This window comes from Condylura cristata, unplaced genomic scaffold (genome assembly GCF_000260355.1).
Source record: "Condylura cristata isolate star-nosed mole 26May11 unplaced genomic scaffold, ConCri1.0 scaffold00018, whole genome shotgun sequence".
In the NCBI taxonomy this organism is placed as follows: Eukaryota; Metazoa; Chordata; class Mammalia; order Eulipotyphla; family Talpidae; genus Condylura; species Condylura cristata.
In genome coordinates, this window is record NW_004567119.1 from 34,231,956 (window position 1) to 34,287,025 (window position 55,070).

The 55,070-nt window shown below is 58.1% G+C and overlaps 2 protein-coding genes across 7 annotated transcripts in view; one reads left to right on the forward strand and one right to left on the reverse strand.

Annotated features, from left to right (window-relative positions):
* Positions 1–1,150: 1,150 nt before the first annotated feature.
* Positions 1,151–46,802, forward strand: KIF21B (kinesin family member 21B). 6 transcript variants are annotated; one of them, XM_012726927.1, is made up of 36 exons: positions 1,290–1,349; positions 15,133–15,355; positions 15,618–15,800; positions 17,769–17,918; positions 17,992–18,126; positions 18,390–18,557; positions 18,858–18,973; positions 19,451–19,646; positions 20,647–20,836; positions 21,233–21,296; positions 21,386–21,598; positions 21,736–21,817; positions 22,234–22,351; positions 22,985–23,176; positions 24,641–24,840; positions 27,330–27,437; positions 27,904–27,972; positions 28,209–28,441; positions 28,592–28,739; positions 28,959–29,153; positions 29,243–29,344; positions 30,741–30,906; positions 31,097–31,148; positions 31,277–31,334; positions 32,039–32,244; positions 32,321–32,395; positions 33,691–33,804; positions 35,271–35,309; positions 37,166–37,302; positions 38,266–38,446; positions 40,090–40,254; positions 40,586–40,703; positions 41,321–41,491; positions 41,835–42,034; positions 42,445–42,637; positions 43,008–43,088. In XM_012726927.1, exons 1-35 carry the CDS (start codon positions 1,309–1,311, stop codon positions 42,542–42,544), a joined length of 4,908 nt encoding a protein of 1,635 aa, XP_012582381.1. In that variant the 5' UTR covers positions 1,290–1,308; the 3' UTR covers positions 42,545–42,637; positions 43,008–43,088. The 6 variants fall into 6 exon arrangements, with proteins under 6 accessions (XP_012582379.1, XP_012582381.1, XP_004685526.1 ...); XM_012726925.1 differs by lacking the exons at positions 42,445–42,637; positions 43,008–43,088 and adding an exon at positions 44,473–46,802 and having other exon boundaries at positions 1,151–1,349; XM_004685469.2 differs by lacking the exon at positions 42,445–42,637 and having other exon boundaries at positions 43,008–44,562.
* Positions 46,803–48,185: 1,383 nt separating this feature from the next.
* The window catches only part of LOC105853801 (maestro heat-like repeat-containing protein family member 2A), an 11,917-nt gene continuing 5,032 nt past the window's right edge, over positions 48,186–55,070 (reverse strand). The window contains exons 3-8 of the mRNA XM_012726776.1: positions 54,570–54,746; positions 54,083–54,241; positions 52,933–53,034; positions 49,568–49,670; positions 49,025–49,084; positions 48,186–48,334 (exon numbers count right to left, since the gene is read on the reverse strand). Of these exons, the coding sequence (XP_012582230.1) occupies positions 48,186–48,334; positions 49,025–49,084; positions 49,568–49,670; positions 52,933–53,034; positions 54,083–54,241; positions 54,570–54,746 (750 nt within the window). The remainder of the gene's footprint in view (positions 48,335–49,024; positions 49,085–49,567; positions 49,671–52,932; positions 53,035–54,082; positions 54,242–54,569; positions 54,747–55,070) is intronic.

A 55,070-nucleotide genomic window follows, 5' to 3' on the forward strand; every position in this document is an offset into this window, starting at 1 on the left:
GTGAGGGGCCTGTAGAGGGCACCCAAGTTGGGGGTTGTTGGGGGTTGGGGTCAGGCTCCCGAGAGAGTGGACAATGACTTGCAAGGGATTGGTCTTTCCAGTCTCCATCACTGCCCTGTGTTTAAAGTCCCCAGGGCTCCCCCGGCTCTTTATCTCTAGATAAAGCTGCTGTTCTCCTATTCCCCTGCCGACCCACCTCACCCCCACCCCCACCAGCCAGCCTCCTACCAGGTACCAAGACCAGTACCCTCTTTGTTCCCTCCTCGTGGGACAGCTCAGGCCACCCACACTGACCCTCTGCCCCTAACTCCACACGCTGAGTAAAAGCCAGGCCTAGGAGAGGGTCTTTGCTAGGTCACAAAGGTCAGTGGGGTCACAGTGGTCTAGCAGAAGGGAGGGGAGAGACTGAAAGGACCCGGGCCAGGAATCAACCGAACGATGCGTTTTACATTGCAGCAGTTGGAGGTGGAGGGATCTGTAGTTTAGAAGACTCTTCCTCAATAAAGCTTGGCAGATTTACTGGAATAAACGCAGAAGGGAAGTTTGCCAGGTTCTTTCAAAATGTAAACCGCTAATCGCTGTGTGATGCTTTGAAGTGAGACCTAGGTTCTTACCCGCGCGTAGCCACCAGCTCCCTGTGTGACCTTGGGTAATTCCCCTCTCCCCGTCCCAGTTGCCTCGTTTATGAAAAAGGGGTCCCACCGACGCCGAGGCTCTGCGGCTCCGAGGGCCCACGCTTCGGCAGGGTCAGATTATGGGTCCCCGCCCTGGGTCCCCGCCCACCCCTCCAATCCCGACACCCCCAGCCCGCGGGTGGCGGAGAGCCAAGAGGTCCCTTTAAAGGCTCAAGTCCCGCCCCTGCTGCGGGTTTTGGCCTTCGATTGGGTGACTCTGGGCCGGGGCGGGGTCCGGCGCGGGCTCGGTGGGGTTCGGGGGCGGGCCCTGGGCCGGGCCGGCCCCCGCCCCCTTTGTTCGTGAGGCGGCGGGAGGTGGCAGTGAGGGTGGGAGGTGTGTGCGCGCGTGTGCCGCGCGGTGGGGAGTGGCGGGTCGCGCCGCGGGCTGTCAAGATAGCTCCGCGCCGCCGCCCGATGGCGCGAGGAGGTGCGCGGGCCCCGCTCGGGGGGGCCTCCCCCGACCGCGGGTGAGACCCTCTGCCTGCCGCCCGCGAGTATGTCACCTACAGTCGCCGTGGCAGCCTCCGCCAGCAGTGCCCGCGTCCCCGCCTCCCGCAGCCGCTGCCGCTGCCTGGGACAGTGGCCCCCAGACCCCCGCCCCTGATCCACGCCCAGACCCGAGCGCCCGAGGACCATGGCCGGCCAGGGCGACTGCTGCGTCAAGGTGGCCGTCAGGTAGGGACCCACGACCCAGAACGAGGGGTGCTCGGAGGGGCTCGGGCTTTGTCTCGCGTGGGCGCCGGGCCGGGGGCTCTCGAGCTCGCCCGTGGCGAGAAGGGCCCGGCGTGGGGCTGGCTGGAGGCTGGAGGGCGCTGCGCGGTGGCTCGGATGCCGCAGGGAGCGGCGGTCCCGCGGGCTACTGGAAGGGGGCTTTGTTTGGGTGGTAATTTCGGGCCCCTCTTGGGAGCCCTTAATGATCAGAAAATCGAATAAACAAGGAAATCCGGTATTTCACACCCAGCCCTGGCCCAAGCTAGAGCGTCTGTGCGTTTCCTCTTCGCCTCCCCATGGGGCTGCTGTCTCCAACGGGCAAGTGTGTGTGTGTGGGTGTGTGTGGGGGGGGGGGTGGCGTGGGGGGTAATCCCCTTCATCCACGCTCTTCAGATTGTTCGGAGCTCGTGGTACAGAGGGCTAGGAAGGCAGCCCATTGCTCCCGGAGTCGCTTCTGCAGACAATGATCAGCGCAGAAAGAACTGGGATGGTGCCTAGGCCTTCCCAGGGGAATCAACCGCTTTGGCTTTTAGAGAAAACCCTGCCGGCTCTGTCCCGAGAGGAGATGAGGCTGGCAGAGGGGGGGAAGGTGTAGCTGAGGCTCTGCCTTGTGCCAGGAGGGTGTGACCTGAAGGGTTACCCTAGTCCCTCAGATCACACTGAGCAGCAAAGGGCTGCCTGGTACTTACCTGGAACTTGACATGATATCCTGACAGAACTGAAGTGGGGGAGGCCTTGGATGGGGGTTTTATTGGAAGGGGTACTCAAGTGCAGGGCAGGAAACACTGCAAAGTTGGATCCTTTGTGTGGGTGGAGACTCCTTGACACCACCTCTCCCTGCGTTTGTTTTGGGGTGTTCTCTTTGAAAGGGGTCTGTTTGTGGGAACATCTGGGACTGAGGTCACTACCAGGAGCATCCATCTCTGCCTGGGCACTGTGTGATTTGGGGGTGGGGAGGTTAGGTCCAGGGTAGGTCCCTGAGTCAGGTATTCAGACCCCTGGCCATAGATGACCCAAATTCCGGGAGTCCCATGAAGTCACTCTAGATAAGGTCAGGATGACTATGGACAAGATTCCCCAGGGCCACCTGACCAGCATTCTGCGGGCTGAGGAGGAGGAGTGGACACAGCTTTGGGGTCAAGGGGGTGCGATGGCTCTCCTTACACCCATGGCCCCAGGCTGCACTCAGCATCATAGAGCACAGTCTCACTGGCCCAGAATAGCCTGGAGAGACAAAGAGGAGCCTTGCAGGTGCCTGGTGGGTTGGCTGGGGCGGGGCCAGGCTGCTGCTGGGGCTGACACTGCAGTAGGATCCAGAGGAGGTTGGGAGAGGGAGGTACTGGAGTGGGGGTGGGAGTGTGAAATGTAAATATGACATCTGCAGCGACTGGGGGAGTCTGAATGCATCATAAAAGGGGAACGGAGCCCTGGCCCCCACCCACTGTGAACCTGGGCCCGGAAGGGAGGGGAGGCTTGGGGGGCCCCTCCTTTGAGGGCTTTCCTTTGGCCTCCATCTTGCAGGAAAGAGCCAAACAAAGCCCCCCACCCACAGGCGCCCCAGGCCTGCCTGGGGCATGCTGAGGTGAGGGGAAGCTCTGTAGGCTGGCACTGCTGTGTAGAGGAGTGGGGGAAAATTGGTGTTCCCTTCCACCACCATCAGAAGCTCCCCTCTGTATAGAGGGGCCATTGTGCCTGCCCACAGCACCCAGTCCTTGGGAATGATAAGATATCATCTCTGCCCCATCATCTCCAGGTCCCCAATGGGACCCGGCTGCCCCCACTCCTTGCCTGGAGTTGCTCATCTAGGTTGAGGAGTGGGAGATTTGAGCCTTAGAAGAGCTGAGCATCCAGGATCTCTTGATCCCCGCCACTGCGCGCCGCCCCCCCCCCCCGCCAGCCATATACACACACACACACACACAGTAATGAGTGCCCAGCCCGGCACACGCCAGACCTCAATGGGCAGCGGGCCGTGGAAGGCAGACAATGCCTGGACAGAACCCAGCTTCTAATCAGAGAACTGGGGATAGGAAGGGACCACGGCTGGGACTGGGACTGGAGAGCAGATGGTGTCACTGACTGTAGGGGAGAGTGCTCATGCTCTGGGATGTCCTACCCACCCCCCACTGTACCCCTGGAAACCACTCATCCCACCTAAAGAACTGGGTACTGGGCTGGAGCAGAGCAGAGCATTGTGGGAGAGAACCAAGGATCTGGGGTGGCTAAGTGCCTAGTGCAGTGTCCATTACCACGTGTCCTGCCAGGTTCTGCTGTGTTTTCTGAGTTTCTGAAGTCCTCTCTGGTATCTACCTGAAGTGCTTTCTAAGTTCCTATGAGAATAACTTGTGGCAAAACCTGAGCTGGGACAGGAAAGCCAGAAATGAGCCAGACTGGGTCCATGTGCACATATGTGCGTGTGTAAAAGAGAGAAGGCAACAGCTGGCCATCTGGAGATCTCTGAGGGGAAGGCCTGAGCTCAGGAGTGTCTGGAGGAAGCCTCAGGGCCAGGGGCTATGGGATAAGCGGAGAAGGTCGAGGTGTGAGCAGGTCCAGGGCCTCCCTGGAGTCTGGTGGATCTGTCCCTGAATCCAGGTTAGTTGCTTTGTTCAAGGAAACCCAGGCTGGCCTGCCGCGGGAGTCCTTTCTCCATCATGCCCTGCTGTGGTCAGGATACTCTCAGCAACCTGGGCCTGTGGCTGGCCTGGAGACAGCTCTACCTGGGGGAGGGGGGATTGCTGGAGAGAGGTGAGGGTGAGCTGTGACCTGCCTCAGCAAAAACAGGACTGATTAATGCAAGGAGAGGGGAGGGGGCTGCTAGGAAATGCAGGCTGGCGAAGTGGAATTGGGGAAGGAAGTCAAGTCACGTGGTCCTTTTACTTAAGACCCTTTCAAGCCCCCAGCTGAGTCCCTACTTTGAGAGGAGCCCGTAGTGTGGCCTAGTCCCCTCCCCCATTATCTCTGCTGGGTTTCCTTAAGCTTCCGCCCTGCCCTTAGTCTGCCGGGGAGGGGAGGGGAGGGGAGACGCTCAGCCAGTCCCACATCCATCTGTGGACACTGCTGGGTTGAGTAGGGGTGAGGGGGGTCCCAGCCTGGGAGCCAAAGTGTCATGTTCTGTTGCACCCCTGCCTCCCCCACTTGGATTCTCTAGCTGCAGGTGTTGCCTTCCTTCCAGGCTACTCTGACTTCTTGGTCAGTATCTTCTGAATCTTGAATCAAGAAAACTGGTGGCTTGGAACAGAGAGACTAAGGAGACCGAAGAAACTGAGTGGGGGTGGGGATCGGCGTGCCTTCAGAGTCCACCCCCTGCCTGATGGGGCCCAAGGTGGGCAGGGCTGGCAGTGCCACCTGTGCCCCATGCTGTCCAGCTTCAAGACAGGGACACTGAGACCCAGAAGGGACTTCGTGTGGAGACCTGAGGAGCTTGGTGGCCTCCTGCTGCAGAAAGAGGGCTTTATGTCATCACAAGGAAGTGCAGTGGAGTAACCACAGGCCCCCGGAAACCGGCCCCTCCACCCCGCCAGCCTGCCTGATTGGCTCTCAGCTTTTGAAAACCTCCCGAGGAGCAGTGTGGGTGGGGCAGAGTATGGGGAAGTGGCAGAGAAAACCGGGGCCTGGGCCCCGACTGGTGCAGCATAGTACAGCATACAGCGCCCGCCCGGGGCAGAGCGAGGGGCTGGGGCTGAGGCTGAGACTGCTTTTAACTGGCTGGGCTTGGGTGGGGTGGGGGGCGCGGAAGAGGGGAGCTTTGCTGTTTGTCCTTTGGGGGCCTCAGTTTTCCTGCTGTAGAATGGGAACAGCTCACTTGCCATGGTTTGCTCATTTGTGAAGAGCAGTGGCTTGGATGCACCAGAAGGCATTGATTTTATATATATATATATATATATATATATATATATATATATAATTACTTCATTTTGTGCCTTTTTCCATCTCAGCTGCAATCCCCGTGGGCTTCCCATCACCAAATCACTCATGTGCCATCACCATAGTCCCGTGCACTTCGCAAACCCCGCCCCCTCCATTTTTTATTCCATTCCCCACTCCACCCTTGAAAAATATCTCTAGTATATAGTTGTTCATTATTATTTTTTTTCTCCCCTGGTCCTTTATGCTCCTGCTATGAGTGAAACCATCTGGTATTTTTCTTTTTCTTTCTGGCTTATTTCACTCAGCATGATCCCTTCCAGCTCCATCCATGTTGCTGCAAAAGGCATGAGTTTGCCTTTTTTGATTGCTGAGTAATATTCCATTGTATATATGTACCACATCTTTTTAATAGAAGGCATTGGTTCTTAGAGGGTTGAACCCTGAGGTGTGGAGTATGCATGAAATGTCTTAAAAATAAACCCTAACTTGAAGTGTAACCTAGGAGGTGTCTCTGGTTTTCACTGCAGTGACGGATAGGTAACATGAAGACAGCAGCCCTTGTGTGTGTGGCTCATCTCTGTTGTCTGTCTAGCTCACTAACTAGCTAGCTACCACCTCTCTATTTCTATGACAGGAAGCACTTTGTGATGGAAGGGAGCCTGAGCTAGCAGGCGGTTGGTTGTTCATTAAGCACCTTCTCATGGGCCCGGCATGGTGCCCACACTACCCTGTTAGATCTGCTGTAGCCCCTCAAGGAACAGATGGCGCTCCATGGCACAGATGAGCACACACTCCTGGTCAGTGAATGGAGTTAAATTTGAACCCAGGAACTATCACCCTGAACCACGTGCACCTCCCTCGGCTCTCAACCACCTCCTGATTTAGCAGCTAAGTAGTTCTCTGCTGAGCCAGTGTCTCAGCTACTTCAGTTACTTTACTGAGTGGCCATGACCTTCAATGTGGAAAGTACTTGGGAAGGTGTACACGGTGCCCTGGGAATGCATGGCAAGGGGTGAGGTGTGGGATTTCCCTTTAGGGGGCTTCTGTCCCAGGATGGTCCTAGCTCCTAAATGTGTACTGTTCCTGCTGTGTTTGGGGAACCCCTCCCTTCCTGCTGGGTGGGGGCCTCTTCTCCCCTTTCCAAACACCCCTGGATCTGGAGTCAGTAGTGCTGCCTGAGTCCCACGTTGCCACTCTCTAGGGGAGATATGGGGGAAGCTACCACTGCTCTTGCGGCCCCTGCTCCCTGGCCCCCCAGTCATAAGTAGCAAACCTCAGTGTCCTGTGTCGCATTTTGCCTTCTAGACACAGCAGCATGTTGGGGAGCCGGGGCGGGAGGTTTGGCTCTGAGGGGGTCAGCTGCTTCCCTGCCCTGCTGTAAAGATGAAGCCAGGCTGGCCTGGTGGGCCTTGGCCTCCTTCCTTGGGGAAGGGGGCAGTGGGGCTGGGTGGGCAGGGCCGTGAGGTACATAGCAGGTGGCACTATGGCTGCAGCATCCTGGTCTCTGGAGGGTCCCTGTCATCTCTGGCAGCCCTGGGAAACGGACAGAAGGGAGCAAGTGAGTCCTTGCCCCTCTGCTTCCTGGGTGGGAGCTGAGCCAGAGGCCTCCTGCCCTTTCCCTGGCCTGGTGGGTCCAACCTGAGGTGAGAGTTCAGGTGCATTGAGGTGAGGCGTGCCGCCTGCGTGGGAGCTGGGGATCAGGGCCTAGGTGGTGGAGAGAGGCCCACCGCCCCCACAGCCAGCCCCTCCAGGCCTCAGCCTGTTGCTCTGCATTCCTCGGCAGGGATCATCCCCAGGGCCCTCATCACTGAGCTGTCTCCACCAGAGGCAGATGCCGTTATAGCTCTGGGCGCTCCAGGGTCTCCTGTCTCCAGGGAGGTCATGGGAAACCCCTTCCAGATGCCCTGAGATGAGGGAGTGGACGGTGAGTGTGGTGACAGTGACACTGCTGGAACACAGCTGAGCAGCACGACCCTGAGCCAGGCTCCTCCTCTTCCCAGGCCGCGATGAGGAGTCAGGCAGGCACTCAGGAAGCTCCCAGACCACTGTCCGCTGGCTGGGACAGCCGGGCGTGCTGCTCGGTACAGGGACTGACCCTCAGCTCTTCTTGGGCTCCCGCTCCCTGACTTCCGACATCTCTGCCCACCATCGGCTTGTGTCCGTGCCTGGTTCTGGAAGGTGCCTCTGGAGGGGCAGCCGAGACCTTCATGCCCCAAGCCATGGGCAGCAATGGACCCAGGGCCTCTCCTGTTGCCCTGTCTTTCCCTGGCCATTACTCCAAGCCAGCGCCCAGGACTCTGGCATGGACTGAAAGAGACAAGTCAAGGATATCCCCTGAAAGGGGGGAGGGTGTCAGATTCCTGAACCCCAGATGCCTAGTTGACACCCCAAGTCTTCCAAGGCCTTAGGGAGTCTGTATAGTCCCTCCCCCTTGCTCCTCAGAGCTTGTTCTGGGACAGAAGTCTGGGACAGAAGTTGCCTGACAGACTCCTTTCACCAGGTCTGCAGGGCCTCATAAAACCATGGCCTTTGACCCCACCATACAAAGCCCTCTTGTTTGGGGGTTCAGAGCCCCCTGAGGGAAACCTCAAGAGGGCTGGGCTGAGGGAGGGCCTGAGGGCCAGAAGGAGGTCCAGTGGAAGTGTTAACCAGGCCCTCCTCACACAGTACTCCTGCCATTAAAAGGGCCATCACCCCAAAATTGCTCTTAACCCCTCTTTGAGAGAGGCCTGGCCTCTGTGGGAAGATGCCTTCTCTGGGCTAAGTCAGCCCAACGCCCTGGGCGGCTGGGAGCCAGACTCCCCTGAGAAGCTGGGATTTTGTTTCCAGCCACCTTCCCCAGCGCTGGCGATCTGCCAGGGGAGGAGGCGGAAAGGATGCTCATAATGGTGGTAGACGGCTGCTTCTGCCTGCCAGGGCGGACAGCCGCCTCCAGGGGCTGGGCGCAGCCGCCTGGGTTCTCCACTCTGCACTGTGCCTGCTCCAGGCCTGGGCTTTAACTACAGAATGGGGAGAAGGCTTCCCTGACAGACACTCTGGCCTGCTGGCAGCTGCTGGGGGGATCAGTCCAGGAGATTCGCTGTGGGGATCATCTTTCCCTGGTGTGACCTCTCCCGCTCCTGCTCGGCTGGCTTAGTGGATGAGGATTGGGGACCAGCAGCTTGGCCTTGACTCTCTCCTCTACTATCACAGGGTGTGCGGCTTCAGGCCGGCAATTATCACCTTTCGGAGCCTGGTTAAATGGAGGGGGGGGGGGGCAGCACCTCTCTTGCTTCACAGGGCTGTCACTGCACATTGCATGTGCTTGTGTATATAAATGAGCTTGACACAGAGTTTCTCAAAAAATGTTAGGCATTATCTTATCCGCCAAGGCTGGGTATGGAGAATGCCCCCAAGGGGCAGAGGTGCTGTGATGCTGACCTTAGAGGAAGAAGACTCCAGCTCCCAGGCACTCCTCTCTCTCAGATTTAACAATCTTTGCAGGCAGGAAGTTCTTTTTGCTAGCTTATCTAAATCCCTCCTGTTGTTACTGAGTTCCCCTTTGATCTGGCTGTCACTAAGGAGGAAGAGCTGGTCCTGGCAGGTCACAGCCTGATGAGGTGACTCAGTGTGCCAGGCTTACTAGAGGTCACAGTGCTTCTCTAGGTGTCACCCAAGCCCCTCTCTGCACCCCCATGCTCTCTACCACAACAGCTTTGCCCACGTCAGGCTGGGATGGTGCCTCGATTGTGGGCTGGGCACCAGCGAGGGCAGCTGGCCTTTATCTCAGGTTTAGATGCAGCAACGGAGACAGCAATCTCCCCCCCTCCCACCCCTGGCCCCCCACAACCGTGGGCTGTCCCACTAGCCGCTGGGGGTCACCTTTTCAGGATTCCAGAAGGTCACTAGGGGATCCCGGACAAGAAATGAGCAGATATGCCTGGGGGATCCCCAGGACTTTTTTTGAAAGTTGTAACATTAGTTACATTTGTCACCTTATTAGTGGGCAGACTGAGGGGCACCTCAAGACCCCTCCAACTTGCATGCTCAAAATGGATTCTGCCATCCGATGCAAACAGACCAAGCATATTTTTAGTGTGTAAAAACTTTAATAGATTTCATGCACATCGCATAAGGGAAAGAAGAAAGGATAATGGTTTCTCATGGAACACCCAAAGTTGCCCATCCCCGGTATGCAAATGCCCAGCCAAACAGGGTTGACCACTGAGTCCAAAAGCCCGCCACAAGCCTGGGACACCTTCTGGTGGGGACCCATCGGAAAATGAGAGAAGGAGCCACACAGGTCTGGAAAGAAAAGGGCAGAATCAAAGTACTGATCAATATATTGGCTGCCATTGGCAGCCTCCCCATGGGGTTCTCACCCACACGTCTCTTTCAAGTGTCTCCTCCTGTGTCCCCCAAGTCCCTGGTGCAAGTCCAAGCTTCTTCTCTATGTGTATCTCTGCTCTCTTTGCCTCCAAGTCTTCTCTCCCAAGTTCTTTCCAGTTCCCCCTTCCGCTCAGCCCCTCCCTCCATTAGGTGGGGCAGGGAGCAGGGAACCTCCCTTTTGTAGATTAGGCTAGATTTGAGAGTGATTCCAGCTAGGTGGCTGGTTCTTCTCAAAGCCCTTGAGAGGGGCTCTCCCAGCCTGCTGGTCCCTAGGGTGCAGATGACTCACAAGCAGGCAGCTGTGTGGGTGCCAGTTCTCCTGTGCTCTCCAGGGGGCATATTCGGGACCAACAGCTGGGAAAGGTGGATTCCTAATACTGATTAGCTATGTGACCTTGAGCCAAGTTTTTTTCTCACTTGTAAATGAAGGGGCAAAGCCCCCACCTTAGAACTAAGTTGACACAGCATCATGACCTAACACAGGCACAGCATCCGTGGGTACGAGCAAAACAGGAGTCAGGAATCACAGACCAAAACCAAAATCACACGTATTTCCTAGGATTCTAGAACAGTTCTGAGTTAGTTATTTTAATATTATAGCCCATTACCTCTTAGGGAGTAGCAAGGCCTCTCAGAAGGAAAGAGCCTGGGACTGTGCCCTTAGGAGGTAAGGGTAAAGATTTGGGGGCAGGTCATTTAGGGGCCAAGGGACAGACCCTGGCCTGTTGATGGTCTTTTCATCTAAGGTGCTGATCTACCCCTCTGCCTCCCCCTGGAAGCCAAGGTCACTAGGCTGAGCCCCTGGGGAGGGGAGGGAGGATTGGTCGACTCTGTGTGATGTGGCCAAGGATGATGGGGGTGGCCCTCATCATCCTAAGCCTTCGGCCGGGTTCAGAGCTCTGAGCATCTTACCTTTTGCCCCAGTCCCTGCCTCCTCCCTGTGTCCTCTGCCCCCCTTCCGCCCTGTCCTCCAGGTTCCCCAAAGAGCCAAAGAAGCACTGAGCTCAGCTCTTCTCGCAGCCCGGTCTGGGGCTGACGCCCTTTGTCCGGCCCTCACTGCAGGAAGGCGGGGGTCCTCCAGTGCCTGCCACCGGGCTGTGCACATTCCCGGTGGTGGTGGGGGGGGACGGATATTAAAATAACTAACCACATCACATCAGCCCCTGCTTAATTGTGAACAGAGGAAGCGCCTGTGCCAAGATCCTGCTGCTGAAAAGCTCTGGGTTTCTCTCTTCGCTGCAGTGCCGGCTCCCACCGCCGCTCAGCCTGTGGGTTGCCAAGTGGCAAATAGACCAGGCTCTGTTCTAGGAGATTCCGGGGGGTTTTCTGAGCCGGGCTGCCCAGCCTGCCTGCAGGACCTGGAGAAGGGATGGTGGGAGGCTTTGAGGGGGTGGGGCTGGGGTGAGATGTCCCCGGGGGAGATTCAGCCTGTCGGGGAACAGACATGACATGACGAGTGGACCATAAAACTGTATAGACAAAACCAGGCAGCTGCCTTTTTTGTTTTAATTAAAATACTGTATTAAATTGTAATTCATTTGGATTACTGGCTTTTCTTTAGGCCCCTTCATGTTTTGCACTTGAAGCCAGTGCCTCACTGGCCTGGCGCTGGTCCTGGGTCTAGTCCAGAGTTCCGAGGGTCTGTGGTTTACTTAGAAGACCTGGAAACTGGTTTTTTTCCCTGATCCCCCTCCATGCCCCAGGGAGGAACAGGGCCAAGTGTTGCGATCCTGGACACCCCGTCTAAATGTCTAAATCTAATAGGAAACTTCCTCCTGCCCCTTATCTGGGATGAGGCGGGGCTGACCGGGCCCTTGCTGACCTCAGGCTGGGTGGGACTGGCAGAGGAGGTTGCTGAAGGGGAGGGTGACAGAGTCCTTAGAAGCCAGGAAGAGGGCCTCTGGAGGACACAAGAGGAGGCATCCGATGGAAGCTTTTGGGCTTTGCCTTTGGCAGGGACCTGCCTGTCACCAGCCCTTGCTTCCTACCTGCAGGACAGGGTTTGGATTCTCCACTGGGCAGGACGAGGCAAAATGGGCCCAGGACATGGCCACAAGGTCCATGCTGGACTGTGCGCCTCGCAGGCAGGGCCAGTACCAGCCCCCTGCCCAGACAGCATCTGTGTGAGCATCGCAGCCGGTCCTGGGGGCTTCCCTGGCTCTGGTGGTGCTGCTGGGAGAGGAAGTTTGTTCTATCAGTTTGAGAGTGGAGAGTGTCTGGGCAGAGGCAGCTGGAGCAGTGGGAGGGACTGTAGGCTGCATTGTGAGAACAGACGCCGATGCCCAGCCTCACTGCACACATAGTGTGTGTACCTTAACCACTCCAGCCTCAACTTTCTTCTCTGGAAAATGCACCATGACACCCCTAGCCCACAACCAGACTGGGATGTGGTGTGCTCTGCGCAGGCACCTGGCCCAGCCTCACTCATGGAAAGTATCTGGGAAGCCTTCATTCCCTTTTCACATCCAGCCGGTACTTACCCAAGCCTGTTTTTCCCTCTTCCACACAGTTGCTTGGGAATTAGTGACCCATGAGGACTCCTGCTTTCTGTCTCCCAGAGGGTGCCCCCTTTCTGGGTAACACACTGTTCCCCCACCTGTACTCTGCAAAACACTCCCCCCAATTCAGGGCCCTACATCACCTGTGTTGGGCCAATGGAGGGTCCCAGGGGGGACCCCACAACTCCTACACACTGGAGTTCCCTCCCCCCCCCACCACCACTCTGCTTCCTGGCACCTCACTCCCTGATGGTCTGTCACGGTGGGGGCTGGCTGTTGAAGGAGAAGCTGCCCCTTCTCATTGACGAACTCTGATGGGGAGGGCTGCTGCTCCCCCTCCCCTGCGCCCACTGTCTCCAGGGATCCTGATTCGATTTCCTCCAATCACCAGCATTGCCATCTGCCTGGGGTAATTAAATGGTATTTGAGTTGGGTCCAGAAATCCCATTGCAAGCAGCCCACGTGGTAAGTGCTTGCCAGCTAAGCTGGAGGGTCCTCTGAGGCTGCCTGAGCCAGACCCACAGTTCACCTGGGGGCACCAGGCCTAGGGGCAGAGCCAGGTCTGAGGACCAGCTTCCTCCTGCTTTCTGTCTCCCAGAGGGTCCACAGTGCCACGTCTGTCCCCCCGAGGTCCCCGCCTGCTCTCTGCCCCCATGCAGGAGCCGTCTTTCCACGTGCCACAACCACCCCTACCTCGTAGTGACACCATAGCGAAGGACGTCGAAAAGGCAGCCCCCACACACGGCTCAGACCCCTTTCTGTCCCTAACCGCCCCTGACTGATGGGGCGACGTCTGCCGTAGAGGGGTGCTATCCACCATGTGGCAATGTTGTGAGAATCACGAGTAGTGTGTGGTATTGCTGTCCTTGGAGATTCCACTTTATGGCAAGGAAAGTGAAAGCAAACTTGTCCATGTGGGACTACCTCAGAAGGTCTTTCCATAATGAGAGGAAATGTATGATCAGATTAAAAAGCCATCCTACTGAAGGGAAGATGGTGTTCACATGGCACACAACTGGTAGGAGGTTAATAGCCAGTCACCCAACTTAACAACAAAAGGACAAGCAGCCCAAGTTGAAACCTGGGCAGCAGACCTGAAAAGACAGTTCACCAAAGAGGACCTGAGAAGGCCAACAGATACATGGGAAATTGCTCTCAACACTGAATAAGGGAGATGCAGACCAAATCCACCAGGGATGTCACCTCACATCCGTGAGAATGGCTTCTCTTAACAAGACCCCAATAATCAGCACTGTAGAGGGCCATTGGTTGGGGAGGATGTAAACTGTCATGGCCATTTTGGAAAGAGGTCTGGACCTACCCACAAAAAAACAAAGGGGATTCCACTGTTGGGTACTAGCTGAAGAGCAGGGAATCATCAACTGAAAAAAACAATGATCTCTACAAGGTTTATTGCAACATTATTTATAATAGCTAGGCAATGGGAACAACCTAAGTGGCAGCTACAGAGGACAGGGTAAGGAAGGTGTGGTGTGTCCCGTGCAATGGAATACTACTCAGCCATAAAAATGGACGAGGTGTTGCCACTTACTGCAAAATAGAAGGAGCTCAAGGGAACTAAGTGAAACAAAGTCAGTCGGAAAGATGGAGACAAATATTGGGCGATTTCACGTACATGAATAAAATAAGGACTCAACATGAATGAAATGACAAAGCAAAATAATTATAAACTACTGAACGCTGATAACCAAAGTAAGGCTTCTGAGATTGAAAGGAAAGGGAAAGGGTCAAAGGGGTAGGATGGGGAAGATACAATTTTTAAAAGTGAAATAACAACAATGAAGAGTTATTAGACCTGCGCTTAGCTGCCTGGCACACTGGGTGTGGCTGATATAGAGGCATTGCCGAAGACAAGAATTCCAGGCCCCATTAGCATGGGGCAGTAACCGGCATGGTAACAGGCTCAGTGCCTGCCAACCGGCAGACCTGAGTGGGCTTTAGGAACTGGGGCAGCCCAGGACTGGGGAGGACAGTGACTGGGAGCCCCTTGCTCTGTGGCAAGGCCCCCCTGACTCTGGCTGGGCACTGGCCTGGCCCCCTCTCTCTTTTCTTCTCTTGGTAAATGTTGGCTTAGGGAGAGGAAGGCTGACAAGCAACTCATTGTGAGTGCCCACTGACGGCTGGCTTGTGTGGGCCCGTGTGTGGGCACTCACTGCCCCACCCCCTTTTACTTTAGGGCATTTGGGAGATGCTTGCTTCCAATCCCTACTCACGCATGCTCCCTGACTCGCATTTGGTTGTCATGGGGACCTGCCATGGGGATGACTGCTTGGAAGAGGAGGAAGGGGTGGCTGGATGGAGACAGCTCTGCCCATGGCTACTTCCCAGATTAACTCCGATGCCACTTTTCTTCCTCTTTACAAGGGCGCCCACAAGGATCCGAGCCGCCCCTGTGGCTGGCCTGGCATCCTCCTAGAGCAAATTTTTTACTTGACTTGGTTGGTACTTGGTTCTGACCCTTTTGTCCCCTGAAGAGGAAAATGCTTGTGCCTGCGAATGTTCTGGCAGGCTGTGGCATCTAGGAAAGGGACTCCTGAGCTCAAGGACCTTTGTTGTCCCTGAAGGCCCTGGCAGAGGCTCTGTCTCTTCCAGAACTTAACCCTGACAGAGAGGCCCATCCTTTTCTTCCCCTGTCTGGGATACTGATGCTAGGGCTCCCCACTCAGTCCGCATTCAAGCAGGAGTGGGTGTCTGAGGTCAGACAGGTCATGTTCAAGGATATAGAACAATTCTCCTGGCTTCATTCATGTGAAAGGACTTCTAACAGCCCTGATGGACAGGGCTCAATAAATGCCAGCAACTGCTGTTTTCTGATGGTGTTGGTATTGCTGTTACTGCCCTTGTTACTGTATTATTACAAAAGCTGTCATTCTCCTACAGGCCGGGAACGACAGGACTCCTAAGCTTCCATTTCCTCCAGCTTTGGTGGGGATGGAAGCAGGGAGCGGGGACTTCCATGTGGGTGTGACCCTGGATTCTGCCTCTCCTGACAGGATCCGGCCCCAACTGTCAAAGGAGAAGATTGAGGGGTGTCACATCTGCACTTCTGTCACCCCCGGGGAGCCCCAGGTCCTTCTGGGGAAGGACAAGGCCTTCACCTATGACTTTGTCTTCGACCTGGACACCTGGCAGGAACAGATTTATTCGACCTGTGTGAGCAAGCTCATAGAGGGCTGCTTCGAGGGCTACAATGCCACGGTGCTGGCCTATGGGCAGGTGAGCCGCCTGCACCCCACCAGGGCCTCCTCAACTCTGGTCTCCCCCACCTGACGGGAGAGACAGCCCCCCTCAGAGCAGTCAAGACATTTCTCCTGCCGGAGGTGGCTGTACCGATGTTATTTAGCAGGGAAGGGCTGTTGTCAGAGACATCCACTGTGGTTTGCGGATGGGGACGGGTTGGGGGTCTCAGGAAGGAGGTGGACGGTGAGGGGTCCAGGGCTGGCTAGGTAACACCCTGCTTGCATCTTTGCCCATGCAGACGGGGGCCGGGAAGACGTACACTATGGGCACTGGCTTCGACACGGTGACGTCGGAGGAAGAGCAGGGCATCATTCCGAGGGCCATCGCACACCTCTTCGGGGGTATCGCTGAGCGCAAGCGGCGGGCACAGGAGCAGGGCATGCCTGGGCCCGAGTTCAAAGTCAGCGCTCAGTTCCTGGAGGTACATTGGCCTCATAGGGTGGGCAGGGGGGAGACTTGGAGGGTACAGCGAGACGGTGGGAGCTGGGTTCAACTCCAGAGTGTGCATGGGCCTAAGGGAGCCATGGAAACTTCTAGAGGTGAGCAGTTCCCTGCTGCAGGAAGTACCCAAGCAAAGGCTGGAATGTCACCTGCAGGGTGCTGGGGAGGGGATGGGAGGGGAGGGGTCCTGCATCAACTGGGGCTCAAAAGCATGACCTGTAGAACCTCATGAAACCCAACTGATGCTCATGGCTCTATACTTGCCAGCCATGTGGCCTTGGGCAAGACACTTTACCACTGAGTCTCATCTAACAAAGGGATGATGGAAACTGTTTTCATGGGGATTTTGTGAGGATCATGCGGAAACACATACCTGGCCCCTCGTCCTCCCAGACCTCAGGGCAGCCTGCCCTGTCCCTTTCTGACTGAGGGCCCCCAACCCTACATCTTTGACTCTTCTAAAGGAGCCCTCTTAGCTTCTGGCCAGCCTGTCTTGGGGAATGGCAGTGCACCACCGCCAGGAGTTGTGGCTGCAGGGACCAAGGGGGTGGGGAGAGGATCTATCAGCACCTGGGCTGAGGCCCAGCTCAGAAACCCCAGCAGCAGCGTGCCGGCCTGCAGAGGGCCTCACAGAGGAAGGCCGGTGCACCAGGCCTGACCTGAGAGGGCTCTTCCAGGACACTTGAACCACGCAGCAACTCCAGGTTCCAAGAGTCTGAAACCCCAACCTCTGACATCCCCAGGGCATCAGCTGGGTGTGCGTCCCCTGGGCTATCACCCACAAGCCCCAGGCCCCCCCTCCCAGGCAAGGATGCAGCCCCACCCTCTGAAGGTTTCCCCTGCCCATGGTTATTCCCGCCAGAGTACACAGGGCACCTGCTTCCCCTCCAAGGGGCCCCCGTACTTTAGCCCTAGAAGGGTTTTTTTTTTCCCCTTCTACTTTTGCTTCTGATAAACAGGTCCTGTGTGTGTCTCTGTGTGTGTCTGTGTGTTCTGTTTGTGTATCTCTAAGTACTCTGCATCCCATCTACATACTGTTGCAACAGAAATCCCCAAATAGTGGGCCAGTTCCTAGAAAATTCATAGCAGTGAGTGACCCACAAGAGGTTAAATCATGGCGATGTTGGTCCCGACAGGCACTATGGCACCCACATCTGCACCAGTCCTGTGGCTTCCTCTTCCCCTTCCTGTGGGGTATTTCTGTCCTTGGAGCCCAGCAAAGCCTCGGATGTCCCAGGGCCACTCTGTAGCCTGCCCCTCCCCCACAGGATCTGACCCCGCTGCCTCTTCCCCTGTCCCTCAACCTCAGCCCTAATTGTGCTCAGGGAAAAGGTTTCACCTTCCCCGCCAGTGAGTACAAACATGGGCATCCCCAAAGCTGAGCCCACCGAAATGGGGTGACTGCCCTGGCCAGGGCCCCTCCCAGGAAGTCTCACCAGACTCTCAGGTCAGGCCCCCACGGCACATTCTCCGGCACATTCTCCGGCTGGCTCTCCTCTTGAGCCGAAACAAGGCACACAGCTCACTCACCCCTGGGAGGTTGTCGTCACCTCACCCAGGACGTGGGGATCGGGGCACTGCTCCCACTGTCCCCACTGGGCTTGGCTTGCCCCGTCCCCCTCTTTCCCAGTCAGTAACGTAACAGGGTCTGCCCGAACCACAGGCACATCTGCCTCACTGCCATCTGGGGCCTGCGTGCCTGTGTCCCTATAGTTCCTTTACTCCCCACTGAGGAGGGGAGGCACAGCCTAGGGTTGGCTCTGTCCAGCTCCCGCCCCTGGCCCTCCGGCCACTGTCCAGGAGAAAGATCAGGAGTCCAGAACCCAGAGGGCCCCCAGAGCCTCAGTTTCCGCAACAGCAAGATAGTGTTGGTTCATAAATGCGACGGGGCCCGGGGCCCCAGGCCACGCGCCAGGGAGCCCGCAGCTCTGAACCTCTCTCCCTGCAGCTCTACAATGAGGAGATCCTTGACCTGTTTGATAGCACACGGGACCCTGACGCCCGCCACCGCAGGTCCAACATCAAGATCCACGAGGATGCCAACGGCAGCATCTACACCACGGGTGTCACTTCCCGCCTCATCAACTCTCAGCAGGAGGTGAGCCTTTAGCGGGCACAGCTGATGGGGTTGGCACCAGCCACCGGGGCCTCACCTCCACCTTCCTCCCCAGCTGATCCAGTGCCTGAAGCAGGGGGCCCTGTCGCGCACCACGGCCAGCACGCAGATGAACGTGCAGAGCTCGCGATCCCACGCCATCTTCACCATCCACCTGTGTCAGATGCGCGTGTGCGCCCAGCCCGACCCGGTGAGCAGCGGGGTGCACTGCATTGGCAGGGGCCTCTCACGGGCAGGATGAGAAAGGCGCCCGGCTTCAGAGCCAGGGAGCTCACGATGCCTCTGTGCTAGGAGGGTGGCGAGAAGCAGGCGTGCCAGTACCGAAGGCGGTCAGATGCGCCGCACATCCGGGGCGAGGCTCCCTGAAGCCTGCCCGGCCTCTGCACCCCGAGTCCCCCAGGGGGCCTGACTGTGGTTGGGGCCTGGGGAATGAGCTGCCGACTTCCGCTGTAGGTGAATGAGGTGGTGACCGGGCTTCCCGAGGGCACCACTCCTTCCAGCGAGTACGAGACACTCACCGCTAAGTTTCACTTTGTGGACCTGGCCGGCTCCGAGCGGCTGAAGCGGACCGGGGCCACCGGCGAGCGGGCCAAGGAGGGCATCTCCATCAACTGCGGCTTGGTAGGCACTTGGTGGGCCACCAGCCCAGCGGCCAGCGCAGCTCAGTCTCACCCTGCCAGACCCCCTTTCCACCCCAGGCGCCTAGGGCCTCCTGTCAGCCAGTGTGTCATCATGGTGATACCTTTGATGCTTCACCCTAACTGCTGCCCCAATTTTCCAATGTCACCAACTTAACACATCACCTATAAATCCTCATGGGGGGCCTGAGGGTTACTCAGGTCAGCAAGGTGGGTGCAGATGACTTGGGGGTTGTCTTGTCCCTTCTCCTCCCTTCCTGAGTGTGGGGGTCTGTTTCCGCAGCTGGCCTTGGGCAATGTTATCAGCGCCCTGGGGGACCAGAGCAAGAAGGTGGTACATGTGCCCTACAGGGACTCCAAGCTCACTCGACTTCTCCAGGACTCGCTCGGGGGAAACAGGTACCCGAAGATTAACACCAGGAAAGGGAGGAAATGCAGGTTTGGAGGGTGAGGCCCCAAGGACAAGAACACCTTCCTGCTTGGGATGCAGGCAGAGGAGACCTTGGGTACCCACTCAAGGTTCCCAGGCCAGTGGTCAGCTGCGCTACACACTGGAAGAGAGAGTCCTAAAGGAAGCGACAGCCCATGGGGGAGATTAGAAGAGCAGTGCTGGGGGTTGCAGGGCTCACCCCATTGCTGAGCAGAGAACTTGGGTGATGATACAACCTCTGCACCTTGCCAGCTGCCCTTCCTGTGGTCCCACTGTTGGAATGGGCACCTGGTATGGACCATGGTTCTGCCCTAGTGAATGCCCGGGTCCTTAGGGCATTAAGGCAGCAGGGGAATGGGTGGGAGCAGGGAGTATTCTGCTCTGGGGTGATGCTTCTGGGGGCTGACTACTACCCCTTATCTGCCCCACCCAACTGCACCCCCCAGCCAGACCATCATGATCGCCTGTGTAAGCCCCTCAGACCGAGACTTCATGGAGACACTCAACACGCTCAAATATGCCAATCGGGCTCGCAACATCAAGAACAAGGTGGTGGTGAACCAGGACAAGACCAGCCAGCAGATTAGCGCGCTGCGGGCCGAGATCGCGCGCCTACAGATGGAGTTGATGGAGTACAAGGCGGTGAGCACCCCACCCCTTATCCACTCTTCACCCACATCCTGTGTACCGGCTGTGGGCCGGGCTTAGTGTCAGGCAGTTCACCCAGGCAACAGAGCCCTCAATTTTACTAAGTGAGAGGCAGTGCGCTTGCCTGACGTTACCTCAGCCTCATGCAAAAGGAGCTGCCCTGCTGGGTGTTTTCACACCCGCTGGATGTGCTGTGTGGGACCAAGATGGATACAGAGTAAGCGCTGATGTCACCAGTGAGTCACCCACTGGCAGAGAAGAGAGCTGGCCCTATTCATTTAGGTGTTCGAGGAGGGCTTCATGGAGGAGGGGCTTTGACATGGATTTTGAGGATAAATGCCAGCAAAAGGAGCTGGAACAGGCATTCTAGGATGCAGGCAAACATGTACAAAGAGGCATAGTGGGAAACGCACGGAGATGGGGCGCTTTTGGGGAAGTGCTTCATTCCAAGTGACTAAGGCAGAAACGGCTCGTGGCCCACGACCTGAATGTGGTGCATGAATGAATGGGTTGTGGTTTGGTTTGACCTTTGTTTTAAAAGAGTGCAACTTAGCTGTTAACCTTTGTGAAAATCAGGAAGCTTCTTTTTTTTCTCTTGAACAAAACGAAGACCTAACAACGAATGTACCAAGTTGGCAGGAGTGGCAGCGTGGCTGGAGTCCGTGACTCCATTAGCCCCTGTTCCCACCACTCCCTATTGTCTTACATGCCAACTAACTACTTATGCCACATGCCTGGGCCCCCTAAGGTTTTGACCCCTGGTTAGCACTTATGGAGGGCAAGCTTGTGGGAGGCCTGGAATGACTATCTACCCAGCCTGGGCTTTTTCGTTGTCCAGCAGAGCCACGTAAGGTTTCTGAGAACTGGGGAATGAGCTGTGTGTTGGAAAAGCTGGGGCCCTAATGTCATGTGAAGGGAAAGGCGTGGCAGGGTGGAGTACTGCCACCCCTTCTCTGCCTGGGACCTGATGGCTCTGGTCCACCCCTCCTGCCAGGGCAAGCGGGTGATTGGGGAGGACGGCTCTGAAGGCTACAGTGACCTGTTCCGGGAGAACGCCATGCTGCAGAAGGAGAACGGGGCGCTGCGCCTGAGGGTGAAGGCCATGCAGGAGGCCATTGACGCCATCAACAGCCGCGTCACCCACCTCATGAGCCAGGAGGCCAACCTGCTCCTGGCCAAGGCCGGTGAGTTGGGGTGCACCAGCAGGAGCACAGGAAATGCTATGCATTTCCCACACCTTTCTCAGCACCCTGCCCAAAACCTGACGGCATTCCCGTACACACACGGAGAAGCACCATGAAAACACATCGCTTTTTCTTTCTTGTATTAGAGGCCCTCTGTGATGTCTGTGGTCCCCCTTGTTCACTTAGCGTTATGCCTCAGAGATGAAACATTTGTAGCCCCGTAGTTCTTCACACCTCACAGCCTTCCACACCCGTGCTCGTCTCCACTGCGAAGTGCAGGTCTTTCCTGGCTAGAGTTTTTGCAAGGGGGCCCTGCGCTAGCCCACGCAGACCTAGATCTCCAGACTTCCACCGAGGGTCCTTGCTGTTAACGTTTATTGCTCCTCCTCCCGCCAGGCGATGGCAACGAGGCCATTGGCGCGCTGATCCAGAATTACATCCGGGAGATTGAGGAACTGCGGTAAGTGACGCCCAGCTTTGGGGGAACGCTGAGGGGCTGGGCTAGGCCTGTGGGGTTCACTTGGCCCCGCCCGCTCGCCCGTCACACAGGACGAAACTCCTGGAGAGCGAGGCCATGAACGAGTCTCTGCGCCGAAGCCTCTCTCGGGCCTCGGCGCGGAGCCCATACTCTTTGGGGGCGTCTGCGCCGGGCTTCGGGGGCAGCCCAGCCAGCTCCATAGAGGACGCGAGCGAGGTGATCCGCAAGGCCAAACAGGACCTGGAGCGGCTCAAGAAGAAAGAGGTCAGGCAGCGGAGAAAGAGGTGAGGCAGGCCACTCCTCGGAGAGCCCGAGGCGCCCCCAGGAGGGCTGCCCCCCCAGGGACCAGTCCTACCCCCCCACCCAGATGCTCACCCCAGAGGTGGCCCCCTGACCTGCCCTACCCTTCGCTCCTGGGCAGCCCAGAGAAGGAGGCCTTCAAAAAGAGGGCGAAGCTCCAACAGGAGAATAGCGAGGAGACGGATGAGAACGAGGCTGAGGAGGTGAGGTGCCCCGTACCCCCACCGCAAGCTCATCCCTCCTGTCGCAGCAAGGCGGGGCCATCACATCCTGGTGCAGGGTGGGGGAGTCTCAGGTCTGCACCCTGTGTCCTGGTGCCCCCTGAGTCAGCCTGCGTGGTGTGGCGGGCTCCAGCCTACCTCTCCCACCTCACCCCAAAACCTCGCCCCAAATGGGTGATGCCTGCCGGCAGGGAGGCCCTCCCAGAGGGCCCTGCCCAGGCCGCTGGGAGAGGGGCCTTCTCCCTGTAGGGGCAAAGGCACAAGAGCCCAGTTCCCACCCTACAGACCTACCTAGAAGCTTCCAGACACGCTTCTTTTCTGGGCCCCCTCTCCTGAGGCCAGCACCCCCGAGCGAGGAGGGGGTAGCTGGCCCACTCCTAACGGAGCTTGGTGCCCAGGAGGAGGAAGAGCGAGAGGAGAGTGGCTGTGAGGAGGAGGAAGGGCGTGAGGACGAAGACGAGGACTCGGGCAGCGAGGAGAGCCTGGTGGACTCGGACTCAGACCCTGAGGAGAAGGGTGCGCTGGGGCTAGGGTGGCCGGGGTGGTCCCAGCGGGGCGCTCAGAGAAGGGGGTGGCCAGGACCTGGCCCTGCCCACCGGAAACCAACAGCACACCCAAGAGGTGCTAAGCATGGCCGCAGACCTTCGTGAGCGCTCTGAGTGCTGGGCACTGTGCAAGCCCCACCCTCGTCATACCTGGCTCTCCCAGCCCTCACTGCTCTCCCGTCATGGTGACAGACCCTTGTTTCTGGCACCCCGAAGAACAAGCTCAGGGAGGCTTTGTGCCTTTCCCAGTATGGTTCATGCGGAAGGGGAACATTGGTCTGGCTGGTGTCAAAGCCCCCTCCTCTAAATGGGGAGCCCCCTCTTCTAAGCAGGGGATACCTGCTCTGTGCCGCCATCTCTTCCCCACAGCCCTACAAGGCACCTCAGTCCTTCTAGGCAGGGGTCCCCTCACCTGGAAGTTGGCTTCAGGGCACAGCAGGGGGGCCCAGCTTGCATTTTGGGGACCGGTCTTTAAACGTATCACCCATCTGGGATTTAGCATTCTTTAGTGGTGGGGACTGACTGGTCATGGCTGACCCAGGGAAGGCCCAAACTTGCCTCACCCCCCACCCCCAGCCCTGAGTCAGACCTGTCTGCTCCCCAGAGGTGAACTTCCAGGCAGACTTGGCCGACCTGACGTGCGAGATCGAGATCAAGCAGAAGCTGATTGACGAGCTGGAGAACAGTCAGCGCCGGCTGCAGACCCTCAAGCACCAGTATGAGGAGAAGCTGATCCTGCTGCAGAACAAGATCCGAGACACCCAGCTGGAGCGGGACCGCGTGCTCCAAAACCTCAGTGAGGCCCGCGCCGCCCCCAGGCCCTGCCCAGCAGCTGCCCTTTGCAGGCTGACCAGCTCTTCCGGGCGAGACCCATAGTCTCAGCCCTAGGCCCAGTGCGCCATCTTAAATTCATTAATCTTCTCATTGAGTTATTGTCCTGTTACACATCTGAGTGCGTTGGGGTTTCCTTTTGACTCTGTTCACCAATCTGCTTCGTGATCACCCTGTCTTCCTCACACTGTTCCTCAGCCCACTCATTCAGTTATTCATGGTCTCATTCAGCAAGCTTTTGTTGAATCTGTCTAGCAGAGTAGACATCATCCTGGGTGCTAGAGGTATTGGAGTGAGGAGTCCCTGTTCGCGGAGTGTCCATCCTTGTGGGGACAGGCGTGAAGGAGTAAGCTGAACCTGTGCCGTGCCAGACAGTGGTGAGCATTTTAGAGGAAACACAGCAGGGAAGGAGGATGGCGGTGGGCTGGAGTTTTAAAATGGCCGTGGAAGCCCTCGCTGAGAAGGTAACATTTGAGCAAAGCCTTAAAGCAGGGGAGATAGCGCTGGACAGGATGAATGAAGGGACAAGCACTGAAGGCAGAAGGAACAGAGGAGGCGAGAGCCCTGGCATGTTGGCGGCTGGGCCAGGCAGCTGGAGCACAAGGTGCAAAGAAGGGGAAGAGAATGGTGGGGCTGGGGCATGCTGGTCACTGCAAGGACAAGACCTTATGCTGGAGAGCCGTGGGAAGGGCTGGAGTTCTGAGAGCACTTTTAGGTAATCAGTGATGCTGTCTGGGGGGGGGAGGGGAGGAGGGTGCTGGAAGTGGAAGCTGGAGGCCAGCTAGGAGATTGCTCCCAAGATCCTGGTGCAAGATGATAGGGTAGGAGTTGAGGAAATAGTGGTGGGATTCTGGGCATATTTTGAAGGGTTTGTTGACTGATTTGGGTGCATTCTTGTGAGTGCAAGAAAGGGGAGCTTTCTCCAGGGTGGGCTTATGGCAGGATGATGGTGACAGTCCCTGGAATGGGGGGTGGGGGAGCTGTGGGAGGGGTGTGGAGCTTGAGAGTTGGGTTTGTGCCAATCCATTCGGATGTCTGTTCTGTAGCAGTTCAGGTAGGAAAGGTCATGGGCAGGCAACGAGGCTATTCCTCCCACACACAACACTGCATCCTCTCTCCCTTCCCCAGACCCCACCCTGGCCTCCACGTATGGCTCACGACGCAGCCAGCACTGGTGGCTCAGGCCCCTCCTGGGAAGCTGATGACCAAGCCTCAGAGATCTCAAGATGACATCCCCTTGGGGGGACTGGGGCATGCCGGGAGGGGCTCGTTTCATCCCCTCGTTAGATGAAGAAACAAGGCAGAGGGGGTGTGGCTTGTTCAGGGTCCCGCCATGAGATATTCAGGAGCCCAGGGTCGCTGCCCTGTCTGGACCCCAGCCAAGAGAAGCCCCTGGGGACGTGGCCTTGATCACCCCTTGTGCCCTCAGGCACCATGGAGTGCTACACAGAGGAGAAGGCCAACAAGATCAAGGCAGACTATGAGAAGAGGCTTCGCGAGATGAACCGGGACCTGCAGAAGCTGCAGGCCGCCCAAAAGGAGCACGCACGTCTGCTCAAGAACCAGTCGCGCTATGAGAGGGAGCTAAAGAAGCTGCAGGCCGAGGTGGCTGAGATGAAGAAGGCCAAGGTAGGCGCGTGGGTGAGGAGCAGGCTGAGGGGTCGCTGTGGGTGTCTGAAGCTGCTTATGGGTAACAAGTAATCATTGCTGTCATTGCGGATAAGCTGGGCCCTCACTATTGCCTATGTGACCCTGGCCAGGTCCTGGACACTGTCCAATGTGAGTCACCTTTCCCAGCCCCAGGGCCAGTGATCAGAGCAATCAGAGCCCCCAGCATGGGGGCTGACTCAGTGCTGCCCCCTCTGGTGGGAAGACCCATTACATTTGCCTGTAGTCTGAACCGAGGTTGTTCTTGAGGTCTCAATTGTGCCCCCTTTGCCGCTAATAACAACAACATTAGCACTGTGGTTAAGTCAGGCTAGTCACCTCACACGCTGGGTCCTATTCAATCCTAGAAGAACTTCATCAAAGAAGCCCTGTTGTCTGTTATTCCCATTTTGTGTGGGGCGGGGGAAACAAGGCTCAGAGAAGTCAGTTTCAGTTACCAAGAGGTAGTGCTGGGATTTGAGCTCGGGTCTGATTTCCCAAGCTGGGGTGCGTGCTGTGTGGAGCAGTACCCTTCTTTTTACTTCTTAGTCATCACTCAGAGTACTCTAGTCCCTGGGGCCTGGGGTGCCCCCAAGGTTCTGTCTTCAGGTTTCAGCTCTTCCGCCTGTGGTGTCTGGGTATGTTTCCGTTCCTACCTCGGGCCCAGCAACTCCATGCTCCCTTTAAGTTCCCTCTCCCCTGGGCCTTCCTGGGACTGCACAGGAGTGCCCCAGCCCTTACGCCTTGCTTACCCCACTCTCTGAGGCCCTGGGCCTGGACCCCCTCACAGAGCCTTGCTGGGCTGCCAGCAGCCCAGCAAGTACCAGACAATTGACCTTGGGAACCAGAACCCCCATGTGTGAGGCTGATGGGGTGTGTGAATGTAGGCCCTTGCGCACCGTGTGCAGGGAGCAGAGGCCTTGCATGACTGTGATGCAGGTTCCTGGGGCGGCCTCTCAGCAACAGTCAGCCTCAGCCCCCTCTCGTGGGCAGGCTCTTTGTCTGAGCCTGAGCCATAGGCCCAGGGACTCCATCAGCCTGAGCTGGATGGAGAGAGGCCCCGACATGCCGTGTTCGGAACGGTCCGTCATGGGCAAGCTGCAGGAGCCCGTCTTCCCTCCAGCCTTCCCGCAGGCTGTTGAGACAGCTACAGAGCTCCTAGGATGAAGCCCAAGGGACTTAGATCACAAGTGCCCACAGATCACTGAACTCCTGGCGCCCCCTGGCAGTGTAGCAGGGAGGCACTGGGCCTGAAGTTCCCCCGGTAAAGCGGCAGCTGCCCGTCTGGGGCCTGCATGTGCAGGAGTGTGGGGCAGCTCCCGCCACAGCTCTGGGCAGTCCTGTCTGCATCCTCACCCTGTGACTCCCTGGGGGATCCCTGCCTGAGGCTTCGCAGGGTGGCACCTCCATCCTGGTCCTAATGGGGGTGACCCTAGTGTAGAACCTCACGAAGGAAGATTCTTCTAGTGCTCTGAGCCCTGCAAAAGTGACATGAGGCCCAGGACTGCCTTGAATCCACTCAGCGGCCCCGTGCGTGTTCCTGTGAATCAAGTGCAGTGCTGGGGCCCCTCACTCGGGTGCCCAGCCCTGCCCGTCGAACCACGCTCTTCTGATCCCAGCTAGAGCTGGAGAATACCTGGGGCCACCCGGGAGACATTCGCTTGATTTCTGTTGAAAGAATCAAGTGGCAGTTTCTAGCCTGGCACTGAGAGCCAGGGTCTGGGGAGGGTGCTGGAAGTGGAAGCTGGAGGCCAGCTAGGAGATTGCTCCCAAGATCCTGGTGCAAGATGATAGGGTAGGAGGTGAGGAAAGAGTGGTGGGATTCTGGGCATATTTTGAAGGGTTTGTTGACTGATTTGGGTGCATTCTTGTGAGTGCAAGAAAGGGGAGCTTTCTCCAGGGTGGGCTTATGGCAGGATGATGGTGACACCACCGTTGAGCTGCCGGGACCCCAGGGACTCACAGAACTGACCTGGGTGGGTCCCACAGTCCTCAGGGGCTCGGAGAACATGGGACCAGGGACACTGCCGTCTTTAGATCTGCAGAGCGGTCTGTGCCCTCACCTTGGTCTTTGGTTCCAGAACTTGAGGAGAACACTTTGGACCCCAAACTCCCAGCAGCTGCAGGCCCTTCTCTTCTCTCGAGCCTTACCCTAACAGAGGCTCCGGGGAAGGATCCCCTGGGCGGTTCCTTGCCTGTGGCCGCTCAGGCTGAGCCTGGGATGGTTGGACTCAGGCCGTGGCGTTAGGGCACCAGGGCCGTCACAGCAGGGCAGTGTAGCCAGGTTGGCCCTGCATACAGCGGGGCTGGCAGCGAGGCCGCGGGGCCTGGCGATGGGGCAGCTTCCCCTCTTCGGGACGGCGTAGGCTCCTGGCTGGCTGCCCTGCTCGCGCCCTGAGAGCCAGCTGCTCCCTGGAGGGTGTGGGCTCGCTCTGCCCAGCCCTGCCTCACCCCAACGCCTCCGATGCCAGGTCGCCCTCATGAAGCAGATGCGGGAGGAGCAGCAGCGGCGGCGGCTGGTGGAGACCAAGCGGAACCGGGAGATCGCTCAGCTCAAGAAGGAGCATCGGCGACAGGAGGTGAGGGGCGGTTCTCGAGGCTCCCCCGAACCTTCAGCGCACAGCCCCCAGCTCCCCTGTGTGCCTGGCTCTCCCAACCAGGCGAGCTTCAGTCCTGCCGCCCCGTGTGGTAATGGGAAAGAGGGGCCTCTCCGCGCATCTAGTCTGTTCAGAGCAGGGACTCCAGGCCCAGTGTCACCAGCCAGTCAGACCCAGAAAGCTGCAGCCTCTGATCCTTCAGAGAAGCCCCAGTAGGGCCCAACCCCTCATTCACCCTTGGGGGGAGAAGAGGCCAGGGGATCACTGTCATGGAGACATGGGGCTGCCCTGTGACCTCTGGGAATGGAGCAGAAGTTGGGGCCTCTTGTGTCAATAAGCATGGGCTACCTGGGAGTCACCCTGAGATTCCGCTTCCACCCTCAGAGTGCAGCCCACCCTCATCCCTAGCCCCTGTGTAACTGTGGGCCTGCCCCTCCTCTCACCCCAGTTTCAGATCCGAGCTCTGGAGTCCCAGAAACGGCAGCAGGAAATGGTCCTGAGGAGGAAAACCCAGGAGGTGAGCAAGGCCTCCCGCAGCTGGCCCCAGGGCCCGCCTCCTGCCAGAGGGGGAGGAACATGGCGGGCAGGGAGCGGTCTGGCCCGCCACCTGATTCCTGTGTGTGAGGCCTGTTTTAGGGCCTTTCTCAGACTGGGGTGACCAGCTCTGGTCCCCAACACCTAGGCTCTTCATAGGAATAGCTTTTGTGTTCATGCCAACTCGGGTCCCTCGGCCCTTCTTCTCCTGACCCCCAGGTTTCTGCACTGAGGCGCCTGGCCAAACCCATGTCTGAGCGGGTAGCAGGGAGGGTAGGACCGAAGCCCCCCATGATGGATTCGGGGGCTGAGGTGTCAGCCAGCACCACCTCGTCTGAGGCCGAATCGGGGGCCCGCTCCGTCTCCAGCATTGTGCGCCAGTGGAACCGCAAGATCAACCACTTCTTGGGGGACCACCCCACACCCACTGTTAATGGCACCCGTCCTGCTAGGTGAGCAGGCCTGTGGGGGTGGAGAGGCCGGGGAAAGGCGAGCTCTGGGGAAGTGTGGTCCTGTGCTGGCTGCCACGGCTGGTTGGGAGCCCCATGGAGCCGCAGGGGTTGAGAGGGGTCACCCCAACTGCCTTTGCCTCTGTCTCCCAGAAAGAAGTTCCAGAAGAAGGGGGCCAGCCAGAGCTTCAGTAAGGCTGCTCGGCTCAAGTGGCAGTCGCTGGAGCGGCGCATCATCGACATTGTCATGCAGAGGATGACCATTGTCAACCTGGAGGCCGACATGGAGCGGCTCATCAAGGTGGGCCCCGCCCTGGGAGTCTGGGGGGCCCAGGCTGCCCTGCCCTCTGTCCGCTCCTCCTCCTGCCCACCTGCCCTTCTGATTTCCGTCACTCTTTGGACCTCTTTGTCCCCCTCCCCTTGCTCTGGATTCCAGAGGTGCTGGGAGGCCCCAGCGGCCGGGCCTGTCTGGGGAGAGAGCTGTGGGCAGCAGCCTCAGTTCTGGCCTCTGTCCCCCCAGAAAAGGGAGGAGCTGTTCCTCCTGCAGGAGGCGCTGCGGAGGAAGCGGGAGCGGCTACAGGCGGAGAGCCCAGAGGAGGAAAAGGGACTGCAGGAGCTGGCCGAGGAGATTGAGGTGCTGGCCGCCAACATCGACTACATCAACGACAGCATCACAGACTGCCAGGCCACCATCGTGCAGCTGGAGGAGACCAAGGTGCCCACCGGGCGGGCTGGAGTGGGAGGGACGTGTGCAGGGTTGGGGGCAGCCCCAGGTGACCAGGGGTCTCTGCCTCCTGGTCCCAGGAGGAGCTGGACTCCACAGACACGTCGGTGGTCATCAGCTCCTGTTCTCTGGCCGAAGCTCGCCTGCTGCTGGACAACTTCCTCAAGGCGTCCATCGACAAGGTGGGCACCCGCTGCGTCCTGTGCCAGTGGGCGTGGGCGCCTGCGTGATCAGGCCTGGCTCCCCTGACCTGCGTCACGGACAGGCTGGGACAAGCTGCTTCTCCTCCTGCCTCAGATTCCGAGGCTGTTAAAGCCCAGGTGATGACAATGCCAGACTCGTGGCTGGTTACGTGGCTTTAACGAGGTGACACCCCAGGGGCTTGGCGGGGTGCCCCGTGCGCAGCAGGGCGTCTTGGAGAGCATCCTGCATGGCTGGCTGGAATCCAGGAGGCTGGGGGAGAGTGTGTATATGGATGTTGGGGCGCCCGGAATGTTACACCGGACGTTGGGTGCCTCTTCGCCTGTCCTGGGCTCCTCTCCTCTGACCAGAGAGCTGGCTGGACAGTGAGCCTCTCCCCATGGGGCCTTGGTCTTTGGGGATGCACCCCACATGGTGTGGGTATGTGTAGTTCTAGCAGGAGGTGGGTGCCCTCTGTGACCTGTGATCCCCTCACCCTGCCCCATGCTCTCAGCTCTGCGTCAGGCCTTTGGGGGGAGAGTGAGTCTGTGAGGGCTGCTGGGACAGCCACAGGCTGGAGGCTTTGGTCAAAGCTGCAGTTTTCCTCACAGTGCTCGAGGCTGGACGCCCCCGCAGGGCTGGTGTCTCTGGTTTCTCTGGTCGCTCCTTGGCTGTAGCGCCATCCTCCACCTGTGTCTCTACAGGGTCCCCCCTCTGTGCTTCTGCATCCTGGCTTCCTCTCCTCACGTGGTTGCCAGTCACACTGGCTCCTGACCCCACTTGCAAGGCCCCGTTTTGATAAAAGTCCCCTTTAGAGTCCTGTCTGCAACACAGTCACATTCTGAGGTTCTGAGAGTCAGAGCTCCAACATAGAACTTTGTGGGCACTTGATTTGGCCCCAAGCAAGGCGATGTCCTGCCCTCCCTGGTGGCGCAATGGGTTAGAAAGCAGCACTGCAAGCTGGCCACACAAGTGGCTTCAGTTCGATCCCGCCTGCCTCGGAACTAACCCACATGGCACAGCAGACTTCTCCTGACCCGCCCGCTGCTCCCCTCAGCAGTGTACTTCATCGATCAGTCAGTTCTGCTTCCCACTCTGTCTCTGGTGACTCCTTTCACCGCCCCTGCACCTCTGGCCTGTACCCCAGTTCTGTATGCACAAGTTAATCTTTAAAAACAAAGTTAGCAACAAGGCGGTAAGGTGACTCCCATTAACATGTATATGTAAATTAAGTCAAGGTGCATCTCAGGTCATGACAGGTCCAGGATGATGTCTGGGAGTTATTGGGGGGGCTCTCCAAGGTGCCTTGTTGGGAGCAAGTGGTATGAGGGCAGCGAAGGGGGTGCCTGCAGCCCGCGCTGGGAAGGGGTAACCCCAGGCCTTGCTCCCGGCTTTCAGGGGCTGCAGGTGGCCCAGAAGGAGGCCCAGATCCGGCTGCTGGAGGGGCGGCTGAGGCAGACAGACATAGCGGGATCCTCCCAGAATCACCTGCTCCTGGACGCCCTGCGTGAGAAGGCCGAGGCGCACCCCGAGCTGCAGGCCCTCATCTACAACGTGCAGCAGGGTATGAGGCTGTGGGCTCAGGAACTCCCATTGCTCCCAGGCTCTGAGCCCCAGGAAGGCCACCGCCTCCCTTGAACCCTGCCCCCAAAACCCCAATCTGGTCCCAGGAGTGAGATGTGGGAAGAGGCCACCCCCCTCTCTGTCCTCACTCTGCTGGGGCCTCTCAACCCGCACACTCCTCCCTCCCACAGAGAATGGCTATGCCAGCACGGACGAGGAGATCTCAGAGTTCTCCGAGGGGAGGTGAGTGTCCAAGTTGGGAGTGAGAGGCTGGCCTCAGGGTTGAATCAGGATTTGGGGGCTCCTTGGGACCCCGCTGAATTCCACAGCCTAATTTCTCAGAATCCTGTCTCCTTCTGCTGCTTCTTTAGCTTCTCCCAGTCATTCACCATGAAAGGCTCCAGCAGCCATGATGATTTCAAGTTCAAGGTGAGCCCCCCGCTTGCAGCAAGGTGGTTGCAGCAGTAGGTTGCAGCAGGGTGGGCCTCTCCCAGTTGGTCTGGCCTTGCTGTGGCTACCCCAGCCCTCACCCCCAGCCTCCATGCCGTATTGCCTCCAGCTGGAATACAGGTGTCAGTAAGGATCGCAGCTGGATTTAGGGGGTGCCCAGAGGTGTTAACTGTACAACCCCACTTTATCGAAGTGAGTGAAAGGTGGACGTAGCTGAGTCTCGGGCTGTTGACATTTTCATGCCTCTCCCCCAGCCAAACCCGCCTATGATGCTGAGTCAGACTAGTCTAGATGGCCGGTCTAGGTCTCGGGGCCTTTTGCATGCCGAATGTTGACTCAGCAGCAGGGAGTCAGCAGTGAGGAGAGCTGTGTCTGCATTCAAGGATCGGTGTCAGGCTGAGCCAAGAAATAGAACTTATGTGGGGAGGGCAGCAGCTTGGGAGCTGGGTACAGTGAACCGTGCATACTTTGTGGGTAAACGGATGCCCTGGGCTCCCTGTGCTTGCATGGCCCAGATAAAGGCAGTAAAGGCATTCTACTGCTTAGGGTGCTAGGAGCCTGGAAGCAGGGTTTCCAGGGATGTCTGCCTGGCCCTTCCATCAGCTCCTCAGCCTTTGGTCTGGGGCACCATGTCCTTCCTGAGAAGGACATGCCGTTCATCCACCCTGGCCTTCCCTTCCCAGGGGGAGCCAAAGCTGTCTGCCCAAATGAAGGCTGTGTCAGCCGAGTGCCTGGGGCCCCCGCTGGATATCTCCACCAAGAACATTACCAAGTCCCTGGCCTCCCTCGTGGAGATCAAAGAGGACGCCGTGGGCTTCTCCGTGCGAGACCCCTACTACCGGGACAAGGTCTCACGCACCATCAGCCTGCCCACCCGAGGGAGCACCTTGTAAGGAAGGGAGCCAGGCGCCGGGTGAGGGTGGGAGACAGTCTGGGCTGGGCCTCACCGGACCCTTCTGTTCCAGCCCCCGGCAGTCTCGAGGCTCGGAGACGTCCCCTCTGACCCGGAGGAAGTCATATGACCGAGGGCAGCCCATCAGGTGAGAGCATGTTCTGGAACCTGCACCAGAGGTGCTGCTGGTCTAGCCCCTGGGGCGTGACCCCTGTGGTGTCCCTCTGCAGGTCACCGGGCCCCTTTCTCAGCTTCTCCTGAGCACCCCTTCCCTACCCTGTCAGGTGGGGACTCAGGAAACACAGTCTCCATCAGCTCCTTGAGCTGGGAGGCCAAGCCCGCTGCCCAGAACGTGCGGCTGACGTTACTCCCGTCCCCCAGGCCTGCAGTGGCTTGGGTCGGTCACAGTGCTGATAGCTTCTGCCCCTTTTCATGACCATGCATCCTGGGGAGGCTCTCGGCCTCTTTAAATTCTGGTCATGGGAGAATATCCAGGTTTAAACAGAAACCAGAGAGGTGATGGCCTCTCAGGGCTGGGCCCCACGGAGACCCCGGCGGCATCTGGCCCAGGCGCTGGATTTTCAGAGAGGCTTAGTGGTGTTCCTCAGGGCACTTCACCTGTGAGCTGAGAGCACACCGCTGAGTCACAGACTGGGGAGTTAGGCCCATCACACAGTGACACGCCAGGCCATACTTAAAGACATTTCCAGAGAGAAGGGTCTTGGGGTGTCAGATCCTGGTGGTGTGGTAGGTCGTCACGTTCCCTGGAGAAGCGGCCGATTCTCACTGGAAGTAGTTCTGTTCTGGGAAGTCACTGCAGACATCGACTTCATGAACACTGGACCCTCACTCCTGGGGGTACAGATAGGCTCCTGGGGGTGTCAGCTGATTAACACATAACCTTGTTTTGTGTGTGCTTCTGTTTAAAGCCACCCTACTGAATGTGTATTGCTGATCACTAACACTCATTAACATTGACCTCTCGGTCAGCAACACCGAATGCACATCTAAAGTGACCTCCAGGAGGCTTCTTCGGTCAGAAGCGCTATACCTGGGCGCTACTTCACCAGTGAAATCAACAATACAATGACAAAGGTGTTGCGTTAAGTGGACCATGGGAGGGATGCTTGTTTATAGTTTGGGAGCTGAAGCAAAAGCTCTGATTGCCCTCAGCTGGGAACATGCTCATTTTCCCATTGCTCTCCCGTCTGCAAATGACCGCAGCGGCATTGCCAGTACCATGTGGGGTCACGGGTACACGACATGAGTAGACGAATTCCCAGATGCAGAATCCGCAGGTGGAGGGTTTAAGAACCGCCTCTGGGGGCTTACGCCAGGTTTGGGCTGTCAAGTCACGGCCCTCGGGCTTAAGCCAGAGACACAGGGGCCTGGGCCCGCCTGGGGTGTGGTCACTCACCTCCTGCTCTCATGCCCACTCACCAGGTCCACAGACGTGGGATTCACGCCCCCCTCGTCCCCTCCCACTCGGCCCCGTAACGACCGCAACGTCTTCTCTCGTCTCACCAGCAATCAGAGCGCAGGGTCGGCGCTGGACAAGTAAGAGCCAGAGCAGGCCAGGGGCACCGACGATGGGAGAGTTGGCGGGGGACTTGGGCAGCCAGGCCCACCCTGACCATACTGTTCTGAGCCCTCTAGGGAGGAGGCTGGATGCCCGTCTCCTGGTCTCTGCCCTGCTCCTGCAGTCCCCTCCGTGGGCCCTTCCCTCTGAGTAGGGGGCAGGAACAAGCCTCAGGAGAGGGTTAGGAGCAGCCCAGTGGGGGTGACCCTGCAGTCAGGTGCCCGGGAGGCCTCTCCAGGCTGGCCCCTTGAGCCCTCAGCTGATTCTCTCGCTTCCTGGATTCTGCTCTGAAGCTCCCTCCCTGTACCCACCCCTCGCCCCCCGCTGTGAGGGCCGTGCACAGGCCGGCTCTGGGGTGGGCAGCAGCCGGCTCTGGGGTGGGCAGCAGCCGTGCATGGAGAAGGCACTCTGCTGGCACCCTGCTTCCCCATACGGGGTCTCACTCGAACTCTCGACCAGTGTGAGAATGTCTTCCTCTCTTTCTTAAGAGGGAGTGAGGCCAAAGAGGGGCCAGAGGCCACTCACTCAGACCGGCGGAGCTGGATGGGGCTTCTGACGTACCTGTGCTTTTGCTACCAGCGGGACTCTGGCTTGGGAAAGAGGGTGGATGCCGTCTCTCTGTGCTCCCGTGTGCTCCCTCACTGCGGACCCCAGCCTGGCCATTTCCACCTTGTTACAAACCCAGAAGGCTCCCTTCTGGGCTCCCCAGAAGCCTCTCTGCCACGAAGGAGGATGTGTTCCCAGCCCTACGCCCAGTGCCTGCCGGCCGTCTCTCCCCACAGAAATGCCCTTTCCTGGGTTAAAAGCCTGCCCCTGCCCCAAACCTACATTGTCTCTGACTCCCACCAGCGGTGTGGTGTCCCAAACATGGCCTACGCCACCCAGGGTGCCCCCACCCCTGTACCTTTTCGATAGGCAGTTCCCTGTCTCAGAAGCTTTGGGGTCAGGTTCTGGCCACGCCAGCCGGGAGTTCTTCCAGCCCATCCACTAGCTCAGGGCCAGCTCCTGGGCACGCCCTGTGGGCTAGCTGGCACAGAGGGCTTGCAAACCGAGCCACCAAGGAATTGCTCCAAGTGTTTACCCCGGGGAGGGGCCGGGGCCGGGCCGGCACCTTCCTCCCCCCCGGTGTCATAGGGCAGCTCGGGAGCATGGAGCTGGCCACCAGCCAGAAGCCATCCCCCTGGACTATGGGGTGCTGCTCCCCCAAGCCCCCACCTCTTAGCCGAGGGGCCCCTGGTGGCCTGCTGTAGGGGGCGCCCCCAGCTTCCAGGCAGCCTGCCCCCACTCTCCCTCAGTGCCCTCATTCCTCTACCTCTCTCCGCTCCCTTGAAGAGAATAACCCGCCCTCTGACCTCCCCGTGCTGCTGCTGCTACTGCCTCTGCCGCTCCTCCGTATGCGTTTTCCTCTCTCCCCCTAATCCAGCTAATTTTCTACCCTCCCCAGGTCTGATGACAGCGACTCCTCTTTGTCGGAGGTCCTGAGGTACACACAGACGCTCTCGCGTGTGCTCCCCAGCTCACTCTGTCTCTGTCTCTACCTCTCGCTGCACCGCCTCCCGCCTGTGCCCCTGTGCCCTCAGCATGCGGCCCACCTCCCCTCCCTGCCCTCTGGTCCTGTGGCTCTCCTGAGACACCCTCCTGCCCCTGGTTCCTCCCTGTCAGGGTTTCCGCATGGCCTCCACCACGCCCGGCGGCCCGTCTGGAGCTGGGGCTTGGGGGGTTTGGGGGGGCAGTGGCTGCTCATCACGGCTCTGTTCTCTTCTCCCGTCACCGTCTCCGGGCAGGGAGGGCGGCACATGGGAGCCTAGGAGTGGGGCGCCTGGGTGGAGCCCGAGCCCCACGGAAGGCCTGGCACCCGTCGGATGGTGGTCCCTGGAGGCCGCTGCTGGCTGTGCCCAGCATCGTGTTGCCGGCCCAGCTTGTCCACTGGGGGGCAACTTGGGCCTTGGTCCGCGGAGGGCACCGACACCTCCTTCCAGGGTGAGGAGTGCGAAGCCGCCCCTCCCCCAGCGGCCAGTCTCCCAGCCAGGCCAGCTGTCCCCACAGCGAGGAGCCTGAGCCCCCTTGAGCTCAGGGCTCCTCCAACCTCCCAGCATGCCCGCAGCCCCCCACACCTGCCAAACTGGGTAGGGGTACTCTGCAAACCCCAGGGCGGGAGGTGCTGCCGCCCAGACACCAGCCAGCCAGCCCAGCAGCCGTTCGCGAGGGTGCCCGTCCTTCCGCCATGCTTGCCTCTGTGGTCCTGGGCTTCTTCCCAGCCGCATCCCTGGGCCCGTGTCAAAGCAGGAGCCTTGGGGGGCTGCTCCCGCATGTGGCCCCTGGCTGGCAGCTGGAGCTGTCGGGTCACCAGCCTCACGGGTGGGCCTGGCTGAGCCCGGAGGGCTGTGAGCGGCGCTCTGGGCGGGACACCGGCCACGTCAGCACCCTTGGCCCTTCGTCCCTGTGAGAACAGCATGTTCTCTGGAAAAGAACTGGCCGTGTCTTCAGACCTGCACACACTCAGCAGGGCCGCCTCATTCTAAGCGTCCTCACGGGGAGCACAGATGTCCTCAGGGAAGCTGCTGTGTCTGGCTCACTCAGCACAGGCCTGTCCTCTCCCAGAACCTTCCTAGAAGAAGGGGGTATATTCCAGGCCTCATTCCCCGCTGGACCCCAGACTCCCTTCACCTGGAGCTGAGCTGGGGTTACCTATAGCAGTTCCACCTCTTGTAAATGGCAGACACGGGTCTGACCATGTGGTACAAATGGGGCTCATGGGTAGGAGGCTGTGTGGATGTATGTATGTGTGTGTGTGTGCATATGTGTCTCACTTGGAGCTGCCAGCCCCAGAGGATAGATGGGTGGACTGGACTGGTTGCTGCGGGGAAACAGCCCGAGCATCCTTCACCCCACCTGGGGTCTCTAGAGCTGCACGGAGAAATCGTGGAAGCTGCAGGAGGCAACTAGCCCTTGGGCCTCCGTCCTACCCAGCTGAACCTGAGGGCGTCTGCATCTAGGGGTCTGGGTCAAGCGGTCATGGGTGGGATTGCCCCTTGGCAGGACTCACGTCTGCTCCTCTCAGCAGTGCCTGGCACAGGTCTTGCTCCCCAGAGGTGCTCGGGGGCAGGGGGGGGGGGGGGGGGGAACTGGCAGATTGCTATCCAAGGCAGGTCTTTCTCGTCTGCACGGCCTGTTCACACCCTCGGACCTTGGTGGAGCTTGGTGGGAGTCTCTGGAGTCTCCTTCATTCATCCATCCCTAGTCCTCTCTACCTGCCCTCTCACCTGTGTGCCTCCCGCAGCCTGGCCACGGGCCCCCAGGCTGACACATGTGCTTCCTCTCTCCCTCTCTCCCGGGAAGGGGCATCATCTCCCCGGTTGGTGGAGCCAAGGGTGCGAGGACGGCCCCACTGCAGTGCGTCTCCGTGGCCGAGGGCCACACCAAGCCCATTCTCTGCCTGGACGCCACAGACGAGCTGCTCTTCACAGGGTCTAAAGGTGAGAGGGACCCAGACTGGCCAGTGGGGCTGGGGTCTCCCACCAGCAGCTTCCTTTACCAGCGTGGTCTGTGACCAAGCTGCGCCCGGGAGTCGAAGGTGTGGGGTGGCTTCGCTCACTGCCATCCTGGTCCCACCTCGGTTCCGAGCTCTGTCCCTGGGTGCCCCAGCTTTGCCATGCCTCCCAGGTGACCTGTGGCTCTGCCTAGCACTTCCTTCCAAATCTCCTGCTTCTCAGTTGTCCTCTCACCCCTGGCCACACTGCCCTCAGGCCACTGGCACCTAAGCACCTCAGTGGTAGCCACATCAGGGCCCCACAAAATCAGTTACTCGATTACAACAAAGTCAGAAGAATTTCACCAGTAGAAAGAAGGGGTGTGTGTGTGTGTGTAATAGACACTAATACAAAAAGAATACATACGTACACACGTACACGTGTGTCTACATACATATACACTGTGATCGCGCATCGCTTCACAATGAGGATGCATTCTAAGACGCGTTGTCAGGTGTTGTCTTTGTATGGAGTGTTACATTCACACACACACCTGGTGCATCATACAGGTGCTTAGCCCGATGTCAGCCAAATCCTCATGGACTTCGCCTGACAGCAGGAAGGCATAATCACTCCGTCATGAATGACAAAGGCCCTATTTCTCCCTTCAGATTGACTTTCCTTTTGTTCAGTAATTTTGTGTGCAATTAACAGGTGTGGGAACAGGCACCCAAGCTGCAGAATTCCGTCTTAGGCGGGGACACCCTGTTTGTGCTCACAGAGCTACTGGGAGCCCCAGCCTGAACTCCCCCGATGCCTGTACCCAGTGTCTGCATGCACAAACGGCCTGTCCTTGTCCACTCAGACCAGGCACCTTCCTCTAGAGCTCTCTGACCACCTTTGCAGCCCGTCGGGTGTGTGTGCATTGCAGGCTGTGACTGCTGCCTTTTCTCCCCTCGGGGCTCTCAGATCGCAGCTGTAAGATGTGGAACTTGGTCACGGGGCAGGAGATCGCAGCTCTGAAGGGCCACCCCAATAACGTGGTCTCCATCAAGTACTGCAGCCACTCGGGGCTCGTGTTCTCCGTGTCCACCTCCTACATCAAGGTGTGGGACATCCGGGACTCAGCCAAGTGCATTCGGACCCTCACGTAGGTACTCCCCCGCCTGGCTCACGGTGGGGGGCTGAGTGCCAGTCCCAGGCTGGTGACCCAGCCCTGTCTGGCTACCTGGGCACAAAGACGCTTACAGGCTGGGGGTTTGGCCGAGGGGCTGGTGAGATCCCAGTTTGGGGAATGGTGTCTAGCAGTGGTAGTTTGGGCAAATATTTACTTGCTTGCGTTCCTTGTCCCAAGCCCCCAGTGTGATGGGTGTAGCCCAGTGGGTCCAAAAGAGAGCAGGGCCACGAAAGGCCAAAGGTGGCAGCAGTCACCTCCACAATGAGCCACCAGAGGGACCCCGACCCCTGAGTCAGACCATCCTAGCAGACACAGGCAAGATGGAGACCCCTTGAAGTTGCTTCTCAGCACAAGTCACACATATCCTTACGTTTACATTGTGAAACTGCCATCTAGTGTCAGTGTGATCCTTAAAAAAGAGGAAACAGGCTCTCCCTGGTGGCACAACGGGTTAAAGCACAGCACTGTGAAGCTATCTGCAGCCACGCAGCACAAGTTCAATCCCCGGCCAGGGGGCTGACCCACATGGCGCGGCAGACCCCTCTTGACCCGCCCACACACTGCTCCCCTCTGCAGTGTATTTCAGTTGCTCAGTCTGTTCTGCTCCCCAGTCTGATGAATCCTCTCACCACCCCCACACCTCTGGCCATACCTCTACCCCACTTCTGTAAGCATAAATAAATCTTTTTTTTTTTTTAAATTTATTTATTTATTCATACAGAACTGGGATACAGGCCAGAGATGCGGAGGGTGAGAGGATTCACCAGGGACAGAGTGGGGAGCAGAACAGGCAGATGGATGAAGTACACTGCTGAGGAGAGCAGTGGGCGGGTCAGGAGAGGTCTGCCACGCCATGTGGATCTCCCCCGGGGCAGGTGGGGATCGAACTCATGCATGGGGAATTGACTTAAGCTTCTTAGTGCTGTGCTTTAACCCGCTGCGCCACCAGGGAGGGCCCCATAAATAAATCTTTAAAAAAAAAAAAAAGCAATAGGATTTTTGGGGCACAGGACGTTTTTGCGATACTGATGTTCTTATCCCTTTGTCGAGCCCACCGGATGCACCAGCCTCGGAATGAGCCCTAACGCCAGCTGGACTCGGCTGATGATGTAACAGAGTGGCTTCCCACTCTGTCACATCATCAAACATGCCCCTCCCCATGAGAGGGGTCTGTACGTGTGGAGATTGGGGTGTATGGGGAGTCTCCATACCTCCCTCTCAATTTTTCCATGAACCTAAAAAATCCAAGTCTTTACAAAATAAAACAAAGCCAAAATAAAGAATAAATAGAACAGATGTTATCACTCTTCTTATAGAGGAAGAACGGGGCCGAGAACTGAGGTGCTCTCCTCAAGGCCAGGTTTTAGCCCCGTCTCCGGGCTTAGCCTCCCCATCTCCCAGCGCCCCTGCCCAGACAGGTCAGGTGCAGGAACCTGTCTCCTCCCACCCCTGACCCCACCTCATTGCATCAGAAATCTCCAGGAGGTGCTGTTGCTCCCCTCTGTCAGTCAGGGGAGGCTTCCTGGAAGAAGTGGGTCACCTGGCAGAGATTCGATTGATTCGGTGGCCCTGGAGGAGGCACTGCTTTACCTGGCCTTGCTCCTCCTCGCCGGCAGGTCCTCAGGCCAGGTGATCTCAGGGGACGCCTGTGCGGCGACGTCCACCCGGGCCATCACCAGTGCTCAGGGGGAGCACCAGATCAACCAAATTGCCCTGAGCCCTTCGGGCACCATGCTGTACGCCGCTTCGGGCAACGCCGTCCGCATCTGGGAGCTCAGCAGGTCAGTGAGATGCCCAGGGGGCAGAGGGAGGGCCTGGGGTCACCAAGAGAGGGCATCGGCGCCCACTTGGGGTGACCCACAAGGCCGACACCCTCAGTTCCTCTGTTCCCCGTGCTGTTGGACTTGTGCCTCCTCCTGCAAGGTACAGCACCCATGTCCTCCGAGAGCCCTGGACACTGGGCCACTTATGTCCCTGTTCTTGCTCAGCTTTGAGGGAGGGAGGGAGCGCGCCCTGCCAGGCGTCTTTGTGATGTGACAAGCTCCCCCCCACCCCACCCCCCACCCCGGCTTCCCCTGATCCACCTGCCCCGTGTGCCTCTCCCCACTCCAGGTTCCTGCCCGTCGGCAAGCTGACCGGCCACATTGGCCCCGTGATGTGCCTGACGGTCACCCAGACGGCTGGCCAGCACGACCTGGTGGTGACCGGCTCCAAGGACCACTATGTCAAGGTATCTAGCCCAGCCCAGCTCCAGCTTATGAAAAATAACAAGACTTCTAGGCATTTCTATGCAGAGCCTGGAGAAGCAAGAAGCTGAGTGCAGAAAGTAATGATGTGATTGTAAATGGTGAAAAATTAGAAACCACCTAAATATCTAAAAGTAGAAAAACGGAATTAAGTTAGGGATGCTCCCTTGGCTGGATGCAATGTGTCTGTGCACTCTGAAGACAAAGGGTGGAAAGGGCACTCATTTTATTTGCCTTCTGACCACGTCACTGAAAGCGTTGAAGCTGGACAGCAGCGTTTACAGAAGAAGGAAGGAGTGGGTGGTGGGGTGAATGCTTGCACTTCACATGCAAGTACTGTTCTCGTTAATGTATTAGGCAATAATGGGGATCTAGAGGGAGCCCACACCCCCACATCTCGCCTTCCTCGGAGCAGCCTCCTGTTGGCTGTGGAGTCAGTGGTCTCCCCACACACCCAGCCTTCTCCTGTTCGGGCACTGGGGGTTGGGGGGGGGCAAGACAGGAGCCTGCTGAGCCCCAGGGCTGCAGCCCTGCAGGAGCGCCCCCTTTGGGCCGGGCCTGGGCGCTTCGGTGCTGTATCCAGGCACCCCTTCCTCCGCAGATGTTCGAACTGGGAGAGTGCGTCGCCGGCACTATCGGCCCCACGCACAACTTTGAGCCCCCGCACTACGACGGCATCGAGTGCCTCGCCATCCAAGGAGACGTCCTGTTTAGCGGCTCCCGAGATAATGGCATCAAGAAGTGGGACCTGGAGCAGCAGGAGCTCATCCAGGTGCAGTGGGGTAGGAGAGAGCGTGGGCCAGGGAGGGGGTTTCCAGCCAAAGCAGGGCCTTGGGGGCCCGGGGCCATAGCTCCCCAAACTTGCTCATTCGTCACCCTCATCCCCTCTGGGCACTGCACCTTTCCCTCTGACCTCTCTGAAGGCTGAAGGGCTCTCTGGGGGTGCAGGGTCTTGGGATGAACCCGCAAGGGGAATCCCGGCAGCCCCCAGCATGGGCCAGTCTGGCCTGGTTCCTGGGCACCAGAGGCAGGAGGCACCAGCGGGCAGCCATTCTGTCTGTGGGGTCTCCTCCCGCGGCTCCCTCCCTCTTCTCACTGGCCTGCTCGTCCTGCAGCAAATCCCCAACGCGCACAAGGACTGGGTGTGCGCCCTGGCCTTTGTCCCGGGCCGCCCCATGCTGCTGAGCGCCTGCCGCGCGGGCGTCATCAAGGTCTGGAATGTGGACAACTTCACGCCCATCGGCGAGATCAAGGGCCATGACAGCCCCATCAACGCCATCTGCACCAATGCCAAGCACATCTTTACCGCCTCCAGGTGGGTGCTGGGCACAGACGTCTGCTCTGCTCCCCAGCCACTGGTGTGGGCGGGGCCGGCTGGGGAGGCTCAGGGCCCCTGCAGCTGTGCCAGTGTTCACATGGAGCACCCGTCAGGGCCAGGGCAGGAGGAAGGTGCTGGGCCCTGGGAACAACTTGCCCTCTGTCTCCAAGCACTTCCTGCCTCTCACAGCAGTCTCCACCCTGCTGTCCAGCTGCCCGAGACCACAGCGCAGCACCAGCCCCCCACCTCCTCCACCCCGCCCTCCAGCCCCAGGTCCACCCTGGCCAGGGACTGCCCAGCCCTCTGGAGCGACTCCACTGGGTCTCTTTTTCCTCTTGTTCCGACCATGTTCCCTCTCCTCCCTCTCCTTCCTCCCGCCTCTCCTCTGCTCGCCTCTTCGCCCACAGTGACTGCCGGGTAAAGCTGTGGAATTACGTCCCTGGACTCACCCCCTGCCTTCCTCGCCGAGTCCTGGCCATAAAGGGCCGCGCCACCACCCTGCCCTGACCCTCCTCGCCACCCCTCTCCCCCCTCCTCTCTCATTCTCCCCCTCTCTCCTTTTCCCTCTTTCTCCACTTCGATCTGAGCTGCTTCTTGACGGTATGAGATTATTTTACCCCTCTCCCTTCATAGCCTGCCTGGCCCAGCGAGCTGCCCTGCCTGCCCTCTGGCTCCTATCCTCGTCCAAGCATGCACAGTGGGGCAGCCCCACAGGAGAGGGGTGCCGGGTCGCAGGGAGAGGGGACCCAGCCGTGCAAGGAGAGAAACCCTGATCAGGGCCCTTTGGGTGCGCAGGTCCTCTCCCGCTACCCAGCACCCCACCCCTGCTGTCTACCCTTGTCCGAAGCAATGCCTGCCCCTCAGCCCAAGGCCATGTGGGGAGCTTGGGGTCTTTGGGCTCTCCTTCGCTTTTGGGGTCGCCAGTCAGGCTCCCTAGGACTGATGTGTCCCTCTCTGTCCTCCACCCCAGTGACCTGACAGTGAAGTTCTGGAGTGCACGGCGGTTACCCGGTGGCCCACCCTAGGAGTGAGGGCAGAGGATGGCCCAAACCCTCGCCAGCGCCCGGATAGCACTGAAAGGAAACCCTGGGGGCAGGGCGAGTCCTCTCCCCGCTCTCCTCCCCTTGACTTGTGATGGGAGATTGTCCCCCGGCCCCTCCCTGGCCTCGTGGGGAGAGAGAAAGAGGTTGGGGAGGAAATTAAGCTGTGAAGCCAAGGGTATGTCCCCTCTCATTTCTCTTCCCACAACCCTTTGGCCTACCCCAACTGGCCACGTTTTCTCTAGCTGAGCTGGCCATACCCTTCCTCGAAGCCGCTGGTCCAGCAGAGGGGCCCTGGTGGGGAGGTAGCAGCCCCAGCCCCGCCTGCCCCTCTGGTGCCTGGCCCCCAGGCCTCCCCCTTGTGCCACCCCCCCCCCCCCAGCCCAGCCTCTGGAACCCCTGCACCTGCCTCTGAGCCCAAAAAATGAGTCCTCAGGTAACCACGGAAACCAGGTGTAGGCAACGGCCCCACAGCCATCCCCACCAGATCCCAGCAGTTCCCCGGGACCCCTTTCTGATGGGGCCAAGGTGGGCTGCTAGGGAGATTCCTCTGGGGAGGTGTTCAGAAATACGTCAGTTATTTATTTTTTTTATTTTTATTATTTTTATTTTTGCTGTTGCCTCCTGGAAACTGACTTGAAGTTTCTTCCCACATGTTCTCTCCCTTGGCTCTTGGGGGCCAGGAATCCCAGAGGGAATCCATCGTCCCCGCCCTCTGGGGCCCCCTCCTCTGCTTGCAGAGGAGGAAAGTGCCCCCCTATACATTCTGCAGCTTGGCCTGTCCCGGCCCCCAGGGACATGTAGCGCCCCTGACCTCTAGGCCGCCTGAGCTTCAGTGCCTTCCTCCATCCCAGGGCCTGGTGCCCACGCGGGCAGCCTTACACCAGCCATGCCCACGGCACCGCTTGTGTCTTCTCCCTGCACTGTCTCATCCCCACTGCCCTGGAGGGCGGCGGAGTTCCACCGCACACCCCAGGGCCCGGGAGCCCACCCCAGGGTTCTGCATGGGCCCCGTAGGAAGCAGCTCAGAAAACTGTCTGCTAGGAGGCAGCCTGGATGGGGAGGCCCCCACCACTCCATGTGCCCAAACTTCACCCTGACACACAGGGAGTCCCTCGAGCGTCTTTCTCTCTGGTTATTCAGGAGACATTTTTCAAGCCTTAAAATCGGCATAGAGCAGGGCCCTTCCTTCTGGGAGACTGATGGCCAAGAGGGTATTCTTTAAGTTCTTTCTTGGGGCTGCAGGCAGCAGCTCCAGGGACGCCCTGAATGGGTGTTGGGGCAAGTCTGATTTATAGGAGTGGGCCTCTGGGGCCTCCAGCCCTCAGTCCCAACCTTCCATGCTGTTTTCCATTGCTGACTGGTCTTGTGCTTCGTGGCCTGCCTGGGAGCCAGGAACTCCAGCTACGTGCAGAGGACACCGGGACTTTTGGACCTTCTGCTCTATGTTTCTGCCCTTGGCGCCTCTTCCTTGTGGCCAAGACATTCCTGTCAGCAATGTGAGATCCCGGTGAGAGGCAGCTGCTGCCGAGGCCTGAGCGCAGCCCCCCTCGGCGGCTGCCCCTGATGCAGAGAAGGCTTCCTGCGCCGAGGGGCCCCCGCTGAACGTGGTGCTGAAGGACACACCCTTGCCGGCTGGTCACCTGGAGCCCAGGTCCGTGACGTGGACTGACCGTCCTCCTGCACACCCATCCTGGGGTGCCAGCCACTCTCCAGCCACTGAGCAGCCAGCACAAGTCCTTCCCTGCCCTCCCTTCCCACCGAACAGAAAAAGCTCCACCCTGTGACCTGTGAGAAAGAACCCCCTGCATGACTGTTTACAAACTGTAGAAACACAAGACTGTGCATCCCAGGGACCGGGCCGCCGGCCTGGCGTGACCGCAGGGTGGCGAGGCCTGTTCCTGCATGGATGTCATGTCCAGGCCTGCGAGAGGTGCTCACGTCGCCCAGCTCTGCTGTTCTGGCAGGCCTGCTACCTCAGGGCGGGCCGGCTCTGCTGTCCTGGCAAGTATCACTGACTCTAAACTTGAAGCCCTTCGGGAGTCCCCGAGCCCCTCCGAGCTTTGGAGGCTCTGCCCACCCTTTCAGGGATGTCCAAGGTCACAGTTAGGGGCAGGCCCCTAACTCCACTCGCTGCACACGCCCTCTAAATGTTGGAAGCACAAGATGGTGGTGGTTTGAGCACACTGGCAAGGTCGCGGCAGGTCATCAGGGCCACCGCCCTGCTTTGGGGTCTGAGATCAGACTGAGCTTGTGCACATTTGGGGGTCCTGCCCTCCTCAGACCAGGCCTTGGCCCATGGCTTGTCCTGATTCTGGGACACACAGTACTTAACTCTTCTGTGCCCTTCCAAAAACGGGAGGCTGGGCTGCTTCTGCATGCCATGGGCCTGGGAAGAGTCACCTCTCCAGACCCCCTCACCCCAAATCTTGAAAAGCCTGAGTCCAGGCTGGGGCCAACCCTACTGAGCCTAAAGAGTCTGGACCCACATTCCCTGTGTCCCGGGCCAAGCCCTTGTGAATGCTTCTGAAACTGACTGGTTCCCTGGAGAGAAAGTGTCTTCCTCCCCATGGCGCTCAGGCCTTCCCCTCACTGGCCTGTGTCCAGCTCTGCCCTCAGTATTGACCAGTTCAGTGTTTGCTGGGTGACCAGCTCCCTGGGGCAGCCAGAATTCCCAGGGTGGGGCAGCTAGGGCTGCCTTTGGAGGTTGCAAGGAAGAAGTGAAGGCTCAGGCTCAGGCTCAGGCTCAGGCTCAGGCTGGCGCACCCAAGCCTTTGAGGTGGGCAGGGTGCCAGCTTCAGGCCCTCCGGAAGGGACCCCTGAGGACCTGAGAGTGTCTCCCTACCCTCACCATAGCTTTAGCCTAGGACACCTCCCTCCTTCCAGCCCACTGCCCTGGCCTACCCAGGACTGCCTGCTGCTTGGGCTGGGGGCGATTCTAAGCACAAACCACTGTAGGGAAGACTTCCCAGCCACGTGAGATGGGGGGGACGTGGGCAAGTGGGTGCCACTATCCTCTCTGTCACATGATCTGTCCTGACTTAGGGCCTCCTCTTGCGCCATTTGGATGGATGTGGGCCCCTGGGGTATGCCACCCCTGCCCAAGCCGGTTGTGTTCACCGTGGCTTGTGGGGGCAGAGCCTGCCCTGTAGGGGGGTGAGAGTTCCTTCCCAGGATGGCCCACGCCCATGGTGTCTGTCCCTTACCATCCCAAACAGGAAATGCCTGCCACTCACTGAGCTTGGCCAGCCTCCAGTCCAGGCTCAGGAGCCAGGCTTGGCCAGTGCCCCCCACAGGCCTCGTGGGCCTGGCCTGCCTCTCCTGGTGTCCAGATCCTTCGGGCCCTCTCACGCGCAGCAACAGAATACAGGGAAGTTATGTACCTTCCATTCTGGTTCTGTGCCTCTTCCCCACCTATCCCTGGCACTCAGATGAGTGTCCCGCCCCCACCCCACGCCAGGCCAGTCCGTTTAAACCCACGTCCAAGGGCCTTGCAGAGCCGAGGGGCAGAGAACAGCTCTGAGGGAATGGGGCTGCCTGCCCACCAGCTCTCCCCTGCCCTCCGCTCCGAGTCTAGCACAACGTGTATATATGTTTTGTATCTCTGCCAATGACTGTACATAGTGTATGAAAGTTATTTAAGCCTCATGCTGTACATTTACGTTGCTAGACTGGGTGTGCGTGTGTGCTAAGAAGTTGTCATAAATAAAACCCAAATGACCATTGTCTCTCGTGGCCCCAGGCTGGTGGCCCTCCCTGGGGAGGGGTTGGCATTGGGCTTGGCCGGCTGATGAGAGCTTCCGGGTGCTGAGCTGGGGACGGATTCAATTAGGAGACAGCGGTGAGCGTCGCGTTCTCTCAGGACAGGTGCAGTGGATGAAAGAAATTGCCAGGCCCCTGTCGCCCGGCAGAAGGCAGCCATGTGAGAGGCCGGTCCTTTCTGAGGAGCACACTCAGGCCGCCGTGGAGCCTGGAGGCCTCTGGGGTCACCTCTATCTTCAGCAGCAGCCGAGGCCACATTGAAAGCTGCACTTTGAGATTTTCATATGATGAAAATGACAGGGTCTCTGTTTCCCAAATCTAAAACAAGTAACTTTGTCACCTGCACAGTCCCTGCCACTCAGCCAGTAGCTGCTTTCAGTGACCGCCAGGGAGCCCCAGGAGCATCTGGGCTGCAGAGGAGACTTCCTGAGGGAGGTGTCCTCCAGGAGGCTTCTGCTCCTCAAATGGAAGGGCCTTGACAAGGGAGGGCCACTGGCCCACCCACTGAGGTGCATACAAGTTGGCAGAGTTGCCGACTCCTCAAGCTCCTCTGGGGAGCTCCGGTGCCCCCCACACTGAGAAGTGAGTGCAGTTTTTTGTGGCTGGTGGACTCAGCCCCAGCTGCAGCCCTCTCCCTACCCCATTCTTTCCCTGCCCCAGGCCAGGTTCATCTTCATACTCTGCAGGACAGAGTCCGCTGGTAACCACAGGAAGTGACGGCTGGGCACGGCCAGCTGCAGGCCTGCGGTATGTGGGTGGACTGGGGAGACAGGCCAGGAGATATCAGGAACCGACTGGTCAGGAGCCGCCCTGGAGCCAACTCCAGCCAGCTGGCTCCTCGGGACTGTGCCCGACATCCGCCACCCCCCAAGGGTTTGCCCCCAGAGGTGGCTTTTCCAAACTCGGGTCACCCTGTCTTTGTCTTAAAGACCCTGAGAAACCTTGCTGGGCTAAGGGACATTACTTTTAATCTTTGACCATAGAATGGTGGCCTTTGTCCTAATGATAGTATTATCTGCTTGTTATAGAAAATTCATAAGCGAGTGTGAGGGAGAGATGCTGTTTGGAGAAAGTTGTGAGGCCGTTCTCCCGGCCACAACACACAGACCGTCTCAGAACACAGAACTGGGCGGCATCTGAGGATAAGCCCACAGCCAGGTCTTGCCAACCCTCTTACGAGGGGGGCCAGCTCCGAGGGCTGACGCTACCGCAGACACCGAGAACTGACCCGTGTGGCCAGACAAGGAAGCAGCAGCCACCCACGTTCACACCTGCTTTAATCAGAAACGTCCCTTGGGGCCACATCCCCGTTCTCGCCCTGCTGTCAGAGTCACAGGACACAGGGCTCAAAAGTGTCTCTTTCGAGAACTCCTGCCGCAGAGGCAGGAGGTCGAGGCCTGGGCCACCATCTTCTCCCTTGCTTCCAGGATGTAGAAGGTCTGTGTGGCAAGGCAGCTGATGCTGGGATCGGGGTCTTCTTGCATTTCCCAGAGGGCTGGAACACAGAGACGGTGCTGGTGCTTTGGACCAAATGGGCTGGGCACGAGGACTCTGGCCCGTGGGCAGCTCAATAAAAGCTCACAGACAGGCAGGGCAATGAGATGGGGAGCGGTGGCTTTTAAAAGACAAGCAAGAACCCTTTGGGGTCCACACTGCTTGGCCACGCGCAAGATGACACAGCTGCCACAGCTCGGGGTCTCCAGGCTCGTGGCCACCCCGCTCCTGGGTCCGTCCCCTTCCCCTTTCCCGCACAACTCTCTGCTTTCTGAGAATATCCAGGAGCAAAGTCCTCTGACTTCCAGAGCCACGGCCAGGGAATCAGCCAGCGCCTAGATGCCTGGGAGTGTTGGATGTGGGTGTGAGTGGGAAACAGGGAGAGTGGGGGCGGAGATGCCTGGGCCACAGCTCGACAGTCCTGGAGGCTCTGGGTGTGTGAAGGCGGGGAGGACATGTCCTGACTGATGAGCGAATGGAGCTCAACAGGAAAGGGGGGCACAAGTAGACACAGGGCAGGGCTCTCAGACCAACACCCCAAAGCCTAGATGCCCTGGAGAAGAGCCTACCTCTTCCCGCCTTCCAGAGACTCTGTCTGTGAGCCCAGCCCCCCATTCTGGCTCATTTCTGAGTCTCCCCTACCAACACCAGTACCTCTACAGAGGAAAGACGGCATGGGGGCGTGGCCCACCTGAATACGCTGCCTCGATGTCGCTGGTGTCCTCCTCGGGCAGGGTTTGGATAATCTGGCCTAGGGGGGCAAAGAGGGCATCTCAAGCTCCAGGTGCCCTGGCTGTACCTGCTGTGGTGCCCCTTCCCCACCTTTGTCTCCCAGATCCTCCCTCTACCTCCCAACCCCCCTTCCTGCCCCACCACTTGCCCCAGGAAATCACAGGAGCATTCCCTGCCTCACAGCAGACTGGGCCGTGGTGGGGAGATACACTGCTCCGAAGATGCTTTTCTCAGGGTGGCTGAGATGGTCCCACATCACCAGGCTTCCCTACAGAGCAGCAGCCCCACCCCTTACACCCCGTCCTTTGGGAGCTTCGGGGGCTGGCTTCCCAAGATGTGGCCCGCCCCATCAGGAGCTCCCTGAGGGGAGGCAAGCAGGGGGCAGTCCTCGCTCCCCCCACCCCCAGCTTGGCCACTACGGCCCCTGGGCTCTGGGCCCGCAGGGTGATGGAAGGACCCGAGGACAAGGATACCGGCACTTCAAGCAGAGCAGAAGCCGTACCTGCAAACCACACTGCTGCCTGGCGGATGGCGGCCTGGGGGCTCTTGAAGAGCATCATGCTCTGCTTCAGAAACCAGGGGGCTTTGCTGCTCTCCTGCTCCAGCTGTAAGACAGGCGGCCCGTGAGGTCGGTCTTGAGCATGCGTGTCCTTTCAACCCAACTCCTCCATCACCTTCCCAGTGATTATTCTCCTACCCCCTTTTCACGCTGCGGTCTATGTCTTCAACAAAGCGTCTAGAGCCCCCGCACCATGGTGACATAAATCAAATTTGCCATGGGATGTGTCCCACAAACTTTACAAACGCAACAGGTACAACATGGAGCCCCTCGCCCTCCACACCTCTTCTCCATGCATTCCTGACCTCAGTCCAGACACCGACAGCTGCCCACATCGGGAACTCGAGAATCAATCTTTCCCTGCACCCTCCACATTAAATCAGCCTCCAGGACGGGCTAGTCCCTCCACAGAATGTCTCCATGCCCTCATCCCCTCCCCTGGGCCCCTTTCAGATGGACGCACGCTCCTCCCTTGTGAATGGCTCCTCTGACCTGCAGCTGGCCTTCCGTCTAAATGCACAGCTAGCTTGCCTTGCCACCTCCTTGCCTGGAACACAAAGTGGCTCCCGAAGGCCCACAGCATTGAGTCCCACTCCTTGCTGCCATGAGCTCCTGTGCCAGCATGACACACTAATAGTCCAAGAGTCAAATCCAACCTACAGAGCTTTTGGTTTGCTCCACACAATGTTTTAAATGCTGCAAAATATTTGCCCATCTACATGTGGGCGATTTCACCCAATAATGGGACTTCCTGCTTCTTGAACGAAATGGCAGATCCAGCAACACAGAGTCTGCTGTCTGTCATGGAAACAGTCAATTCTCAACTGGGACGCTGCTGTCCTGGGAGGACTGTGGCACTGGGGTCTGCTTTAGGTTGTCGAAATGATGACGGGGATCCACCAGTTGCTCATTCCCATTGCCTTGTGTCAATCAAAGCCTGTTTCTACACGGAAACAAAGCAGCAATACCAAGGCCTTTCGACCCTTGTGCACATTTATCAACGCTACTGTCCTGTCTGTGAGCCACACTTCCTGGGCAGCGCCCAGGGAAACTGAAGTAGCATTAAATCAATAAGAAGCTGAATTCTCTTTGAAAGAACCTGTTTCTAATTACTGTGCACAAAAGTTGCTCCATCTGTTACATAAGCACAAAGTTGTTCACAGTGCAGACACTCACTGATTTTTCCAGTAGCACCTATAAGATTAACAGGTGCGTGCGGTTTTACTGGGCCACTTGATTGCATTTCACAGCTGTTGCTTTGTTATTTTATTTTTTTTAAAGATTTATTTATTTGTGCATACAGAACTGGGGTACATGCCAGAGGCTCAGGGGCGGCAGAACAGGCAGATCTACGAAGTACACTGCTGAGGGGAGCAGCGGGCGGGTCAGGAGAGGTCTGCCGCGCCATGTGGTCACCTGCAGGGCAGGCAGGAATCGAACTCATGCGGAAGTGGCTTTAGCTTCTTAGTGTTGTGATTTAACCCACTGCACTACCAGGGAGGGCCGCTTTTTTATTTTTTTGTAAAGATTTATTTATGCATACAAAAACTAGAGTGCAGGTCAAAGGTGGGGAGGGTGAGAGGATTATCCAGAGACAGAGTGTGGAGCAGAACAGGCGGATCCACTGAAATCCACTGCTGAGGGGAGCAGCAGACAAGGCAGGGGAGGTCTGCCGTGCCATGTGGGTCAGCTCCCTGGCTGGGGATTAAACTCATGCTACAGTGGCTGCAGTGGCTGGTGGTAGCTTGATAGCGCTGTGCTTTAAACCCTACACCACCAAGGGAGGCCCTGCTATTGCTTTTTTTTTTTTTTAAATGCAGGGTTTTGCACCCCCGTGTTTATTGCTGCTTTATTTACAATAGGGAAGACATTGAGTCAACCCAAATGCCCAAAAGTAGATGATTGTGTAATGGAATATTACTCAGCAATTGTAAAGATAAACTCATGCCTTTTGCAGCAACATGGATGTGGCTGGAAGGGATCATGCTTAGTGAAATAAGGCAGAAAGAAAAGGAAAAATACCGGATGGTTTCACTCATAGCAGGAGCATAAAGGACCAGGGGAGAAAATAATAATAATAATAATAATGAACAACTATATACCAAAGACATTTTACAGGAATGGAGTGGGGAATAGGATCAAAAATGGGGGTAGGTGGAAGTGCACTGGACTATGGTGATGACACATGGGTGATTTGGTGATGGGAAGCCCACAGGGATTGCAACTGAGATGGAAAAAGGCACAAAATAATGTAAAAATATACTATTATATTGTTTTTAAAAATGCAGGTCTGTGTGCAGCAAGTCAATCAGCGCCATTTTTTCCGACAAGTACTCACTTGTGGCCTCGGTCACACTGAATTAAGGTTCACACGTTGGGCTTTTTAGACTTGATGCTATTGCAAACCTAACGTACATGCGCCGGGAAACCAAGGTACTCATGTGACTGGCTGTATTGCGATCTTTGCTTCACTGCCATGGTCTAGAACCAAAACCACAATTTCTCTAGAGAATGCCTGTTAAGCAAAAAAGGCTGGACTTCATTTTGCTTAGAACACCCCAAACCCACCCATGACTTGGAAGTCTCAGCACCAGGCCCGCATTTCTGTGGTATTTGAGTCCTCAGCACAAGGGTCCGGAACACTCCACATGTGTGGCGGGCCCAGAGAGGGGTGAGGGGGCCCAGAGCATCACCGTGTGCTCTAAGGGCCTGGATTGGGCACAATCGTCTACATTTTAATTAAGTCATGCAGATTGTGTCACCCTGTTGATTTCTATGGTGTTCTGTGTGTGCACACATACCATTTTCTTAGAAGTGATTTCATCTCTTCTTTAGGTAGATGACATTCACTGTGGATTTCATTTCAGGAAAGGGGAAAATTGGGATATGCGTGCCCCGACGAGGGTGTCTGCTGGGTTCTCCTCCAGTCTGCCCAGTCTCATTCCCTGGCCAGGGCCCCCTCCATGGCCTTACTGGCATTTGCTTTTTCTGCCCTGTGCTCCCCCATGCCCAGCTTTCCTATTCTTATTTCTTTCTCAAGATCAAGTTCAATGACTGGTGTGCAAAGTCCCTAGGGCAGGGTAGATGTAGCACCTCTGCCTGAACTTTCTGACCCTTCTCTACTAAACGCTAGCAGACCTTCCATTCTGCCCTCCAGATAACACTTCCTCCAGGAAGCCTTCCTGGAACTCTCAGAGAGCTGGGTGTCCTTCCTTTGTACTACAAGGTGTATCCCACCTATTAGCCCTTGTCAAAGTCCTTCTCTGCATGAGCCTAGGAGCGGGAAGAGGAGTGAGCTGCTGGCTTACCAGGGCCCTGAGGATCGTCCACACATCTTTCTCGGCAAATATGGTTTTGAGCTTGGACCAGCCCAGTATGGTGGCTGTATGGCAGAGCGTGGGCCGGCAGACCTGGGGAGACAGGAAGGCTCAACTTATGGACTTATGGCAGCAGGGCCGGGAAGAGCCGCCGAGGGAGACAAAGGGGTTGTAAGTGAAAGGCAGATCAGCCCCAGGGGAGTGGAAGACACTGGTGAACAAGAGGACCGATGGTTAGGAAAGAAGCAGGGTCTTCAAGGCAGTTGGGCTGCACTAGCCCCAAGGGGAAGTTTACAAGTTGCAATTGTGCTGATTTCCTGGTGCTCCAATACCCACAAAGATCAGAGCTGGGTGATGCCAAACTTGTCTCTGCAAACACAGCTTTCACCAAGTCTGTCACTCCTCTAAGTCAGGGTCGGCTCTGTGGGGAATACCGCCCCCAAGCTCCAGGCAGGACAGAGTAACCAAAGCAGCCATACCTGAGGAAATGGGGGACCCCACCCATGTGGCACCAGACACTTGCAGGGGCACCCCTCATTACCTATCATTCAGCCCCTGGGGCCGTGCACTGCTGGCAGGGCCCTGTTCCAGAATGCGGGCTCTCGCTGTCCTGCCCCCACAGGACAGAGCAGCTGGTTCCCTCCGAAGTTTCCCTCAGGATAGCTGGTGCTCTCGCACACCCTCCACTACACGCAGTTTTATCCGGTAAAGCCAATGATTAGAGGTCTTGGGGCCGAAACGATCTCAACCTATTCTCAAACTTTAAATGGGTAAGAAGCCCGGCTCGCTGGCGTGGAGCCGGGCGTGGAATGCGAGTGCATAGTGGGCCACTTTTGTAAGCAGAACTGGCGCTGCGGGATGAACCCCCTGCCCAGAGAGCAGTGGGAGCCTCCCTGCCCTGAGAGCCCCATCTCCATTGAATACAAAGGGGTGCAGAGAGCAGCTCCAGGATCGGGAGCCGGGGAGAGGAAGCATCCATACCACTGCCGGTCGCCAGTGGAGAGAGCCAGGTGCTGGGCCTTCTTCAGGTCTTCCAGTCTTGCCATGGCCCCTTCCTGGGAGCTTACCCTCCAGTCGGGTTTGCACGAACCTCCCAAGAGCTCCAGGGGCTGAGCCTCAGCCTCCAAGCCTGACCTCTCACCTGAGCCACGCTGACGTTCATGTCCACTAGGTGGAGCACGAGGACGACTAGCAAGTTGAGGACCTGGTGCCTGAGGGGGAACACCAGGACATTCCTCTTGATCTTATCCAAGAGAATCCCATAGATCTCAAAGGCCGTCAGGCGCAGTATCTCCGAATCCTGGGTAAGAAGACACACACACCCCCGTGGGGAGACCACCTCTGCCTCTGTGCCCCTAGTCACCAGGGACTGGCAGCGCCCAAGGCCACCCAACGCCCACGTGCTCCCCACTAGCACTCTGCTCCTCCATGAGATCCGCTCACAGCATCAGCTTCCCGAGTCATCTGCCCTCTCTGTTCCATTTCACCCCTTTTGATGAATCCTTACACGAGAGGATTCAGGGGTCGACTCCCAGCAAGCAGCACCAAGGACGCTTCCAGATAATCCTGCCCAACTGGCTAATCTTAAGGTCGCCAGAAGTGGGAAAGGGCCCCCCAGGGGACTTCACCTCTTCGAAGAAGGGCATGAGGGTGAAGGTGAGCTGCGTGAGGAAGGAGGAGGAGTGCTGCCAGGTGAGGTGCTCCACCAGACACCGCAGCGCCTGCAGCGTCTCCAGCACCAGCTGACTGTCCAGGGAGTAGCAGCAGCTGAGCACGTAGGGCTGCAGGAGGGACAGCTGTCGTGCCTGTGGGCGACACGCCTCAATGAGCCAGCCCCACATGGTAGAGCCGGGTCACTCAAGCTCTTCTGTCCCAGAACCCCAAGTGGGCTGGGGAAGAGGTTAGCAGTCAGTGCAATGGCCCAGACCTTAGGGGCACCTCCAGTGCTTGTGGGGAAGGGGAGCACAGAGGAGACCCCTTGACGCCCTCCTCCCACTGCTGCGGTGATTCCCTGGGCACGGCTTTCATCCTGGTAGTGAGGCCAGCCTCGTGGAGCCCAGGTGGGCTGGACCTTGGAATGAGCATTAGTTTGGCGCATGCGCCCAGTGACTGGCTGTCCTGAGGGAGGG

What these genes read in the sequence shown, in the direction of transcription:
- KIF21B (XM_012726925.1), top strand. Translation starts at nt 1,309, where the DNA reads ATGGCCGGCCAGGGCGACTGCTGCGTCAAGGTGGCCGTCAG. An exon ending in AGTTGATGGAGTACAAGGCG is followed by an intron (nt 19,647 to 20,646) that starts GTGAGCACCCCA and finishes CCCTCCTGCCAG; the next exon opens with GGCAAGCGGGTGATTGGGGA. An exon ending in CCCACCCGAGGGAGCACCTT is followed by an intron (nt 32,245 to 32,320) that starts GTAAGGAAGGGA and finishes CTTCTGTTCCAG; the next exon opens with CCCCCGGCAGTCTCGAGGCT.